The sequence below is a fragment of the Eucalyptus grandis genome, chromosome 6 (assembly GCF_016545825.1).
Source record: "Eucalyptus grandis isolate ANBG69807.140 chromosome 6, ASM1654582v1, whole genome shotgun sequence".
NCBI lineage: Eukaryota > Viridiplantae > Streptophyta > Magnoliopsida > Myrtales > Myrtaceae > Eucalyptus > Eucalyptus grandis.
The window spans coordinates 33508619-33573295 of record NC_052617.1 but is presented as its reverse complement, the minus strand read 5'-3'; the positions used below and the strand labels follow the sequence as shown (position 1 = coordinate 33573295).

The window sequence follows — 64677 nt, the reverse complement described above, 5'->3', positions numbered from 1 at the left end:
GATAATACCCCGATTCAAATATTTTAATCTCTACAAATCTCCACTCGCTAATGGTGTCTCAAAGCTTCACTTCCTCTTTTCTTTTGTTTCTTCTTCTCCGTGCTTCCACCGACTTCGGGCCGTGAAAGACCTCCAGAAAAACCTTTTTCTACTCTCTCTTCTCAATGTGTATCTCTCTCAATGGCCATGTCTTCAATTATGTGTGGCCTTCCCTGTTCGGCAGAGAGAGTTCCTTCTTTTTTCTCTCCCTCACGTGTAAATCTCTCAACGTGCCTTTTAGAATATTAGTGCCGACCCCCCCGAACTTGCATGAGAGCTCTTCCTTTTAAATGCCAGACTACATGGGATCCCCAGGAAGAGAAGGTGATCTGCTTTCGTATTGTGGATGAATTGAAATATATTCCTTTGATTTTTTTTCTTTCGGAACTTGTACCTTTAGCTACGCAAATATATCTTTTCCTTTTGAGCCCAAGTCACGTCCTGCAAACACGAGAATCGGCCGCTGCGAATACTCAAAGGGTTACGCTCATATTGAAATATTCCGCCGATTTGCCCATATTGTGTGAATCGGACCAGAGAATCATGCATAAATTCTTTCCTCTTAAAATAATATTGGTCAATTTCTTGCCCCCCACGTTGACCGAATCACGGCCAAATGCATAATTTTCCTTCACGTGTATGGGCTTCCCCATGTACGAATCGGTGGCTGCTTACATGTTGTCCTTCCTTTGCATTCGTTCCCTTAAATGCACAAATATGTCAATGCCAATGTGCTGGAAATTTCATAATCAACTTTTAACAATTTAGGACACCCATGTAAATGTAATACCAATCACCGCGGAGGAATTATTCACTTATCCAAAGTTTAAATCCATCCATTCACCGCCGGCCCAACAAGTATGCAATTAAATGAAATATGCTCCTAATGACCATATGTTATGCAATTATATCTTTTTATGGGTTAAAATTAATCTCTGATTTTTATGCGATAAATGACTAAATGGGTCGCCAAAATTTAGGTGTCAACAGCTGCCCCTCTTTGAAGGCGAGCTCGTAGAGGTTGCTTTCAAAGACAAACCGAGACCTAAATTTTGACTATGCACATGCAATGAATGATTTTTGATTGATTTTTTTTTTTTTTTTGGAAAATGATTCCGTTTTTGAATGCAATTTATATGATGCATGGAAATACTAATGCAAATGATAGATGAACCTACCTGAAATAACTTACCTTCGAGGAGGATAGAGTAATTCGAGGTAGTGGGTGTTACCTGTCCAGGACCCGTACCATTCTACGGTCGCCTAGAATAGTAACGTGACTTTGTGAAGTTGCTGCTTTCCTAGGACCCGTACCATTCTACGGTCGCCCAGTATGGCAGAAAAGAGCTGCTTTCTCAGGACCCGTACCATTCTACGGTCGCCCAATACGGCAGAAAAGTTTTATAAAGAACTGCTTTCCCAGGACCCGTACCATTCTACGGTCGCCCAGTATGGCAGAAAGGAGCTGCTTTCTCAGGACCCGTACCATTCTACGGTCGCCCAATACGGCAGAAAGGTTTTGTAAAGAACTGCTTTCCCAGGACCCGTACCATTCTACGGTCGCCCAAAGACGGCAGAAAGGTTTTGTAAAGAATCGCTTTCCCAGGACCCGTACCATTCTACGGTCGCCAAGACGGCAGAAAGGTTTTGTCTAAGACCCGTATCATTCTACGGTCGCCTAAACGGGGATTCACTTTCCAAGACCCGTACCATTCTACGGTCGCCTGAATAAGGAATAGGTGTTGTCAAGGACCCGTACCATTCTACGGTCGCCTCAACGAAGAAAATTATTTTTCCAGGACCCGTACCATTCTACGGTCGCCTGTTAGAGCAATAAATGTTATCTAGGACCTATACCATTCTACGGTCGCCTAGATTGAGGTTTTGCTTGGCTAGGACCCGAACCATTCTTCGGTCGCCCAACCTTGCCACATAAATCATCCGACCAGGACCCGAACCATTCTTCGGTCGCCTTAATCAGATTGAATCTGGAGGAAAAATCTTTGGGGACAACTCCATTGAGTGTCGGTGTAAAGGACTCTGGGCTACGAAAGCACGCCAGGTCGATATAACTGGACAGCTTGACCAAGTCAAGTGTTGATGCACTTGAGAGAGAATACCTGCACAATGACAAGTATTTTAGAGTATGGTAGAGATATACTTACTTGTTGATATCTCTGATTCTTGGGGATATGTCTTTTGGAATTTAGATATCCTGTGGAGGCCTTTCACTTCATGGTGGAGGTTTCTCATCTCCTAATATCATGAAACATTCTGAAAGGAACTTGAATTACCTGTCAGACATGATTTAGAGCAAAAATGCATTTACCAAAGAAATAAGCAATTAAGACTATTCTGGAATGCACACTTCAAAATTCATTGAAGTTTTTATCATGGATTTCTTAAAAATGCTAAATGAGAGACTTTCAGTTAGAAAGGACTTTCACTCACTCTCATTTAGAATAGCTATTTTGTGAGAATCACTCAATCTCATCATCATATCGACAAGGGTCTAAGTATTCTCGCAAGTGGTACGATCTTACCAATCTGAGAGGTCTTTAATAGGGACCATAATGTGGGCTTGGTCAATGGCTTAACAAAGGGACTCTTCGAGTCAAGGCAATTAAAAACAATTCTATAATCATCTCCGGGTTTACAAGTCAAGAACCCTGCAAAATGAGAAAGAAATAATCTTGCTCGCACTTCTTCGAGCGATGCTTATAAACATATGAACTCCTACGTTAATTCAAATGCCCTAATCTGAAGAGACTTTGTAAGGGACTTAACATAGGCTAGGTTCATGGGTTGAGAAATGAAAGGATCATTAGGCTCAAAACGTGTGTAAAAGGTGAAAGTTGATGATCATCTTGGCATTGCCACCAGTTTTCTTTTTCATCATCGGGGATTGTCTTCATGAAATGCCCCATTGATTGTAAAAACTCAACTTTTGAGTTCTTTGAGTATTGCTCCATTGGAGATACAACCTTTTACAACAGATAGTCTTTATCTTGACTATCTTTTTTCATCTATGGGCATCATCGACCTTGCTTTTATCAAGCACACTGTTTTTTCATGCCCCTAGTTCTTGTTCATTTTTCTTCACTTTTTTTCATGGGCATTGGCCTTGCTTTTACCAGGCACACTGCTTTTTCATGCCCCTTAGTTCTATTTTGATTTCTATGCATGCGTAAAATAATGACACTTGAACTTTCAAGGGTCTTCATATGCCTTTTGCCTTGCCCCAAAGTGTGGGGGATAATCACCAACGGGTTTAAAAAGAAATGAAATTGTAGGCTCAAGTGGGCTATGCAAAGGATATAAGCATGTAGGATAGAGAAAAAAAATGCTCTTCGTCATCCTAAGGCACTTAAATTACCATATGAATTCATTGTAATAGCACGACAAGAAGATTGACGCAAGTGAGAGCAAGAAAATTTCAATCCATTTTCTTCACCTTATGGTACCATCTTATCACCAATTTGCCCCGATGTGGGGTGGCTCTTGACAGGGATAATTTGAAAGAATTTCCACAAGTGTATGGGCTCAAAAGGGTTAAGCAACGGATCACCTGTAGTGTTTGGGATAGAGAAATGAATTGCCTCTCATCATTTCGGTTGCCGTACCTCTTGCGAGAGAACTCTTTACCTTGTAAATATGGAACTTCCTACACTCATCTTACAAGTGTATAAGTAGAGGATTGTGTATGGGATAAGGCTTGCCTTTCATCATACTGACACGTCTCATTCAGCATTCTTAAGCATTGATGTCACTCCATTAAATTGTCTATCTTGACAAATCTCCATATGAAATTGGTGAGCTAAATCAATATGAAAATTTTCATTTCAAAAGAGTCCAGCAACTTTAAGCATGAAAAGTGTTTGTGACTTCAAAACAAACAATTTATTACACTCAAAACATGGTTTTAAGCACTCATTCAGGGGATTGCTCCACAAAGGGATTGTCTCAACAATGGATGTCCTTGGATTGAAAATCCGCTTTTTGATTTGATGAATACTCCATTCTTGCTTTTGCCCCTATACAAGAGAACGTGCATGAATAGGATACTATGCAACTCAAAGTAAATTCAAATTGCACAACCATTTTGGCTTGGATCGAGATTTTGTCTCAGTCATGTCACTACTAGAATTTGTAGTGCCCCCAATTCGTCATCGCAAGGAAAAGAACAAAGCGTCATCTCCCAAAATTATTTATGTTCAAAGACGAGATGTACCTCTTTCACCAAAGATGGATGATCCTCTTTTAACTTGCCCCTCATTTAATGGGCAAGAATGAAAATTCCATCAAGCACGGAAATGGAACACACTTTGTTTGGCCCTTCAAGATGGATATTTAAAGTAGTATCGAGATGTGACCGACATTAACTCTTTAGAAACTTGTTGAGTAACAATTGAACCAATTGCAACCTGATGTGCCTTTTCAGATGCTTTCTTATCGGGTCAAGAAAGTAATGCTCTGAAACATGAAGTAAATGAGTCAGAAAATTTAAACAAGGCTAATCTAATGCATGCTTTTTGGAAAATGCTTGAAAAATGATCTTTTTTTTTCTTTTCTTTTTTTGTTCTTTTGGAAATTTTTGGATGAGGAAGCATGAAGAAGCCCAGTCCTCGGAATTCTCCTTGGATGATATTTTCTTTTCATTGTTGGATATCGTCACCGAGCTAGTTTGGTGTACCCCATCATGTCCTCAAAACAAAACTTGTAATTCTATTGATATTCATCAATCAAATTACATTTATTGGAATGTGATGCTCAAGCACAGAAGAAATTGAAATCAATCCCTAAAAAGCAATAAGAATTTCCATGCGGGGGAAGGTGCATGCCCCTAATTAAATGAGGAAATGGAACAACTTAGGATCATGAATCATGTGTACTTGAATTCTTCACCCTTCTTGATCTTGTGAGGCGAACCCTTCAGGTCAGATATTTTTCTCTTTATATATGTCACTGGTCTCTTCATGATGGCATCAAATTTGGCTACCTTAGGAAAATCATACGGTTCAAAAAGTCTTCTTGGCTCTCTTTTTGGAGTTGCAATTTCTTACTAAAGATAGATCGCAGCACTTTTGCTTGACGAGATAAGCTCTTCTTGATCCATCATTTTGGCTCTTGATCGTGAACGGATGGGTGAACGGGATTGCTCCATAATCACCTAATCAAATGAACAGGAACAAGTAAGCATGAGGTGTAATTAGAAAGTCAATCCATGACAATAATCTAATTGATTTTTGTGATTTTTTCACTTATTCATGAAAAGTCCATACAAGAAGGGCATTTTCTAAAAATGGACTAGGAAAATAAAGATAGACGCCCTAGCAAGACTAAATTACCTATACATGAATTGAAAACAAATTCTCCAAATTTTTTTGGCAAATGATTCATTGCATAGCAATTTCCTCATTTCATTTCTAATTGACAAATGAATTAGATCAAACGACTAACCTAGATTGTCATGGATGGACCAAAAGTAAATTGCATAGTATAGGGATAGAAGACTTACTTCACCAAGGAAAATTAATGGCAATCACATAGACATGCGCATGATAAGTGGCTCGATTTCTACTCTATAAGGCTTATCAAGGTGGAGCCACAAGGATGATCGGACTAGCCACGAGCTTGTGGACTATGTCGGGTCCTCATGACTCCGGCTTGGTCAAAGAGCCAACCCGGGTCGCGAGCATGCGGACCGAGGTGGGTACTCTTGACACCATGAAAGAAACCCGGGATTGAGATGGGCGACTCGCACCGCGAGCATGCGGTCGGAGTGGCAAACATCTCAATACCATCCTAGATGATCCTAATGCGGCCCAGGTCCGGCGGCAGGTTGTGTGTGCAATAGTGTAGTGCAAATGCAAGGCATGCACAACAGTTTATATCAAGCAACACTTCGTGTATGAAAATAAACCATACATTCCTACATCTCCCGCAAAACAAAGGTCAGCAAACACTTCCCTTATACCTCCCATCCCGCAAGAACATTTAACACCTCAAATGTTAGGGCGTACTGGGATCCTCGCTGCCAAACAAAAACATTTTTCAAAAGAAAAGAAAAATTGGCCTAAGTCCACTAAGAGTTTTAACTCAAGTCCCCAGCGGAGTCGCCAAGCTGTCGCGACCAATTTTTTCGGACCAATCCTAAAGTTTAGGTTAATGGATTACTAAGTTCGAAGACTTGGCTCGGGCTCTCCCAAGCCCATACCAATTCGCGACTTAGGTTCAAGTTTATAACATGCAATTGATTTTTAATCAGGAGTCGCCACTAATCTATTTTTGGTGGGTCGATTAGAAACCCAAGTAAAGTAATGGGAGATTTACTTTACTTCTACGAACCAGAGATTATGGGTACGGGGACTTGGTTACGCTAGACTTTTCTAACGCCCTTTCGGTACCTTTTCTTTTATTTTTGAAAAAATGTTTGGCAAGCAATTTAGATTGATTTTAAACTAATTCCCTAACATGTGAGGTGCTCATGCAGGTGCGCAAACCACCAATTTAACACCCAATAAAGTAATTAAATATTGCAGGACTTACCTCAAAGCAACGAAAGCATCTCGCAATGTTAGTTTAGAATTCACATCAGCAGTCCTAAATATGATTTCTAATTAACACGCAATTTTTGTTTTGTTTTCATTTAATTAATGAAAATCATGCAATATGCAATGCATGCCACTAATTTAACATGAAATGATATGACATGGCAACATGACTTAGCTATATGACCTAAGCAATATGACATAACTAAGCATGTAATCTATCCCTGAAGCATGAGATGGATTTATTCTAAAAAATAATTTTTTTGTAGTTTCCATGAGAATCGAAATTAAAGAAATGCAACACTTAAATATGCAATCTAAATTAATCTAATGACCTAATTCTAATTACGGGCAATTTCTAATTAAATGAACCCGACAAAAATCACTAAATGACGTGCATTGTATGAACCTAATTCTATATGACGTGCACATGATTTTCTTTTTAATAAGCATGCAATTTATTCTAAAGAATGGACTAATTTATTCTAAGACATTTTTTTATTTTTATTTTTTCATGAAATTCGGAATTAGGAAAAATGTGAAAATTATCTAACTAGATTAAGATTCTATTTAATTTGCATTAGGAATTAGGTTAAGCCAAATCCTAATTTAAACTAAAATATTATCTTAACCCAAATAATCCTAAAATGCAATCTATCTAATATCTAAACTTAAAATGAAACATGAAATTTTATCCTAATATGTAATGACAGGCAAATAATGCATTTATTCTACATGACATATGCATGATCATTTTTGTTTTTTTGATAAAAATTCGAAATTAAGATTGGCAAATAATTAACATGCAATCCAAGTTTTAAAGAAAACTAGCAACCTAAATTAATTGATTTGATTTTTGATTTTTTTTTTAATTTTTGAAATTCGAAATAAATAAATCTCTTATTCTAGACATGCAAAATAACCCTAAAACAAGTAATATCCTAAGATGCATCTAATCTAACTCAAATGTTTTTTTTTTCTCTTTTATGGGAACAAACAAATAAAGGCATCAACACGGCAACAAATCCAGCAAAATATCATCCATGTCCATTTAATTTTGGAAATAAATTGACGAATCATATCTCGCACATGAGATCGGATTGGCCAATTTTAGACAAAATCACGAATCGTATCTCGAGCGTGAGATCGGATTGGCGATTTTTCCGTACGATTACGGGTCATATTTCGAGCATGAAATCGGACCGTCAATCATATGCACGTTGCGAAATTAGGAAGATTTCCTAATTTAGAAGGCTACTCGAGATTTCACATAGCTTAGCATATCGGAAATTTCAATAATGTGCATCAACGAATATATCAAATAAGGAAACATAATTTTCGGAAATCAAAATAGACAAAATTTTTACCTATTCCGAATATTGGCTTCCATATTTGGACTTCGAACGGTTACTCGCGACGCAATATGGCAATGCTCGGCGAGACTCACAGCTCGGACTTGGATGTCGGGACCGGATTTTGGTGGCGCTCGGTTAGCTGTGGGGACGGGAGCGCTCGCCAAGAGAGCCCACGGTAAAGGATCTCCGCTGTTGTTGTCGCGATGGGATCCCGAACGGGCTCTATGAGACCTGAAAACGGCTCAGGAAGATTGCGGGCTCCGTGGCCTCAGTTCAACTTAGCTTCTTGTGGTGCACGTTCAAGGAGAACCTGGAAAATCTACAATAAAATTGTCAGGCGCGGCTGAGCAACGTGTACGCGTCAGAAAGAGGTGGACCAGCATTGCAAAATTGTCCGAATTTGCTACAAACTGTGGAGATTGCAACTTTTGCTATGGTTCAGCAATATATATTTTTTCATCATTCCTTTTTGATTTCCAAGTATCGCCAAGGGGACCTTAATGGGAGCCACGAAATCTGATTGTCGTGGGCTTTCTTTTCAAGTAATCCAACGAGGTCTTCTCCGTCGTCTTCGTTGGCGCGGGAGGCGGTGATGGAGCGATCTCAGAATTGGGACCCAAAGAGCAAAAAGAACTTCGATTTTTATTCTCTATTGGATCCTTCGCTCTATCTCTTCTCTCAACGTTCCCTCCATCGAATTGTGCGGCCTCCTAAAAGTTTTCTTCCTGGTTAGTGGTAGTCAAGAGAAAATAAATAAAAAGAAAACTCAAATTGGAGGCATGAATCTGAAGCGATTCATGGGATCATGGCGGTGGCTCGTGAATGGATCGAATAGTGCAGGGCCTTCTTGGTTCGAAGCAAATCAGCAAGGCAGGGACGGCGTCAACGAGGCAATAGCTGGACAACAGATCGATGTGTGGTCTCACGGCAGCAGCGTTGTTGTTTTAGCAGGGCCGGCAACGGGTCAAGAGAAGCAGCGGCCGCGCCGTCTTAGTGGAAGTGCGGCTGGCCATCGAGACTCGCTGTGGTCTTGCTGGAATCAATGCGGTAGAAGCAGGATGCGCCGGATGAGACACCGGAAAGCTGCGGAATTGGCGAGGACCGGTGCTGTGGATGTTGGTCTTGGAGAAGTGACTTCCGAGATGTGAGAATTGCCGAGAGATAATACCCCCGATTCAAATATTTTAATCTCTACAAATCTCCACTCGCTAATGGTGTCTCAAAGCTTCACTTCCTCTTTTCTTTTTGTTTCTTCTTCTCCGTGCTTCCACCGACTTCGGGCCGTGAAAGACCTCCAGAAAAACCTTTTTCTCTCTCTTCTCAATGTGTATCTCTCTCAATGGCCATGTCTTCAATTATGTGTGGCCTTCCCTGTTCGGCAGAGAGAGTTCCTTCTTTTTCTCTCCCTCACGTGTAAATCTCTCAACGTGCCTTTTAGAATATTAGTGCCGACCCCCCGAACTTGCATGAGAGCTCTTCCTTTTAAATGCCAGACTACATGGGATCCCAGGAAGAGAAGGTGATCTGCTTTCGTATTGTGGATGAATTGAAATATATTCCTTTGATTTTTTTTTCTTTCGGAACTTGTACCTTTAGCTACGCAAATATATCTTTTCCTTTTGAGCCCAAGTCACGTCCTGCAAACACGAGAATCGCCGCTGCGAATACTCAAAGGGTTACGCTCATATTGAAATATTCCGCCGATTTGCCCATATTGTGTGAATCGGACCAGAGAATCATGCATAAATTCTTTCCTCTTAAAATAATATTGGTCAATTTCTTGCCCCCCACGTTGACCGAATCACGGCCAAATGCATAATTTTCCTTCACGTGTATGGGCTTCCCCATGTACGAATCGGTGGCTGCTTACATGTTGTCCTTCCTTTGCATTCGTTCCCTTAAATGCACAAATATGTCAATGCCAATGTGCTGGAAATTTCATAATCAACTTTTAACAATTTAGGACACCCATGTAAATGTAATACCAATCACCGCGGAGGAATTATTCACTTATCCAAAGTTTAAATCCATCCATTCACCGGCCCAACAAGTATGCAATTAAATGAAATATGCTCCTAATGACCATATGTTATGCAATTATATCTTTTTATGGGTTAAAATTAATCTCTGATTTTTATGCGATAAATGACTAAATGGGTCGCCAAAATTTAGGTGTCAACAACGAGGAGAAGAGATTGAAGAAGAAACAGAGAGAGAATCAAAGACTGAGGAAGAAATCGGAAGAGATGAGACGCGAATTAGGGCTTCGTACCTTGTTGAGTGACGGAAAAGGGACTCGGTCGAGAGTTCTTGCAGAGGCAGAGGAGCAGCGGTTGTGGTGGGAGGCGACCGGCGCGAGGGGGCGGACAGCAGCGGTGGAGGAGACACTCGGGGAAGAATCAAAGATGAAGGGGACAGCAGCGAGGGGACGGACAGCAGAGGCGGAGGAGCAGTGGGCCAACGGCTGTGGCGGGTGGCGCGAGGGGGCGGACAGCAGCGGAGGAGGAGTAGCGGCAGCGGCAGCAACATCGACGCTCGGGGAGGAATCAAAGATGAAGAGATTGAGCGAGGGGGCGGACGCCGGACAGCAGTGATGAGGGGCGGACAACAGAGGCAAAGGAGCAGCGGCTGTGGCGAGTGGCGATCGGCGCGAGGGGATGGACAGCGGTAGAGGAGGAGCTAGCGGCGACAGCGTGGATACTCGGGGAGGAATTGAAGACGAAGAGAAGAAACATAGAGAATCGAAGATTGAGGAAGAAACAGAGAGAATCGAAGACTGAGGAAGAAACGGAGAGAGAAGAGACGCGAATTAGTTTTTTTTTTTTTTTTTATAATTATAAATAGGTACCGGTCCGGTCCGGGTGGGCGGGCGGGCGGGCGGGCGGATCCGCCCACGGAACCGGGAACCGGACCGGTTCCCACCGGTTCTCAACAATTGGACCCGGGAACTGGACCGGTTCTCTCAAGAACCGCCGGTTCCGAGCAATTCCGGTCCGGTTCCGGGCGGTCCGAGCAATTCCCGGATATTTTGCACACCCCTAGATGTAGGGTATGCTGGTGTTGATGTAGTAGTTTGCTAGTGTAGGGTGTACCGGTACAAGCACAAGATATACGAGTGACCACTTTCAGCTAAAATTGGTGCCATCTCTAAAAACTTATGCAACATGAGTAATCATTTTTTATCATGACTAGCATTTAAGTGATCACTTTCAACTAAAATCGATACTCAAATGATCACTATTTACAACTTATGACCATAAAATAAACACTCGAGAACTTAGTACTACTCCATTTGACCAACATTTGTAGCAAAAATTGCAAAAAATCAGCAAACCCTGTCACGACCTTTCCGAAGGTGAATTACCCAAAAAAAAGCTAATAAATTACTAAGTCCGAAGACTTAGCGTTGACCCTCCAAGTCCTACCAATCGCAACTTGACACTAAGAAATTAATCCATTTAAACATGCAATTATGCTCAATTTGGAGCCGCCATTAACCAATTAGGGTTGATTAGAAACCCAAGTAAAGTATGGGAGAATACTTTACTTTTGCAAACCAGAGATTCAATAAGTCCGGGAATATGGTTACGATAGATTAATCTAACGCATTTTCGGTACCTTTTCATTTAAAGCAGTCTTGATTAATTTTAACCTAAGTTACTAACATGTAAAGAGTGGCCATGCGAGTGCACAATCAATAAAATAACATTCAATAAATCGAAGTGATAGATTGTAAGAAATTATAACTAACATTAAGCAAAATAAACTACAACTTTATTAAGGTTTATTCTCTAAAAAAATTATAAAATGCTGATTAAAAATGCAAGCCCTAAACATGATTTCTAGATGATATGACATTTGATTTTTTTATTTTTTTAAATGTTAATTATATGCAATCTTATTCTAAATTTAATATGCATGATTTTTACTTTAATGACATGTGAGATGCAATTCATATGATATAACTTGAACCATCACAATATGTGGGCAATCTAATTTACATGATTCTAAATATGCATGTACTACATGATTTGGAATAGATGACATAGTAATTCTATATACATGTTTTTTATGATTTTACTTTTTTTTTGTTTTTTATAGCTTTTCTATTAGAATAATATATTTAGTATATTATCGTCTAAACTGAGGAATAACTAAATCTATCTTAACCATGAAATTTCCTACATTCCTATATTATCCTAAAAATAAAAATAAAAATAATAATAATAATAATCTAACATGGATTGCAATCTAACCTATTACGTAATGTGATTTTTATTAAAAAAAAAGAATTATAAGAAAATTTACGAAAAATTAACATGAGAAGTATAATTAGCCACATAAAAGATAATTCACCCTCACTCAAGACGAAAAATCACAATAATCAAAAATCTAATCCGACGTCTCTTGGCTCAGTATTTCTTATCATTGTGATTCTCGACACAACAATCTTCTTAATCAGATAATGTCTAACAAAATCACAAATCACAATTAGAAATAAATAATTGTAAACTAAATAACAAAATATCAAAATGACCAAATTAAATTCAGTCAAAAGGATTACCTAGCTCGGAAAAGTTATCTCCAAGAATGGGACCGGCAAGGAACGATGTAAGGACGAGGACGAGTTCACAGATCCATGGTCAACTCGACACAACTCAGCAATAGCAGCAGGCAACGAACAATATCGATCATTGCGAGAACTCGCCAATTCCAATCCGATCCTACAAGGCCAGAAATTCCATGCACGCATGCAAGGGTAAAGAGGAATTGTCGGTGCTTGCTGAGTAGTGCCACCTGCAAAAAGACTCAATGGTCGGTGTGGTTCAAGATCACCGGTTTTCCATTTGCAAGAATCCGCGAGGAATTGCTAGTGTTGCTAGAAATGTTCGGCTACCGGGGCGTACTCATCAAAATAAATCACTAAGCTCGCTTGTAAGGAGGCCGAGGATGATGACGGGATGCACTGATGATGTGATGAAGTGATCTGCGTATTTTTTATGGCGTGGCCGCATGCGGGACTCCTTTTTTGCGATGACTCCTTGAAAATGTGGACTATTGATGTAATGGATTATGCTCTCTCCCCTTGAACGAAACCTCCCCCCAGCCTCTTGCAAATTTTCTCTTCCAACCCCTTGGGAATTTTCTCTCGCTTTTAAATGAGAAAAATCTCCCCAGCCCCTTGCAATTTTTTTTTCCTTCAGCCCATCGCCGCTTCCAACCATTCGCTCATCTTGGTCACCTTCTCCCAGCCCCCTCTCGCACTACAATTGCGTCCTTCGAAATTTGGTAATCCCTCCGCAACCAAATGTTTTAATTTATAGATTATTTCTTATCCTCTCTTTTTAAGTTTTTGTCTTTTTTTAGAACAATTTTTTTAAGGGTAAGTTTAAATCGGATAAGTTTGCTCCTAAATATTATTGTTATCTAAATGCAGAAGTTACGAAATGCTTAATGTAATTTTTATATGACAAATAAGTAAATAAAATAGTCAAAATTTAGGTGTCAATAAACCCATTAACCAACAAGCATTGCAACAAACCATTACCAACAAATAATTGTAGCAAACCAAACGTCTCAAACAAACACTAAACAAACCAAATTTTATACACAACTAAGCAAGACTTATAAGTTCTCATTCCAACCTTCCATCTTCACCATTTCCATCATAGATTGCATACAAAAATTATAGCTTACTAACAACACGACTATACTCACAAATTACCCAATATGAGTACATGTTCCATCTTCACCATTTCCATCATAGACAAATGGTGGTTTTGAATGGCATCCTATCAAGCAACCATCTCATCTCTTCCATCTCCCTTCTTAACCCCCTGTTATCGAGGTCCAAGCGCATCCCTCTCAATCATTTCATCAAACATTTTATGCGCGGAATCAACTTCAACATTCATAAAGTAGTCATCAGTTAAAGCATTCCAACCAAAGGAATTTAGAACAAACCCAATGTCAAACACCAAGGAGGCACTCCAAGTCTTCTGAAAGCTAAAAACAAGTGAATCAAGGCATTGGTTAAAGAACAAATCTGGCTTTAAAAACAAGTGAATCAAGGCATTGGTTAATGTCGGGAATTACTGATTCCCTAAAATGGATTCGACACTAAATCGAACCTCTAAAATGAATGCGGAAGACGAGCCCAAGAACAAACATGTATCATCGATCAAAGACACATCACGGAATCGAGCGTACCTTATTGTCCACAGATTAAACACCAATGTTGAAGATTGAGGAAGGATTTTGATCCCAGTCTACCAAGCAGCGTATTGTTGCTATTAGGGAAAAAAAAACAGAGCGTCCCATTTCTTCTTGTTTTCTTCTTTTTGAGGGAGAGAGAAAGAGACTGAAAAGACGTACGTACATCTAAAGGGTGTGATCCCTTTTTCTTTTCTCTTTTACCTCTTCCCCAACAAACGTAACTCTTCAACGTGTAACGTTCCCCTAAAAAACACAACCCTTCGTATCTAAACAACGCAACCTCTCACATCGCAGTCGTTCCTCCATGGGCCTTTATCTTGTGGGCCAGGCTTTTAGGCCCAACAGGCGGATGGGCCCACTTAGACCCATCATCACATAGACTAAAAAACCCATCATCTCCCACTCACACATAGTGGGCCGAACATGATCCTCTTTACCTCTCTGCAACATTCATACTGGTGAATAATCCGTGCGACCAGCATACCTCGTTGCCATACATCTGTTAGGAATATATAACAGCTCTTAATGGGCATTACACTTTGAGTAGATTTAGTATGCAGTACCCTAAATCAATCGATCACATTTATATCTCTCTTGATCTCCTTTTAAATAATGATATATTGTATTCACAGTTACGATTATCCCAAAGACAGTCATAATTGGTTGACCAGTTAATACAAAACTTAGAATGTGATTCTCCATATTCGATCTTTCTCTTTCCTTCAAACTCTTAATTTCAGTTTAGCTTGCTTTTCTAGAAATGTCCCATTAGATCGAATCAATTCATTATCATTGGCAACATCCTAAGATAGCAAACACTAAATAGAAATCTTGAGAATAAGTAAGAGTCATGAGGGCACTAAATTTAGGAACGTTTTTCCTCAAGAGTCTCACATAGCATAAAAGTTGAAATACATATTACGGTATTAACTCATTTTCCATCGAGCGTATGTCTACACCATCAATACCGTACAAATGATAGTTTAGATATACATAATGTCTAACTTGAGTTCACATATCTACTTGTTCACAAAATTCATCAGAACTCACATCTAAGAGCATAGACAGATAAAGTAAAATATGTGGGTTATTTTACTTTCGGACATAGTAAATATTATGTCATCATCTTAACACTCAGTTAAGGTGATTTATGTATTTTAAGCTTGAGCTCTCGATTATCACCTAGATAATAAGCTTAAAAACCGTCTCAACTCTATTTATCACACAGTAAATAGAGGCGATTACCCGTGTGAGTGGATTAATCTTTTATCTGTATGACATGATTTCTCAATTTAATATAAGCACTAAGCATTAAGATGCATAAACATCAAGCAAAGATTCATAGGCATTAATGATGAAAAACACAAATTCATTAAATGTGAACTCTTTAGGGAAATTACAATATTCAGTACATCAGCCTCTACGCAGTTCTAGAGATTTTACATGATCACAAAACACATCTCTAGGTATTGGCTTTGTCATAGGATCTGCTAACATTCTATGCGTAGATATGTACTGTAAGTTCACATCTTTTCATGCAACCATATCCTTGACAAAATTATACTTTGTATCTTTATGTTTGGTCTTGCCATGATATTTTGGATCTTTGGTGTACGCTATAGCCACTTAGCTATCACAGTTAACCAATAATGGATTTGTAGCATATCTAATAACACCTAAATGATCCAAAAATCTCTTAAGCCAAACACTTTCTTGTACTACTGATAATGCCACAAACTCAGCTTCCATCGTGGATAAGACTATATACGTTTGTTTCTTACTACTCCAAGATATGGCACCATTGTTCAGTAAGAAAGCAAAACCAGAGGTAGATTTATTTTCATCTAAATCTACTCCCCAATCAGCATCTGAATAGCCTTCAAGTCGCAGATCTTTTCCTTGATAATTCAGCTTGTAATCAGCAGTTCCCCTCAGATAGCTCAGTATTCTTTTAACAGCTTTCCAATGTGCTTGACCTGGATTGGATTGGTATCTACTCACCATTCCAACTGCAAAGCATATGTCAAGTCTTGTACACATTATAGCGTACATTAAGCTCCCAACAACACTAGCATAAGGAACATGTTTCATTTATTCCTTCTCTTGTGGAGTCATCGGATACAATCTATGACTCAATCCTTCACCTTTTGCAATAGAAGTATCTATGAGTTTACAATCTTGCATACAAAATCATTCAATAACCTTATTTATATATGTTTCTTGCGAAAAAGATAATGATCTCTTCAAACGATCTCTTGAAATCTTAACTCTAAGAATATATGCGGCCTCACCCATATCTTTCATCTCAAAATTGGAAGATAACCAATTCTTCACAATATTAACAAACTCTATATTGCTTCCGGGAATTAATATATCATCAACATATAATGATATGACCACAAATTGATTTTTGGATCTTTTGATATATACACAATGATCACCATCTATCATTGTAAAATCATATGCCGTTATGACATTATGAAAACATATATACTATTGTCTTAACGACTACTTAAGGCTATATATCGATCTCAAAAGTCGACATACATTTTCTTTTTGGCCTTTCATTATGAAACCAGCAGGTTGTTCCATATATATTTCTTCATCTAATTCTCCATTGAGAAAAGCAGTCTTTACATCCATTTGATGTAACTCAAAATCCATACTAGCCACTATTGCAAGAATAATGCAAATCAAGATAAATCTCACTACAGGAGAAAATGTTTTTTCATAATCAATTCCTTCCTATTGATTATATTCATTTGTTACAAGGCAAGCCTTATACCTTTCTATCGAGCTATCAGCTTTACGCTTTATTTTAAGAACTCACATGTTCCCAAAAGTAGTTTTGCGTCCAAACTTGGTTTTTTCATTGAAGATCATCCATTTTTCTTTACTATGGCAATTTAGAGCCTCGTTAACATTTCTTGGCTCTTCCTCATCTTGTGGAGCAACCATGAAAGTTTCCCCTTCAATGTCAAAACGTCGACGGAGAATACTTTTGCGACTTGTTCGCCGTATGGGAGATTGTACACTTTATACATCATTCCCTATCATGCTCCCACTCGAATTAGAGAATGACGATATCATCTCATCATGTGGTTGTAATTGAGAGTAAGTTGAATTAAATTCAGCACTTCTCATGTTACTCCCACTTGGACGAACTCCATTGAGTTCATTTTCTTGATCCAAGGTTTCAAATAGGGAGTAATCCTCACCTATTTTGCCCTTCTTAGAAAATTCATTATCTAAGAATGTGACATCCCATGATTTGAATTTAGTTATACTTCCACTTTTTTGCTCACCTATGAACACATACCCTTTCGAGTGTTCAAAGTATCTTATGAAAATACTCTTCTTTCCTCTGTGACCCAATTTTCCAAATTTGTGAGATGGCTCATAAGTATAGGCAGCACAACCCTATGATTTAAGAAAACTTAAGTCCGGTTTTCTGCTTGTCCATAACTCATATGGAGAGAAAGTATCTAATTTGGAAGGCACTCGGTTAAGTATATAGGCAACAGTTAATAACGCATTACTCCAAAAAATGATAGGTAAGTTAGCATGTGCCTTCATGGACCTAACTATTTCCAATAGGGTTCTGTTTCTTCTCTCCGCAACACCATTTTGTTGAGGAGTATATGGAATAGACAACTGTCTTTCTATTCCTTTTTCATCACATAATTTTCTGAACTCATCAGATAAATATTCTCGACCTTGATCGAATCGCAATACTTTTATTTTTTTGTCTAATTGATTATCTACCAAGTTCATAAATCTTTTGAAACAACTCAATGCTTCAAATTTATGAAAATCAAATAGACATATCCGAATCGAGTATAATCATCTATAAATGTAATGAAATAAACAGTCTCATGCATTCCTCTCACATTCATCAAACCACAGACGTCATAATGGATTAATTGTAAAGGAAATCCAACTATTTTACCTTTTTCAAATGGTTTTCTTGTTGTTTTCCTACTAGGCAATGCTCACATATGGGCAAATCAACTTTTTCAATATTGCCTAACAAGCCCTATTTGGCTAATCTATCATACATTATTGGCCAACGTGACCAAGTCTAGTATGCCACACAATCACATCATTATCATATGAATTAGAAGACGTGAAAAGGGAATAACAAACATTGGCATTACCATAGTCAACATTTAATACAATAAAATCATCTAGAAAATAATCACAACCATAGTAATTTGTATCCAAATACAAATCCACACCATTATTATGGAAGTTCATATTAAAACCAAGTTTAACCAACACTAAAACAAACACTAAATTCCGACGAATCTCTGGAGCATACAACACATCATGTAGGAATATAGTGCGTCCACCACGCATGTTCAATTGACAGATGTCAATTTCTTTTACTTCTGCTTTGAAGTTATTTTCTACATAAATCCACTTAATTCCAGTCGATACTCGTCGGAATTCCACGAAGGATTCGCTATCCTTCGCTATGTGGTCTATCACTCCTGAATCCACAATCCACAAAAGATTAGACTTAGTTAAGAATACAGAACTCGACACATAAGCAAAGTTCATAAAAGTACAAGGGGTGTATACCTTCTTTGACTCACGACAGTCGCGAGCATAGTGACTTTTCTAGTCACAGTTGTAACACTTCACCCTCGTTAACTTCTTCATTCAAGGACGCTTTCCTCTTTCATATTGGTCAACCATTTGGTTTCTTCCCTGAAGCACTTACTCCCTTGCCTTTCCTTTTATTGAACCAGTCAGGACGTTTGCGCTTGGAGCCCGAAACTCCATGTGAGCTGGAACCAACATGATAAATTTCAGTTTCTGACTTAGCCGCCAAGAGGCAATCCTCTTCCAACTCAAGATGACGCATCGAATCCTCAAAGATTTTGATATTTTCATTATGAGTTAGGTGCACCTTCATATGCTCCCAACTCTAAGGCAAGGGACGAATCACTACTTGCACTTGTTGCTCATCAGTCAAGACATGGCCAATATCTTTTAACTCATTAATCATGTTTGACATCTTTCTAAGGTGTTGCTTTATGATCTGACCATGAGGTTTCTTATAAGAGTCAAACCTAATAGTGAGCTGTCTCAGTCTAGTCACCGAAATATGACCAAATCTTGCTACCAATGCTTCCCACATTTCTTTAGCATTATCAAAATGCCTAAACTCTCACATGACGTCATTTTCCATGCTACTCAGCAACGTAATGCGAGCAAGAGAGTTCTTTCTTTTCCAAGCAGCAAATGCATCCTTATCTCTCTTGTGTTGTGCAATGTTTCCATCTTCAGGTACTTCCATGGTTAGGTTAAGAACTTCTAGTACTTCTTACTCTTCCAACACATATTGAATTTTCATGTACCATATTTCATAATTATCGCCATTAAGCTTCTCACATTTGTTTAGCTCAGCGACTATGCTTTTTGTGACTGAAGCCATTGATCTGAACATATCATACATATATGCACGAATTATTAATGTATATCATTTATGCATCCATTTTGCACAAAATCATCATATTAATGAATAATTTCAAGTAAGGTTTCAGAATCAAAAAGTCACTATGTTTCCAATCATCATCCAAAATCCTAACTTAGAGTTATTATTAATATAACATTTTATGCAAAATAAATTCTTTGAAATTACAAAAATTTCTATGAACTACCCACAACAATTAATAATAATAGAAAGCAAATAATATTTTATATCAAATAATGATATAATAATAATGATTTCACATAATACAACTAATATATCAGTTGCCACACCAACAACGACTAGGTAGAAAACATTACATAAGTTGTTCACAAAGCACACTAAATAAAGACCAGCCAAAACATCTAACACCAAGTCAATATACGAACTGGGAAATAGCTCTGTTGACTTCCCATAAGCGATTCAACATTTCTCTTCATTCTAGTTGAAGGGTGTTCATGAAAAATCGCACCATCTCAGATTGTGGCATGGGACGACAATTTCATATGACCTTTTGTATTTTCCCGTTGACTTCAAGAACATGATCAATTAAGTCGTCACTCTCCCATCGATGATCAGTTAGCTCAATTATCAATTTAGAAAAACTTTCTTTTTATTCATCGGTAATTGTGCGAATAGGTGTGCGCAACTTAAGGGGAGGCATTGTTCCAACAACAAATGCAGAACAAATAAGGGATTACATATAATTCACATAGACTTAATTCGAAAAAGAAACATGTTCCTTTTTCTTTTTTTTTTGTTCAACGGTTAAAGTCAACGATCAACGATCGCGATCGCGGTCAACGGTTAGCCAGGTCGGAGTCAACGGGCAGTCAAGTCAGACCGATCGGACTGAACGGGCTGGGTCGGACCAAACGGCCCAATCAAACCGGTTGGGCCAGCCGAACAAACCAACCGGCGCGTGCCTGGCTGACATCACAATGACGTCAGCCGGCACATGCGACGCACATGCCTGTAGGGGACCGAATCGGCCCGTGCATTACATGCGCCGATGACCCCCGTTCTTTCCGACCGCACGTGGCGGCACATTTGGCAGACTCCGGCGATGATCCGCCACTTGTTTTTCTCGTATCGACGAGAGCTTCGTCCCTGCCCTATCAAAAACGAATTTTGACTTGCAAAAAATCACAAAACAGGGTGAACAGTACGCGGGTGTCGGGTTTTTATCCCCAATCAACCGGCATCAGCTTTTCTCAAATTTCGACCACAAAAAAAATAATTCAATAACATAAAAAGGGGATCGGGAAACATGAACCTGGCTATAATACCAATGTCGGGAATTACTGATTCCCTAAAACGGATTCGACACTAAATCAAACCCTTAAAACAAATGCGGAAAACGAGCCCAATAACAAACATATATCACCGATCAAAGACACCACGGAATTGAGCGTACTTTATTGTCCACAGATTAAATACCAATGTTGAAGATTGGAGGTTGGGACACCCGGAGTGCCATAACTTGACACGGAGGGATATTTAAGTACCATAACTTGGCACGGAGGGACACTTAAGTACCATAACTTTAAAATGGTACACTTAAGTACCAATATCAAAGTAAAACTGAACACTTAAGCCACTGAAAATCCGGTCAAATGACTAACGTTGCAATTTTCCGGCGAGTTTGGTTCAAAACGGCGTCATTTTGCACGCCGACATGGCGAAGAAAATGCAAAAACGACGCCGTTTCGACGTGTAAATAATAATATAAAAATTAATTAAATTAAATTTAAACTTAATTTTATTTAAAATATTCAAAAAATTAAAAAAAATTAAGAAAATTTAAAAATTAAGAAAATTTAAAAAAAATTAAAATGGGGGGAGATCGAATGGGCGGCCGAGGGCCGAGCCCTCGCCGCCGCTGCTCCCCGGCGACGGGGAGAGCTCAGCCCTCAGCCGCCCATTCAATCTCCCCCCATTTTTTTAATTTTTTTTTAATTTTCTTAATTTTTTAAATTTTTCTTAATTTTTTTAAATTTTTTTAATATTTTAAATAAAATTAAGTTTAAATTTAATTTAATTAATTTTTATAATATTATTTAACATCAGACGCGAAACGGCATCGTTTTTGCATTTTCTCCGCCACGTCAGCGTGCAAAACAACGCCGTTTTGGAGGCAACTCGCCGGAAAGTTGCCACGTCAGCCATTTGGCCGGATTTTCGCCGGAGTGGCACTTAAGTATCCCATTTAACTTCGAAACTGGCACTCAAGTGTACCATTTTGAAGTTATGGCACTTAAGTGTCCCCCGGTACCAAGTTATGGCACTTGGGCTGTACTTCTGCCTTGAAGATTGAGAAAGGATTCTAATCCCGATCTACCAAGGAGCGTACTATTGCTATTAGGGAAAAAAAAACAGAGTGTCATGTTTCTTCTTGTTTTCTTCTTTTTGAGGGAGAGAGAGAGAAAGACTGAAAAGACGTACGTACATCTAAAGGGTGTGATCCTTTTTTCTTTTCTCTTTTACGTCTTCCCCAACAGACGTAACTCTTCAACGTGTAACGTTCCCCCAAAAGACACAACTCCTCATATCTAAACAACGCAACCTTTCACATCGCAGTCGTTCCTCCATGGGCCATTATCTTGCGGGCTAGGCTTTTAGGCCCAACATGGGCGGATGGGCCCACTTAGACCCATCATCACATAGACTAAAAAACCCATAAGTTAAAGAACAAATCTGGCTCAAACCCAAGGCTGAACTATGGCATCCTAGAATTTCTTACCAATCTTAAGGGGTGCTCTAATTCATGTCTTGCATTAAGACTTTGGCCAAGCTTTTGGTGGGTAATTATTTGATAGGAAAAAATTCTATTTTTGGCCATGTGGATTATGGATTGGAATTTATTAAATTTGGTCACAAAGTTTTGGTGAATAATAAATCTCAATTAGGTGTTTATATAATTAAGGATTAGGTGAATTAATAGGATGAGAATGGGCTGGACATTTAAAGGCCCAAACCAGCCCATTACCTCACCCCATTCTCGGCCGGCCCACGAAGCCCAAGGAGGAGAGCTGCCACCGGCCCATGGCTAGCCCAAACCCATTAAGAGCTATCGACGTGCAAAGGAGGGGGGATCCGGTTGCATGCCTCCCCCCATTTGTCCCAAGAAAATTGCCAAGTGTCCTCCATGCAAATGTTAATGATGGCTAATGATAGGGGGGAAGAAATTAGGGAAGATGATGCCGGTTTAAGCGAGAGAGAGAGAGAGAGAGAGAGAGAGAGAGAGAGAGAGAGTTCATCCAAGAAAGAGAGAGAGGAGAGAAAGAGAAGGAAGAAAGGGAGAAAGGAAGAGAGGAAGGAGGAGGACCGTTCGACCGTACGCCGTGCGTCCGTCGTCCATTGCTGCCGTGTCCAATCGCCGTTGTGTTCGTTGCTTGCTCGGTTTAGAGGCAAGTGGGATCCTTGATCTCCTCTTGCATATTGTGCCTAGTATGTGTGATTGATATGGTGACAAATTTCGGATGTCTAGGGTGTGAAAAGCTGAAGTTTTAAGAGTGGTGTTTGAGGCTAGTAAACTGTTCCTGAGAAAACAGCTCGACCTTGAATTTTCTAGTGGCTTGCATGTGATGTTTGAGTTGGATTTTGGCCGTGACTTCTAAATGAAAGTTGTTAAGGACTTCTTGACGTATAAAATACTCAAATTTGGGACAAAAAAAACAAGTATAAGTGGGTGAAATCTTTATTCTTTGGAAAGACTGAATCTGAAGATTTAGGTAACTACCTTTGATGAATGCATGGACTGTAAGGCTAACTTTTTGTTGTAATTTCACTTTTATTTTTTAACAAAATATGTAAAAGACATACTTAGGTTTAACATATCAAAAATTTAGAGAAAACCAACAAGAATAGGTAGGTGAAATCATGGTTTTTTTGGGGGTAGTTGGATCTGGAAATTTCGGTATGAGGAACAGAAGTTTTAACCACCTATATTAAATTACCTAGGACGAATCTGACTTTGATTCCTTCATAAAAAATTTACCTTAGGGTCTTTACTACCACATAGTCTAATTTCATAATTTTTGAAGGCCATTAGGGTATTTAATCAGAAATGTTTCTAAAACCGTGTAATCTGATGTGTTCGGACTTAGTCAGTTTAAATGCGTGGGTTATATCGTTTTGTATGAGGTTCTTTCGGCAATGTGTTCTTCATAAAATACCTCTCTTTATGTCTTCCCTACAACATAGTTAAATTTCGTAATTTTTGAAGTTCATTTTCCTATTTAACCAAAAATGTTTCAAAAACTGTGCAAGTTGAATTGTTAGAATAGTAGTGCTGTGATGCTTGGTCTATACCGAATTTTATGAAGGTCTTTTGGTGTAGTGTTCTCCATAAAATATCTTCCTTTATTTCTTGACTATTACATGTTCAAATTTCACAATTTTTAAAGGTCATTTGGGTATTTAATGAAAATGTTTTCTAAAACTGTGCAAGCTGGATTGTGCGAATTCCAAAGGCTGTAATGCATGAACTATTCTGTTTTGTATGAGCCCCATAAATCGTATTGTTGTGAGTGATTGAATCTTCTTGCACATGTGATGATATTTGGCATTAGATATATAATGAAAAGCTGAAATTGACTTTGTTGCCCATCACATCATGTGCCATGTTGATATTGAGACATAAATTGTGAATATGAGTTATGATAAATGAGAATACCGTCGAAGGGTTAAGCCAACGATGTCCCGGGAGTGTCAGGATGCCCGGAAAGGGGAGTGCCGGATGCTCGGGATGTGGGGGTGCCGGATGTCCTCGAGAGTTTCGAGATGCCCGGGATGTGGGGGTGCCGGAAGCCTCGGAGATGTGTGCCGAGGGGATACCTCGTGATGCCAATTGGGATGCGAGATGCCCGGAATGTGAGGGTGCCAGATGCCCGATGATGTGTGCAGGAGGTTCCTCACGATGCCAGGTGGGGTGCAAGCGATAAAATGTGGGATGCAATCACTAGTTCTGGAAAAGAGAAATGTGGTGACCCAATTGAAAGATAAAAAGTTGAAATTGAATCATGCATGGTATGGTGACATGTATGCATGGCTGTATGATATGATATGTATGAGTGCATGGAGTATATGCACATGAGGCATGGATATGCATGAATGCTTGATGATGTGTGCATGGTTGTATATGCACCTATGGCATGATGGTATATGCATGAATGCATGGTTGTATATACACCTATGGCATGATGGTATATGCATGAATGCTTGATGATGAGTGCATGATGGTGTATGCACCTATGGTATGATCATATATGCATGTCTGCAAGATAAGTTATGCTTTGATGCATGAATGATATGCGCTTTGTTTATGATGCCTTGATTGTTCTGCTTGATGCATTGAGTGGTTTAATGGATCTTTTACCTACTGAGTAGCTGTACTCATCCCTTTGGGGACTAACATTTCAGATTAAAAAGATGCCTCTCCCTCCGGTCACGCGGAGTACCTTTTACAGTCTTCCATCTAACGTAGAGGTCGATTGTATGGAGCTCGATTGTGTTACCATCCCTAGTTTGACGTTTATACGGGTTCATGTGCTAGTGATGTATGATGTGGGCCTGGCTGGGGGCCCGATCATCCAAGAGTTCTTGTCGGTCCACGTCCACCATGACAGAGTGATGAGGGGGATGTTGCCGCCGCCGCCGCCCGACGCACCGAGGTGGGTGTGATGGCCCGTGTGAAGAGTGGGGAGCTGATACTTTTTTAGGATAACCGACACTTGTAAATGGAGGATGACACGTGATCGATATAGGGGATCGAGATCTCTTTTGAGCTGTAGCCAAGTTTTAGTTAAAAATCTTGACTTTTCTTTTTTGTTGTACCGACCCGAGAAATCCATCATGAAAATATGTAAATAAAAGTGGTTCGGCTTCATCTTTTCATATGGTGCGTAGTTGGTGTGCATTACATTATTGTTATTGGAGGGAGGAATGGTGAGACTTGTTTATGCTTCCGCTAATAAGTTGCGTTGGGACCATTTTTTTTATAAAAAAAAATGCCTATAAACTACGGTGCTTCTGCTAAGAGATGTAACTAGTATCCATTAAGTGGAGCGATAGGTACCTATGACGATCTTAGGTGTTTCAGGGTGCCACATGAACGCCCTACCTTGGAAAGAAGAAACGATGACTAACGATTGACTAGAGCTAGCGAGGAGCAAGTGAGGAGCAAATGAGGAGCAATGAGGATTGGGCACAAAGTGGTTAAGGATGGGACGAGAACGATTTGCTTGAAGAGCAGCAAGAGAAGAAGAAGAAAATGTGAAAAATTGAAGGAAGAACTTGATCTTAAAGTAGTTTGGAATTTCAAACAAAATTACCCTTATTTTGATCACCAAAAAAATTTCGCGGTCAAACATTAGGCCGATTGTCAAATTCAGGCCCTTATTTAAGACTTCTTTGGCCACTTCAAGCCTCTATTTGACACAAATTCCACTTCATATCATTTTTTGAGAAAACGACTCAACTTCGGGCCCTTATTAGAAAGTTCAAATATTAATTATTTGACCTTTCATAATGCATTAAATTTAGACTTTTAAATATGAATCAACTAGCTAAATATTTCACCAATGTTATTTGGGTAAATATATATATATATATATATATATATATATATATATATATATATTGAAATTTTATAAAGCTCCACGGCATCGTACGGCAACTTCTAGTAGTGCCTTTAAATTTGAGTATTAAAAAGAAAAGAGATTCAACGACATAAAATATTTCTTTATAAAAGGGAAAATAATGTGTTCTTAAAATTGAAGTATCCTCTTAAACAAATGGGAAAAACATTTTAAATTTGTACTTTTTCCTAGTACATTTTCCTATGAGTAAATATGATAAATAGTTTCGAAAAAAAATAGGATTAATATCACAAAAACATCATACTAACACACCTATGACAAATTTGTTTTAAACTAATTTTTTGACAACTAATAATCCTAACTGATATATCATCCGTTAGTTTTCATTAAATTTTATCAGTTATACAACAAGTAGTAATTGACGAGTCTATCAATTTGAGATTTTACCCTCCATTTATCAGAAGATGTAGTAAGTTTGTGATTTTTTATGATATTAATACAATTTAACGAAAACAAATAAATGGTAAATTTGTCATAAATAAATTAGTTTAGGGTTTTTGATGATCAAAACATTAATTTAAGATAAATTTATTACAAATGTATTGATTTGAGGTTTTTGGTGGTTAAAAAATTAGTCTAAAGTAAATTTATTCCAAACGTATTAATTTTTTATTGTTCATAGTATTAACCCAAAAAAAATATGTTAAGTATTATAAAAATGAAAAAAGAAATGACAAACATAATAATACAATGGGTTACTACTTTGAAAAACCCCAAACTAGTACACATGTGACATATTTACTCCTAAATTAATTTTTTTCACTACCAAAAAGCTTAAACCGGTATACTTTTGACAAATTTAGCCAAAATTAGTATATTTGTGATAAATTTACCATTTATTAGTTTTTGTTAAATTTTATTATCAAATTATTTATTTGAATAACACGTGACAATTAATCGGTACACTAGTTTAGGATTTTAATTTCTATTTTTCGCAGTTATATAATTATTATAGTTTTAATTATATTAATCAAATTTAACAAATTATATATTTATCACAAATGTATCAGTTTGTGGTTTTTACGATCAAACAAATTAGTTTATGATAAATTTGTCACAAATATACTAGTTTATGATTTTTTATAATTAATTATGATAAATTTATCACATATGTATTAGTTTGGGGTCAAAAAATTAATTTAAAGTGAATTTGTTATATGTGTAACTGTTTGGGAATTTTTAAGATATTGACCCTAATAAAAGACTACTCCTATGACCATTGCTCATATATTTAGCCACAAAAAAAAAAAAGAGAAAGAAGAGGAAAGAAATAGAATTACCATGTTCCATTTTCCATTATCCACCATCTCTCGTGACCTGTCTTCTTTCTTTCTCTCAACCCAAATTGATCGTCCGCGAAACCGCACCTCCGCAACCCACCCGCCCAGCTGCACGATCGTCCGCTAAGGCGGTGATAGGGAAGGCTGCGAAATCGAGCTCCGCAGGAGGTTCGAAGGGAGCCGGAGATCGATGGTCCTAGGGTTTCGATCCTGCCCGCGATCGCCACTGGCCCACCGAATCTCTTTGGTCAATCCTTTCCGGCAATTGGAAACTTAGGAAGAAGAATAAGGGGGAGGAGGAGGAGGAGAAATGGGGAGGGAGGGCGGAGACCCGAATCGGGGAAATCCGAACCGGGCGAGCCAGGGGAAAGAGGAGGAGGAGATGAAGCTCTGGGGCGTTCTGGTCTTCGGCCTAATTGGCGCCACAGCTACAACTTTGGCGGTGGGCGTTTTTTTTATTTTTAATTATTTTGGTCGTGTTGGTTTCCCGTTGATTTTGCTTCTCATTGTTATTAGTTCAAATGAATGTTATTGGGTTATCATTGGAGATGTGTCCGAGGTTTGTTTCGTCGAACTTGGTATGAAAATATCGTGTCGGAAATGATGATTTCTGCTCGGAATTATTGGTAGAATAGGTGCGGTGAAGATGGTGTTTTGAAGTCGAAGTTGTTATTTGTGTCGATGCTTTGAAGATTTGGGTTGTGTCTAATAGGCACGCTTTCGTTGCATTCCTCAGAGAGTCAGCTTTTTTTTTTTTTTTTTTTTTTTTTTAATTGAATGATAGCATCCTTCATGGTGGTATTGGCTATATTTTTGGTTAGTATTTTGATCGTTTGGTGTTCGGTGTTGATCGAATTTTTCGTGCTAGATTTTGTTCTTGTAGTTGCTTCTGATTAAAACCCAGTTCGAGTGCTGAAAACTGCATTAATTCGCAGGTTTCTCGTCTTCGGCAAACCGTAAATTGGGTCTATGCTCAGGTAGGCATAATTTTTCCTCCCCCTGCTTTTGCATTTTCATTACTCTTCATGATGGCATAGTGTTCATAAATATTGATTACACCTTTAGTTATTGGGTCTTGTATCAGGTAGGCATTTACCTGCTTTTTTGCATTTTGCTTTATGCTTCATGACAACGTAGTGTTTTGAAGTGCTGTAAAAAGATAAAATTGGGCTGAAATCTTGAGTAAATTTCTTCTGTCTTGTGACTTTTGGGATTTGACTGAGAACCTGACTGCACTGCATAACAAAAGTTAACCAGGTCGCATGAATCGGCAAAATCTTTCAGAACGGCTTTTCAAGAGGATGCTTGGAAGAGATACAACCGACGAATGCAGGAGGCATATGAAGAAGAAATGGAGAGAGTGGTGAGTTTCAGTTTGATCTGTCCTGTTTAACTCTTAGATTGTTGAATCAACATTTGAGCACTTTCTAGAGACCTAGCTATCCTTTGTATACTGAATTTGCCTTGTTGGAGATTATGTAACCATTATGTTTCATGGTTTCTATATCCTGGGGAAGTTGGTAAAGTCATCAGCTACATGATTTGAAAGAGAAAAAGAGAAAAGAGGAGAGAGAGAGGGGGGGAGTCCTTACTAGGATGTGTAGAAATGAAGGACTTACGAGTTTATAGTGTTAGACAGAAATGTAAGTATCCAAATTTCAGAGGGATACATTTCTAAGTAATTTACTGTTAAAGTTCTCAAAGAGAGGGCTTAAACATGCAAAAATTGAAAAACTCAAAGATCTTCATATGGCTTTTATTTCATTCCTGGAATTCCATTTGTTTTGTTGTTCTTTTTTGAAAATTTGGCCCCCTTCAATGAGAAACTGTAAATTTGTACATCCAAGTTTTTCTTTTAAGTTCCTTGAACATTGTCCTCGTTATCATGGACTTTCACTAAGTGTTAAGTGAATATAAGCATGAATATGATAGGCCAGCCATTCTGAATGAATGTTGTTGCTAAGTATCAGAGGTTATTTGGTGAAAACCAATATTTGTGAGTCGATTCAAGAGAAAACATAGACTAATCTGTCAGACGTATTTGTTGGAGAAAGCAATTGGTTGCTTGGATTCTTTTTCTGCATTTGTCACCACTTGACTATCTGATAGTTTCATATTTGGTATGCTTTCCACAGGAGCGCATAAAGCGTATGCAGAGTGTGTTTAATAGAGAAAGGAGTAAATATAATAGGGGGTATCAGAGCTGGAATGAAAATGATGCTGGTGCATATAATCAGCAATTCCAGCGGGATGATTGGTATTGGAAGGCAGATACATCATCCAGATATCGAAGTACTAATTTCAGGAGAGCTCCGAGGGAGAATGCAAACTACCCATTGTCACATCATTACTCTGTATTGGGCCTTGATAGGTGAGGCAATGCTACATGTACCCTTTATGTCTTGAAAGCAGCACCTAAGGTCAAAGAAAGAACTACCTAATGATTTATCTCATCCTCTACAAGCCACCTTATTTGGAAGGGAGTTCCTTAGCTATATTTCCATCTGTACACTGCTTGCTGAATCTGGTGTCTGAATTGTTTTCCCCTTTTCGGGCTGTTGACTAGTCCATTTTCTTTATCCAGTTTACAGCACCAATGAGCACTACAAAAAGAGTTTTTGGTTGTTTAAAGGAGTTTGTATCCACTAGATTGTGTTTGTTTGATATCCCCCTTCAGTTATACAATAATGTAAGCCCATAAATCTTAATGTATCAGGAGGCTGCTAGAACCCAGAACGTAGTTTTTCTAAGTAATACCTTACTGTATTTATATTTGCCAGTAGTTTCTATGCCAGAGAATGACCTTAGAGCAATTTGTTCTGGCAAAAACTAATCATGAGCTGAGATGCGCAAGTTAATGTAGTTAGGTGGCTAGATTATTTACATCATTTGGAATTAGAACATGACTTTCTTTCTTATTTGGTTGCAAAAGGTCAAGGAAGACACCATACACGGATTCTGAGATCAAGGTATGTCTTTGCTGTATTTGAATCCCTTTATGTCTATCTTGTGTGCATGACATGGACGTTTCTCTAATTTTCTTGTCATTTCTTCTATACTTCTTACCATGTTTGATGTATATTTGCCCATATATCTTGGGCTGTGCCAATAGAAGATACATTTGATTCAGATTGACTTTTTACCAGGCAATTAGCAAGTTACTTGAATTTGCTTGCTGTTTATGAACAGTGACAGCATGTGTATTACTCATTTTCTATTTTTCATCAGACTTAGGTGGACTTGAAAGGAGTTTCTTAATGTGACAAAGTCGGCAAGTAATTAGAGCCTGTTTGGGATTGCTTGGCTCTTCACTATGATGTTTTAACATTCATTGCTCTTTGGTTTTAATTTTAGACATAAGTTTTAGTTTTCTCTTTTCAGGGGGGGATCCCAGGAAATTTTTGGAAATGAGTGATATTCACTTTCGTTTCTTAAGTCTTATGGTGTCAAAAGCAGCTCAATATTTTCTTATCTGCTTTGCTTGTGGCATTTATTTTTCTTTTTTTAAACCTTTTACGTGCTCATTTAATATATTTTGGCTTTTTATATTGTTGCAGACGGCATTTAGGGCCAAGGCATTGGAGTTTCATCCGGATCAGAACCAGAATAACAAAGGTAGGCTGTGCTCGTTGGCACTGATCCGAATCTCACACCCAGATGCTATCATTAACATCTTATGGTCTAAGTTTCAGATGATATCGTTAACATTGCATATTTTACTGCAGTGGCTGCTGAGGCGAAGTTCAAAGAAGTAATGGTGTCTTACGAGGCCATAAAAAAAGAACGGGAAAATACTAGGACCTAAAACATTGGCTTAATTCTGTCTATGATATTCCAATGATTGACATTGAAATCCAATAGCAGATGAAGGAACGGTGCCAATGCCCTACATTGAATTCCCAGGGACACCAACTGGGAAGAAGATGCTGCGCCAGATTACGAGTTTTGCAGAGTTACTGGGCATTTCTTGGACTTGTGTCCTGATACTAGGGCGTCCGAGCAGAATAAAATTATGTCTTTTGACTTAGAGGTATAAAACCACGTGAGACGTGATTAGGGAATGTTTATGTAGAGCATAATTGTACAATTGCACGGCATGGCACTCTTTGTTGCCGAGATGTCATTGAAAGTAACCTAGCTCATTTGAGCTGGGTATTTTATCCTTTTTTTTATTCTTTTGGTTTTTCAACGAGGGTGAGCTTGGAGCCACATGGATCTACACAGTTTTTTTATATACGGTAAAGAAGAGGGCATGGAGTTACTTGTAAATCGCGATTTGCTGGGGAAGGTTACTGCAAGCTTGTTTTCGACCTCTTGTTGCTGCTTGTTGAACGTCAGTTACCTTCATCTTTGGGCCTAGCTATGCACGATTTATGATGCCCTTTCCCCTCTTTACTGATATCTAATGATGGCAAGAATCTGGAATCCGTAACGAGGGGACCAGGATCTGAGTGTTAGATTAGGAATCTAAATACAAGAATGATCATGTTCGATTCATTGAGAAATTAGATTCCTTAAAATTTGGATCACCGGATTAGATTTCAATTGCTAGGATTGAGATTCCAAATCCCCAATCCTTTAAAAAAATAGAAACACCACCTTCACCACCTCCAAGGCTCTACCTCCTGTGAGCTCTCATCAGAGCTGCTGAGCGATCGCTGTCACATGGCCTCCACCACCTCCATCGCCATGGTCACCGCCACCGTCGTCTCTCTTCCTCAAACGTTGGTGATGAACGTGACGGTTGGAAGCTGTTGGTGGAAGGTGGGGCTAGCTGGCCCGAAGAAGAGGGGGCGGTGAATTTGGCAAAGAGGGCATTACCTGTCTGAAAAAGATCGAAGAAGAGTCGGGCTTTATTACAGAACCACCGAATGGAAACTGAAGCGGAATGCCTCAGTTGATGAGGCTACTCGACAGGAAACTTTGCGTGAGCTTAGGACTGCTGACTCTGCCCCGTTGCTGACATTTCCATCGTTTGCATTTGCAATTCGTGGAGTTGTTTCGCAGCTTTCCTCTGTTTCTTGGCTCCGTGTACGATCCTTATGAACTCACCGGAACTACTCGGTGCTTATTATTGAATATGAAAAATGAAGAAATTTATTCTTCTCGACTCTACGAGCTTTCTCCGAAATCTTCTCATCTAATTCTGATTCTTCTTCTAAGCTAGGGAAACACCAAGCTCGTTGCACAGCGCTTGTCACGCGATGGTCTCTCTCTCAAACTCAAGACACTTGATGGAGCCAAGCCCCACCATTGCAGCCATGGAGGTGTACTCGATGGTTGAGATGTGTTCACATGTAAACACGTGAAACTTTTAATTGGAATGAAATTACTGCGAAGGAGAATCATCAGTGGAACCACACGAGGCCTTGCTCAAGAGAAAAGCTAAATTACAAGTATACAAGGTCAACTATTCAGCTTCCAGTTGGAAGAACATTCAACCTCCCCTGGACTTCTGAAAAAGAAGCAGCAGATGCACATAAAATACAAAGACTGCCTTTGGTCTCGGAAGCAACTAACTTCACTAAACCAATGCTCATTTGATTGGTGGAGCTCGGTAATTTGCCCGGACAGTTGCCGGGAAGAACATTTGCCTAACCCATTCTGCTCGGATGATCAGGAATATGATCCCGGATGCGCCCTGCAAAAATGATTTAAACGTCTTTCATATTTCACGAACGTGCCATGTTGTGCCAAGAAACTAACAAAGGACAGAGACAAAATGAGAGATGTCTGTGAGAAGTGAAATAACTCACCGAAATTAATCTGGCTCCTATCCAGATGCGTTTAGGAGAAGGGAACGGCAGCAACAAATGCCCCACACATATATCGCAACCTCAAAGAAGTGGAGAACCAAGCTCAGTGGAGGAGAATTCAGACTGGAGAGCAAAGAAATGGGTCCCGACGAGAACAAGCCCCCGAGGCACAGATAATCATAGCATGCCTGTCGCATCTCCTTCCTCGCTTCGTCGCTTTGTCAGGCAACGCACAAAAGACCTTGTACAGGGCCCCTGCTAGCGTATTCATTGTGGACGCCACTGGCTGCAGATACACGAGATCACAATTAGTCTTCTCCAAACAAATCTAAAAAATTTGCATGGGTAAAGTCGCTCGCAACTTATAAGTCTCACCTTACGCAATGTGTAGAACGATTCGAGATATTTGCAGAGAGCAGGTGCATCATTGAGGTCCCTCAAAGGCCGTAGAAGATCCCGTAGCATGACAATATCAGAGAGTGCCACGGTCATTCCTCCTCCTGTTAACGGATGACGCATATTGAAAGCATCCACCATTAGCAAAGCTCCTGGAGTAGGATTCAGAGCCACCGGCATGCTTCTATTCAGCATGGTCCGCATGTTTCCTCTATCCACTGCCGCTGTGAAGGCATCAAGGATTTCAGGTGGAACCTGAAGTGCCCATTAACACCCGGTCAGCACAAGACCACATATGGATCACTAGTTATTGAAAAACAAATTCAAGGATTGACGTGAAGAATCCCGAGTAATGAAAAGGTTTAATGAAGGCAGTTTGTCAGATGTACCTGAGGTGCTACCAACGTTTTTAGATAGTTTGCCATTTTGCCGTTTGAAATTGAAGGCATCTTTTGGCCTGGTACATCAACCAGACAGCGGACCTCAGTGCTACTGATGGGATAAAAGAGGATTGGAGAGGGATCAGCTAAAATGACATGCTCATGGTTCGCCTAAAGGAACGTTGCAGTTCTCCAGAACCAGACCAACAAACCAGGACGGCACATCAACCTGCACATGGTGTGAAGCTAATTCAGACACTCTATGCAAACATACACACTAACAGTTTAACGTTAAGTATTTCCAGCATGACTGCATCTCAAGACACAAAATTGCCAACTTCATACAAAAAGTCATTTCTAGGAGAGAGCAAACTTGGCCCTCCTTAGTCTTTACCTTGGGATCGCAAAGGGAACATCGCAAATTCGAGAAGCACCCATCGCAAACAACAGTCAAGGGAGCATATGCTTTGAGCTCTTGACCTGTTCTTGTCTTGTATTGAATTCCTTTGACAGTTCCATTGTCTTCAAGCAAAGAAGTGACTGTCCCTTGCTCCAGTTGCACGCTGATGGAAGTCAAAAGATTAACTTGATCGACAATTGACAAAATAAGGATGTGGGTAATGTCTTTACAGAAGAATACTATATAGCACGAGAGCTAACTGGGGCTGCTGCAATCATACAAATCAAAAGTCAAAGGAAAGAGGTGGGCTAAGGCATGAAGAGAAGTATTTTTATGGTCATCTTGTCAGATTGAACAGGCCAACAAACAACGAAATGAGCCGATACAGAGTTCAGGTGGACTTACTTGGGGAGAGTGGCTGCTTTTTCCCGCATTTTCTGTATGAAGCGACCATTGTGGAAGCTCCTACCAGACATATCAGAGTCAAGCATTTCCAATGGATAGGAAAGTCGTGTATTTCGTCCATCCTTGAATAGTGCATAACCAAACACCTGTTGTGCATCTCTTACCAAAAAAAAAAACACCTGTTGTGCATCAATTTTCTCCACGCAATCTACATTCAACATGTTTGATTCGGAGAGCAGATTTTACTTTCATCACTCGTGGGAATGAGAATTATAAAAACGTCATAACCAAGCAAGGGTAAGTGCTATCTACTTCCGTTCTGCTACATGTCGGAAAGAGATTGAAGGATAAGTTTCCAATCAAGCGATGGGGAGTAGCAGCTGAATCATTGTCGAGAAATGTCAAAAAGCATCACAAGACTTACCTTCAAGTCCCAACTCAATCAGTTTGAGGTAGCCACCTGGTTGCAACAGCTCTCCGACAATCCGGTCAGGCTCTGACAAGTCCCTTTCAATTACACGCACTCGGCGGCCGTCCTGCTTTTGACATGCAATTGATCGAATTAAGAACAGAATTCGAAACTGATGACCAGCAAAGGGCAGAGCTTCTATCTGATGACGACGAATTAAAAAGGAGACTAGGTATTCAAAAGATCAGAACTCTGAATTAGAAAGACATGACGAAAAACAGTCAATTAAAGAATGCATGACATAATGCGGACTTAAGATCATGGCATATTATAGCAATAGAAAACTCGAAGATCAGAAAAAGGTAATCGTAGGTCCAACTTGTCCATTTAAAAGAGACGTTGCAAGATCATATCTCATGATATCACTAGAAACCATTTTGATGAGATGTTGTCAGTGCAGAACAAAATGCCAATCTTCAGACTGATAGTGTCAACTCGTCCAACAATTTGTTGTCTCCCGCACAAGAAAGTAGTATATCAATCATAGACAAAACAAAAGGCAAAAGAATTCAGTTGCATTGACTTCACCTTCCCGAGCGTGTAGGCGAGAGCAGAGCCAGCAACACCAGCTCCAACGACAATGACATCAAGGTCACCCTGGCCATTTTCGTTCACCGATCTGCTCTCCTCGTCCTTTGCGGTTCTCATGCCTTTAACGCATTTGCTTCCATTTCGTCTCCTCTTTCTCACGACCAAACGGTAAAGAAACAATACTCCGAGAACAGAGGCCAAGATGCCACCCACCCAGCAGCACCCGTTCGGATTCTCATTCCGAAACCGACCCCTCCACCATTCTCGAACTACTCAAGCAGGCAAGAAGGCAACGAAGGTGGCCCGTAATGCAGATGAAATGTCGAGGCTTCTGGAGCTGATCGATCGTGGGTCTTCTTTTTCTTGCCTTTTTTCTTTTAGACTTGGGAGGGAGGGCTTTACTTTTTTCACTCTCGAAACGCACGCAGCTGTCGTGATCTAAACTTTGGTGTGTGCGTGCGTGTTCGTGTGTCGTGTCTTCTGCGTTTGTGATGGATTCGGCTGCGGCGTTATTTGTGGGGGAATGGAACAGCGGCTTTCCGGTGGTCGTTCAAACGACCGCGACAAAGAACGGCTCAATGAGTCCTCATGCTGACTTCTGTTACGTGCATGCTGACCGTTTTCTTGCTCTCCTCATTTTTTTTTATTTTCTTTTCCTCTTGTCAGGACCTCTCTTTTTCCGTGGTTGGGTGCGTTTGGCACAGTATTTTGAAAGCCCATTGAAAAAATATAAAACAGTTTAGCCTAAAAGACTTTAAGCAAATGCAAAACCTGTTTGATAAAATTTGAAAAGTAACTTTAAGAAAAATGTCGTTTAGTAAAAATATACATTTAAAAAGCCCTTTGGGTGATTAATATTAGTTTTTTTAATTTTATCTTTTAAAATTAAAAAAATAAGTTATGCAACTTTTAAATATAAATTTTGACAATAATACTAAAAAAATCAAGTACAACCATAATGTTTTTTAAAAAGACCAAACCCTTTATCTTTATTTTTTTAATTTTTATTTGCTTAAAATTGAAAAAAAAATTATGTATGCAACTTTTTAAATATAAATTTTAACAATAATGCTAAAAAAATCAAATACATATATATATATATATATATATATATATAATTTAAAAAAAAAAGACCAAATCCTTCATTGAAATTTTTTTTTTTTTTTTTTTTAAATTGAAAAAATAATGTATGCAACTTTTTAAATATAAATTTTGACAATAATGCTAAAAAAATCAAATACATAGATGTAATTTTTTTTTTAAAGACCAAATCCTTCATCTTTTTTAATTTGTATTTGTTTAAAATTGAAAAAATAATATATGCAACTTTTAAATATAAATTTGAAAATAATGATTAAAAATCAAATACATATATATGATTTATTTTATAAAAAAAAAAAACCAAACCCTTCGTCAGAATTTTTTAATTTTTATTTGTTTAAAATTGAAAAAAAGTAATGTATGCAACTTTTAAATATAAAATTTCACAATAATGCTAAAAAAATCAAATATATAAATATTTTTTTAAAAGGACCAAAATACATTTAATTTTTTTAGCATTTTTTTTTAGCATTATATATATATATATATATATATATATATTTGATTTTTTTGGCATTATTTTGGTATTTAAAAAATAATAACGATGGCAAAATCAAAAATTTGAAGAATGAGTGAGAATAGTTTTTTAATACAAAAATAAGTTCAGCATTTAGTCAAATGCTAAAGGCTCAAAGCTAGTCTCTACTAGTATTGGGCTTTCAATATTCCCAATGCTAACTTTCACTTGAAAGCTACTTCAAAATAGTTGTCAAACAATCCAGCATTTCCTCAAGGGCTTTGGAGGCTAAAAGCCTCTTGGAAATGCTAAATCAAAAATTTGCCTAAAGAGGCGGACCACTAACTTATTGAGGTCAGCTAGAAACCAATCAAAGACGCGGAAGTGTTGTCTCGATTTCTACGCAACTAGAGATTTCTAAGAACAGGGACTTGTTTACGCCAATATCTCTATTAACACCCTTGCGGTACCACTAACTTGAAAGGTTAGTTATATAAATGACCACATAATCTTGATTACCAATTATAATCTTATAAAATTGCTAACCGTCCATGCAAATGTTTTTGTAAGTTTGTTTTCCTTAATGTCTAAATTAATCCTAACCTAATTTAGAAGAGAAATTTACACTCAGATTAATGAAAAGCGGTGCAATAAGTAAACATCCAAAAAATTGAAATGACTTGAAAATAAATGCGGAAAAAGAAAACTCGATACAAGTCGAGCAAATAATATTAGATGGCCTTATTATCATGCCCCGGGACAAGACCCCCATGATTAAAATGGGAATTTAAATGTGCATGAAATTACTCTAAATGTATGAAACTACTCTAAATAATTTTAATCTACACAACATTGATTATTTACAAAAAGGATTATAAAACACAAAAATAGTATTAAATTAGGAAAAATGACCTTATAAAATTAGGAAAATCTCCTAGATGTCATTTTTGCCTTAATTTGATACCATCCATCATTTTTATTTTATTTTTTTGAAATTTTCGGATTTTTTTCGATTTTTTATTTTTTATTTGAAAATAATACCCTAAACCAATCTATGCTTGATTTGGAAGAGCCGAGTACATGAATATCACAAGAGCCAAGCTCAAATTGACCATTTCAAGATCAAAGCTTAGTTTGGGCATTTCTTCAAACACTTGGTGTGCATTAAACTAGCCCAAACAGCTTCCTTAAGTCATGTCCGTGGCCTTCTATCTCGACCCATAAGCAATCTCGTGTGAAACTAAAATATCAAAGTTATACTACCACGTGCAAATAGCAAGATTAGATAGAAATTGAAATCGATCTCAAATATGCAAGTTTGAGCTGATTTTGCAAATCTGGGTTTAAACCCAAGTCAAGCAAATAGGTTGCATGTCCATGTTCAAGCCCCAACACTCATCACATACAAGATCTAAGGGAAACATTACTTGATTCAAGTGAAAGTAGGTAACATGGACTTTCAAATGTAACAAACATCATAGAGAATGATCAACTGAACACATCGAAACAACCTCTCCAAGAAGCGCACAAGCAAAGTCCACACTAACTAGCCATAAATCAATGTGGATAGGCTTGATTTTAGTTCAAGTTTTAGATGGTCTCATGGTTCACACAGGGATTTAAAAACCAATCCAAGCTAACCTTAGCATCATTTGTACTCTCATAGGACATTCATCAAGCTCATGAAGACAGAAAACATGTGCAAAGGGGAGTAGCAAGTCAAACATATATGGCTTTTGAAGAAGTTTCAAACACCTTGCTTCCTAGTTTCTTTTGCAAGTGGCTTTTGGCCGAGAAAATTAAGAAATTATCCTCTAGGGACACGTGGAAGTTGGCTCCTTCGAACTGGAAAATGAGATCTGCCAAGAAAAAACTGACAACGAAGGTTTTTGTTGGTCTCCAAATTAGACTTTAAGACCTATTTTTTTGTCCAAATTAACACCAAGTCAAACTCTATGTATTCTAGTTTGGGTGGGCTATAAATCATGCTTTTCCTCATTTGTTTCTCACTTTTCTCAAAAACACTCGATTTCCCTCAGCCGTGACCTACCAGGTTCAATAGCTAGAAAAATTTTAAGACTTTTTTGGCTCATCAAGAGGGTGCTATTTTGAGGAGCTTTAGGAGGTCTTCTTGATCTCCATTTGGGACGTGTAACCTATGGTTGGAAAGTTCTTTGAGTGAAGTTTCACTCTCTAATTGAAAGTTTTGGTTAATTTTGACTACAAGTTTATGAAAATTTCACTTTTCTCTGCAAAGGTTGGTCCGGATTTTTGGATTTTTACTTTTCTAAAGTTGCTTCTAGGGGTGTCTTTGGGGAACGATTGTGAGTTTTCTCTTCTCCTTCTTGTCTCTTACCTTTGATGCCCCAAAAGAGCTTACTTTAGTGATCTTATCCCCTGAATTAAGGGATCTTTTGGTCAGTCTTTTGTCCACCTACCAAGCTTGCTAACTGAGTTAGTTCACCAACTCTCTGATTTGGCCAAAATTTTCAACTTTTGTAGCTGTTGAGTGTACGAATTTTGTTGCAATTTTCCCGTGCTTTCAGCAGCTTATCCCTAATCAACTTTTGTCCACTTGCACTACCAATAATGGTCTTCCATCACATACAGAGACTAGGCTGATTGAGATGCTGAGTAGGATATGATGGGGTCACAAAGTTACTTACTCAGCAACTTCGAATTGAGACTTAACTATGGGCTGGGTTTTGGTAGCTAGTTTGAGTGTTTTAATCCATCAATTTGGCTACAGTTTTTGATCAATTAGTAAGCTCATGTATAGTAATTTAAGATCTTGATCATTTTTCGCAATTGTCTCTACCCAATTTTGCAAGAAAGTCCCTCAAAGTTGGTCATTTTCTTGCCCGAGAATACCCACTCAAATACAATTTGGTCTTTTTTGCCCGATTCAATTAATTATACTTGACCCAAGTTCAATTTCAACTCAATTGGGGGCCAAGATGATGATTTAGGGGCTCGAGCGAAATTTTGCAAAATTTGCGAATTGGTCCATCAACTTGGAAATTGCATTTTGACCCTAACTTGCCGTTTTAATTCCAATCTGACCTCTCAGCTTGGCTAGTCGCATTTAGATCATTGGCCCCAACTTGCTCTTTTTTTTCTTTTTTTCTCTCTTTTTTTCTTTTCTTTTTTTCTTTCTTTTTTTCTTTTATTTCTTTCTTTCTTTTTTTAATTATTTTTTTTAGGAAAAACATCTTCCATTTAAAAAAGCTATATTAAACACCTAGATAATTTATATGCAAGAATTTGACATGAAATATTTTTGTGGAAAAAATAAGTTCCCATTTTTAGGAAATGATTTTGGGTAAAAATTTAAGTGTCAACACCTCCTTATAATCCAAAGCACGGTACATAATTCAGCTACTATGGACTAAAAGAAAATATTAAATAAAGGTTTAAACTGCCATAATTTTCTCAAATAAAGATATGAAATGAACCATATCTTAAATAAGAGTTTGAAGTTATTATGTTAATCTCAAAAATGGCCTGATCTCATTGAATGGTCAAGGCCTAGGTCATCCTCCGCCGAGGGTTTTTTTTTCTTTCTTTCTTTTAACTTTTCGGCCAAGGGTTTTTTATTTTTTTTTTTTTTTTTAACTTTTAGTTTTTTTTCCATTTTTGAGTTTGTCTTTTCTATGGAAAAAAAAAAAAAAGAGAAAGAAAAAGGGAAAGAAAATTTTTAAAAAAAAAAAGTAAATGAAGAAAATGTTATTTTTCAGTTAGTTAGTTAGGTTAAGCCATTTTTTGAAATCGACATAGCCACTTCAAGTTTTTATTTGGAAAAAAAAAAATAGCCAACTTCAAATCTTTATTTAAGGAAATGATAGCCTTTCAGGCACCTATTTGAAGCAAATTTCACTTCAAACTTTTATTTGAAAAATGAGACCCTTCACGCTTTTATTAGAATTTTCCATTGGACTTTAGTGTATAATTTTGCTATTAAATTCATTGTATGTCGCCATAGAATTTATTAAACCGAGTCTATCTCGACTTTGGAACAATATCGTTTCTTGGCCTAAATGGTTTATAGATCTTGCAAACACAAATGGACTCGAAGAGCTTCCTCATAGCTAATGTTAGCGACGATTTGGTGTACAATTGTCGTAAACAATGACAATGACCACCAAGGTTGACCGCCGGCGACAGAATGACCCATCTGTGCCAAACCTGTGAGAGTCATTCTTGTTCAGAGAGCAAGCTCTGACCTGACTAAATGCTATCAAGCCTGTGCCTAGTGGCTAGAAGTGAAGTGAGGACAGTAGATTGGCGATCCATCTTTCTATTTTGAATAAACAAAATCTCAAATCTATACGTGTGGACACCTAATGTCATCTGGAATTATATCAAACTTTTTGAAGTTCCTTAAAGATGGAATTATTTTAAATATATATATATAATAAGTGAAATTCCGGTATTTTCACTTAAAACAAGTGACAACAAAAGACTCGGGGCATCATATCATACTCGTGGATACATGAGTTCAAATCTCTCCATTGCATTAGCTTTAAGAAGAGATAATAATTCACAAAAATGGCGACAAGATTTAAATAATTAGGAAATTACCAATGCCCGCACGCACTCATATATCTCAACACAACTAAAAATAATTGAGGAAATCAATATTTTATGACAAGGCAACAAAGCTTAACCAAAGTACCAATAAATACTATTATATCATTCGTCCAGTTCAATTCGGATTTTCATGATATTTTGAATCAGCCTTGCTAAAGTAGTCAGGTTCTGTCTAATACTCACAATAATCCCCATGGTATTTTGTCATGAACATCATAATCTTATGTTTAGACATTCTCAACTTCACATACATTATTATTTAAAATTCGCATATGGTAAATCTCCGATTAGAATTATGTAAGAGTATCCAATTTTGTTCCATGATTCAAGATCAGTATTTTCTTTGTATGAAATCATTTGTCATGGCTGTAGAGTTAATTATATTATCGATTAATCAGATCAATCAGTTCCTCACAACTCTCCAAAAGCAAGAAGTTAATTTTTACGATTAAATAAAAATTGGGTACCAACTCAAAAAGTGGTGGAAATAACCCCGCAACCTTTAAAAAAAAAGTTTTTAAAAAAAACGCATCTATCAGTTGATCATTGTCGTGACTAATATTAAATTCAATTAGGAGCTAAATCACATCGCTTATCTGATCACATGCACATCGCACACATTTGCTGAAGTCTGAAATCAAAGCCAGTGTGATCAGTTGGACCACTACATTGGTTCCGTTATTCGATGTAACATATGATTTTTCTTACTAATCCTATGTCCTATCACTCAAATATATGCCAGTCACTCGACACTAAAATCAAGATAAATTAATCTTAAAATCCAATTGGCTTTGCAATTATTGCCCGATTGGACCACCGTGAAATAAGCATGAACACGATCTGTGGGCATGGTTACTGTGATTTTGTGATGTGATTGAATCGTTCGACGTCTCTTGTACATCGCATATTCGAATTTGCATTTACTTCACCTAGTTTGGGGCACTTTAACAGTTTGTGCGAATGGGTCGATACCGTTATTGAGCGAATTTCAGCTTCAGGGAATCGTTCCAAAGCTAAGTATGTTTGTCTCGAGTTTAAGGTCATTGATCTTTCTTTTTTTTAATATAATTTTTTTTATGATCGGGAAGTTTAAACCCGGGCGAAGGTCATTGATCTTAATCCCTCCCTCCTCGGTAGAGGAGAAAGCTTTTTTTTAAATATAATATTTTGACTCCTACATATTACTAATTGGAGATCTAGAATACAGGGTTTCAAATACACAATTACCTTTGCAAATATCTAAACATAAAATTCCATTATTTATGAAAAAGTATCGTGGCGGGCTTATTGCAAACCACGAACAGAATTGGCTATTTTTTATTTTTATTTTTTTATCTATCATACTCTAACTCTCAACTTACTCCCAAACTTTTATCATATTTCTTTGCAAAGCATGAATAGTCCAATTCCATGACTAAAACCAAATGTTCTTACCCCCAAACCTACTGAGAATGTAGGAAATCAAACTCCCTGCTTCCTTCTTTTTATATGCGAAGGGTGGTCACTGAGACAACTATCGGTAATTAAGCCCAACTATTTTAGTGTGGCGGGTTGCGGGATATCACAATGTCGAGTCAGACGTTGTTTGCTTGCGGTGGGGCGACCCACCAACCCCAAGCTCCAGCATCCATGCACTTGACTCCACTTTCGACTTCCCCCACAATTTAACATCCGACAAACGCTCGCATACTCACCCGCCTCGGCAATTTCAACTGCCGGCTCCAACAATTTATGGTTGATGCAAAAAATAAAGAAGAGAGACTTAATTGTGGAAATACGTAGAATTTCCAAAATGTAACAGTATTCCTTACTGGTACTTTGGTTGAGCCTTGTTTCCTCGTAATTCCAACGTAATATACGGATTTCCCAGACTATTTGTAATTGCGCTGAGAAATACGTGTGTGCGCGCGGGCACCATGATCGGTAATTTCCTAACCGTTTAAATTTTTTCGCCAATTATGGGAGATATTATCTCTATTTAATGCTAATGCAATAGAGAGATTCGGATTCATGTATCCACGAGTCCAATCTAATGTCCGGAGTGTTTTATTGTCACTTCTTTTAGGTAAAAACACGGGCACTTCGCTTATTATATTTTTCCTCAAAAATCATTTCTTCTTTAAGGAACTTCGAAAAGTTTGACATCATTCCTCATGACATCAGGTGTTCATAAGTATAGATTTGAGATTTTGGTTCTTCGAAGTATAAGAATGGATTGCCAATCTACTGTCCTCACTTCACTTCTAGCCACTAGGCACGGTCGGCATTTGGTTAGATCAGAGTTTGCTCTCTGAACACCGGCGACTCTCCCAAGTTTGGTACAGGTGGGTCATTTTGTCGCCGGCGACGGCCCACCACATCAGCCATCGTCATCGTTGTTTACGACCATCGTTCGCCAGAGTGTCGCGAACATCAGCCGCGAGGAAGCTCTCCGAGTCCGTTCCTGTTTTGCCCTACATTCTTGGTCGGCTAGTTCTTCATGGACGGAGATAACTTATCGCATGATTTACATACCATATGGACCAAGAACCGATATCGTCTCCAAGATCGGAATAGACTCGATCTAAAAAAAAAATCTTTAGAGCACATAATAAATTTAACAGCAAAATTATACAGTAAGTCCAAAGTAGCTGGAGTCTGCGTGGATTATAGGGAATAAAAAAAGGATCAAGAAAATGAGGAGGGCAAGAAAATGGTCAGCATGCAAGAAGCAGAAGTCAGCATGAGGACTCATTGAGCCGTTCTTTGTCGTGGTCGTTTGAATGACCGACCGGTAAGCCGCCGTTCCATTCCCCTATAAATAACGCCGCACCCGAATCCCATCCCAAACGCAGACACAACGCACAAACACGGACACACGCATCCACCAAAATTATAGTTCACGACAGCTGTTTGCGTTCCGAGAGGAATAAAGCAAAGCTCCCCCTCGCAAGCCTTAAAGAAGAGGCAAGAAAAACAAGGCCCACGATCGAACAGCTCCAGAAGTCACGCGTTTCCTTCTTCCCTGCTGGAGTAGTTCGAGAATGGCGGCGGGTCGGCTTCGGAATGAGAATTCGAACGGGTTGTGCTGGGTGGGTGGCATCTTGGCCTCTGTTCTCGGAGTCTTGATTCTTTACCGTTTGGTTGCGAGAAAGAGGAGACGAAATGGGAGGGAATGCGTTAAAAGGATGAGAACCGCGAAGGACGAGGAGAGCAGATCGGTGAACGAAAATGGCGGGGGCGACTTTGACGTCATCGTCGTCGGAGCTGGGGTGGCTGGCTCTGCTCTCGCCTACACGCTCGGGAAGGTGATGTTAATGCAACTTAATTCTTTTCTTGCCTTCTGTTTTGTCTATGATCGATGCAGTACTTTCTCGAATGGGAGACGACAAATTATTGGACGAGTTGACACTATCAGTCTGAAGATAGGAATTTTGTTCTGCGCTGAGAACATCTCATAAAAATGGTTTTTATTTCTATGGGATTTATAGAGATGGTTTATGGTATTCCGAACTTTTGGCCAAGTGGAAAATGACATACTGCTAAATTCAGGAAGCTTGATGCACTATTTCGAAAGTCCTGGTGATATCATGAGATATGATCTTGCAACACCTGTTTTTCACCCCTCATTCGATTGCCTTGGTTTGATTGGTCATTTGAATTCTGATCGAGAGACATGATGTGGCAAGTTTGATTTCTCTCTGTGAGGTATTGTGATTGCCTCCACTGGATGAGCAATGGATGTTGCATGACCGTGATGTGTTGACTGGAGGAATCTTGGGTCCAGCGGGCATCTCACCATGTTAAGAAATTTGTTTTTGCTGAAAATGATTGGTTGGATCATAAGACATGAATTTATTTCGATCTCAACCTCTCGAGTGAGTGAATTCATCTAATCCTGATGAACTATGTGGCGAAGCTACAGATAGAACCAAAGTCCTGAATTAAGAGTGGTTGCTTTAACTTTACTAGCTGGTTTACTCTATGCACGCTTGCACTGTTCAGATAAAGCAAAAATCAGGCTAGTCTAGGCCTTGTGTTAATGGACAAGTTGGGAGTAGATTGCCTTTTTCTGATCTTTAAGTTTTCTACTGCTATATTATGCCATGATCTCAATTGACTGTTTTTCACCATGTCTTTCTAAATCAGAGTTCTGATCTTTTGAATATCTTGTGCCCTTTTTAATTCGTTGTCATTGGATACAAGCTTTGCCCTTTGCTGATCATCAATTTCGAATTCTGTTCCTAATCAGTCATTTGCGTGTGAAAAGCAGGACGGCCGCCGAGTGCATGTGATTGAAAGGGACTTGTCGGAGCCTGACCGGATTGTCGGAGAGCTATTGCAACCAGGTGGTTACCTCAAACTGATTGAGTTGGGACTTGAAGGTAAGTCTAGTGAAACTTTTGATGTTTTCGGCAATGATTTGGGTGCTACTCACTATGCTTGATTGGAAACGAATTTTCCTATTTCTTTCTGACAAGTACTAGAATGGAAGTAGATAGTACTTACCGTTGCCTCGTTATAATCATATTTTATTATTCTTGTTTCCATGAATACTGAAAACAAAACTGCTCACCGAATTGAACTTGATGAATGCAGATTGCGTGGAGAAAATTGATGCACAACAGGTGTTTGGTTATGCACTCTTCAAGGATGGACGAAATACACGACTTTCCTATCCACTGGAAATGTTTAGCTCTGATGTGTCTGGTAGGAGCTTCCACAATGGCCGCTTCATACAGAAAATGCGGGAAAAAGCAGCCACTCTCCCCAAGTAAATACCTCCAAACTCTGTATCGGCTCATTTCATTGCTTGTTGGCCTGTTCAATTTGACAATCATTTTCTGTTCTCCCTTATCCAAATGACTGCGGCTTCACATTTAATTTTATGACAAGATGACCATAAAAATACTCTTCATGCCATAGCCCAGCTCTTTCCTAAGACTTTTGATTTGTATGATTGCAGCAGACCTCTGTTATTTTTCATGCTATATGGTGTTCTTCTGTAAAAACATCACCCACATCCTTATTTTGTCAATTAGTCGATCAAGTTAATCTTTTGACTTCCATCAGCGTGCAACTGGAGCAAGGGACAGTCACTTCTTTGCTTGAAGACAATGGAACTGTCAAAGGAATCCAATACAAGACAAGAACAGGTCAAGAGCTCACTGCATATGCACCCTTGACCGTTGTTTGTGATGGATGCTTCTCGAATTTGCGACGTTCCCTTTGCGATCCCAAGGTAAGTACTAAAGAGGGCCAACTTTGCTCTCTCCTAGATATGACTTTTCGTATGATGATGTTGGCAATTTTGTGTCTTGAGATGCAGTCATGCTGGATTAACGTTAAACTGTTAGTGCTAATGTTTGCAAAGAGTGTCTGAGTTAGATTCACACAATGTGCAGGTTGATGTGCCGTCCTGTTTTGTTGGTCTAGTTCTGGAGAACTGCAACCTTCCTTATGCGAACCATGGGCACGTCATTTTAGCTGATCCCTCTCCAATCCTCTTTTACCCCATCAGTAGCACCGAGGTCCGCTGTCTGGTTGACGTACCAGGCCAAAAGGTGCCTTCAATTTCAAACGGGGAAATGGCAAACTATCTAAAAACCGTGGTAGCACCTCAGGTATTCATAAAACCTTTTCATTACATCGGATTCTTCTTGTCAATCCTGATTTTGTTTTTCAATGACTAGTGAATTATATGTGGTCTTGTGCTGACCGGGTGTTAATGGGCACTTCAGGTTCCCCCTGAAATCCTTGATGCCTTTGTGGCAGCGGTGGATAGAGGAAACATGCGGACCATGCCAAACAGAAGCATGCCGGCCATTCCACATCCCACTCCAGGAGCTTTGCTAATGGGGGACGCTTTCAATATGCGTCATCCGTTAACCGGAGGAGGAATGACCGTGGCACTCTCTGATATTGTTGTGCTACGGGATCTTCTACGGCCTTTGAGGAACCTCAATGATGCGCCTGCTCTCTGCAGATATCTCGAATCATTCTACACGTTGCGTAAGGTGAGTCCTATCAGTTGCTAGTGCCTTTGCCTGTGCAAAGTTTTTAGAATGTGTTTGAAGAAGACTAATTGTGATCTCGTGTATCTGCAGCCGGTGGCATCCACGATAAATACGCTGGCAGGGGCTTTGCACAAGGTCTTTTGTGCATCGCCCGATGAAGCAAGGAAGGAGATGCGACAGGCATGCTTCGACTATCTTTGCCTTGGGGGCTTGTTCTCGACAGGACCCATTTCTTTGCTCTCCGGTCTGAATCCTCGTCCACTGAGCTTGGTTCTCCATTTCTTTGCGGTTGCGATCTATGGTGTGGGGCGTTTGTTGCTGCCGTTCCCTTCTCCCAAACGCATCTGGATCGGATTCAGATTAATTTCGGTGAGTCAATTCACATCTCACGTACTTCTATCTCCCATTTTGTCTCTAGCTTGTGTTAATTTCTTGGCACAATATGTCACATTCATGAAATATGAAAGATGTTTAAATCATTTTTGCAGGGCGCATCCGGGATTATATTCCCGATCATCCGAGCAGAAGGGGTTAGGCAAATGTTCTTCCCGGCGACTGTCCCAGCATATTACAGAGCTCCACCGGTCAAGTGAGTGTCGGTTTAGTGAAGTTAGGTTGCTGCCGTGACCGAAGAAAGTTTTTGTATTTTTATGTGCATCTGCTGCTCCTTTTTCAGAAGTCCAGGGAGGTTGAATGTTCTCCCAACTAGGAGTTGAATAGTTGAACTTATATACATGTAATTTAGCTTTTCTCTTGATAGTAAGCCCACGTTTGGTGGTTCCATTGACCATTCTCATTTCAGTACTTTTCATTCCATGAATCACATTCTTTTGCCCTTGGGGATGATACTGCTGTCCGTCCACACAAAGGACACAATTTCAAACATAATAACAATCGGATATCAACATATCTATTTCAACCATATGTACATATCACATAAACTGATAAGTTGGTTATAACATCAAAGCTTCTATAGTCCATTGAAAGAACATATACAATTAGAACTCATCATCCCAACAAGATAACAACTGTATACACCACTTCCTCAAACCATACCCAAAAAGAAAACAATTCCCAAAAAAATTTCATTGATAGTGCTCTCACCTTATTTGCCGCTAACTAAGGGACTTGAAAACATGAAAGACGAGTGAAATGAGTAACCATGGCTCAATAAGTAGTACATATCTTCTAAATAGATCAAGCAACCACTATGCGTGTGTACAAAGAAATACCAAAACTTTATAACTTAAACTCCAAGTATAAAATACATATTGAATCATATATGAGTGGTCTCTTTACAACAAGTCTTTATACTAATATGAAAAACTCATTAAAACCATCATGACAACACAAGTATCAATGGTCAAGTCAATTGATTAATCTCTATTAAAAACTATGTCAATAGTCCATTCCATTAACTAATATATTGCTCAAATGCTACCATGGTCACAACACAATGCATAATGTAACAAGGCAACCAAGATTTCTCCCTTGACAAGGTTTCCATCCTACATATTTCAAATTGGAGATTTATCATACACGGGTTTTAAATAAATAATTACCTTTACAAATTCAAGATTGTCTAAACATAATATATTTAATATCAAGGATATCTCATATCATGACACTTGCTTTTTACCTCTCATAATTTGTTCTTACGAAAATTAGCAAAGAAATTCTAACACTATCATATTTATACCAATTCAGTTTTAAACCTTTCAATTGTGCCAATTAAATCCTAAACTTTTTGATAATTTGTCAATTTAATCATTTTGGGCAATTTAACCAAAAATTACTAATGTGAATAACAGTCATCCTATGTGACATGAGTTGCACTAATGTGGATAATTTTTACAATTTAAAAAAATGAAGTTTTTAATAATTTTTTATATTTTCTTTTCCTTCTTTCTCTACCCATTGTTGGACCTTTGCGATAGCCGACCACAGGCTCAGGCCCACCTCACTAGCCTTGAGCCAGGCTCCACCTTGCCAAATCTAGGCGAGATCGACCCTCACCAAATCCAAAAGGGCAACCCTCATCAGCCCTTACTTGTGGCCGATGGCAAAGGCTAGGCGACCAATGGAAGGAGAGATAAAAAGAAATATATCAAAAATCGAACTTTTTAATTGTAAAAATTATCCACGTAAGCATCAGTCATGCCATATAGGATAACCAACATCCATATTAGTAATTTCTAATCAAAATTGGCTAAAATAACTAAATTGGCAAATAGTCAAAAAATTTATGACTTAATTAACACAATTGAAATATTTTAAAATTGAATTGACACGATTTTCATACATTAAAGCTTTTTGGGTAATTTTTTCTTTTGCCCCTTGCTATTGCCAATGCTACTCCCGTTTTTTATAATATAATATATATCTTTCTAAATGTCTTTCGTATTTTAAATAGGACAACTAATTAAATTCAGAGATTCTTCAATTATAATCTTCACGGATTTCGCAACTCTTTTCAAATGACAATAATTTCATTTAGTTTTCAATTGAAAAATAGCATAATAAACATTAAGATCTCACTATTTCGATGACCAAATTGATATTCCATCGTTATTGGTGTAACAAGAATATATGATTTTGAAAGTGCCGTAATAACTATACTACTCTAAATTCGTACATTTTACAATTGTCATATTTTTCAAAATCTCTTGGGATTGGATTTTACTAATCTATCTCAATCTGCTTGTTATCGTTTTTGTCCTATTCACTTATCAACATCTTCTACCTTAGTTTTAAACTTTAAATTTAGTTAAAGTCAATTCAAAAATCATAAACCTATGCAATCAATTGTTTAAATTTAGTTCTAAATCTTTTGACAATTTACTAATTCAATTCTAAACCTTTCAATTTTATCAATTTAGACCTAAATATTTTGATGATTTACCAATTTAGTTCTAAACGTTTAAAGATTTGCCAATTTTACCCGAAACCATTAACAATTTAAGGCATGTTTTTTTTTTTTAGTTCAAAAAAATAACAAAAATGCATTTGGTAAAAATTTTGTTCCCAAAACCAAAAAAATCTATTTTTAATCAATGCTAACATGGATAATGGTTTGATCTCTCTCCTCTTTTTTTTTTCTTCCTTTTCTTTTCTTTTCTTTTCTTCTTTTTCTTTATTGTTTTATTTTCCATTGACCAACAAAGAGAAAGAAGGAAAAAAAAAAGAAAGAAGAAAAAAGAAGAAGAAGAAGAAGAAGAAAAAAATATAATAAAAATATTGAAAAACTAAAAGAACCAAAATTATACAAGTTTACCAAATGCATTTCTATTTCGGGTAGAATTTGTTTATAGTTACCAACGATTATTATCTTAGAAATTGTTCTCGAAAACAAAAACAAAAAAAAAAAACTATTTATATTCAAAATTGTTCCCTTAGGCAAAGGCCACCCTTGCCTTGTGGCCTCGAGCTAAAGATAATGGTTTGATTTTATTTTTTTTTTTTTCCTTTTCTTTTCTTTTTATTTTCTTCTTTTTATTTTTGTTTCTTTTTCCATTGACCAACCATGATGGCCTCATCGCAATCAACGAAAGTCGACTGGCCTTAGGCAAGGGCCACCTTCGCCTGCCTCGAGCAAAGGGCATCCCTTGCCTAGGTGATGGCGCTCTTGTCGGATCGCCTACACTCAGTCCTTGCCTAGGTGTGAGCGCCTACACTCACCTAAGGCTAGCAAAGGTCGCCCGCCATTAACAAGGCCTAACAATAGGAAAAAGGGAAAAAGTAAAAAGAAAAGAAAAATTGAAAAAATTCAAAAATTTGTTCGTATTAGTAATATTTAGCCAAAATTGATTAGAATGACTAAATTGACAAATCGTTAAAAGGTTTAGAACTAAATTGGTAAATCCTTAAAATGTTTAAGATTAAATTGACACAATTGAAAAGGTTGGGACAAAATTAACAAATTTCAAAAGGTTCCAAAATGAATTAGCTGCCAAATAACAAGTGAAGGACTTTTTAAACAATTTTCCCATCAAAACTACATTTGGTTGTTTAGATTTATAACTAGGATAGGACTATATAGGATAAAATATGAAATCTAAAGATTTTATTATATCCTATCTACTGTTTGATGATTATAATAATAAAGTCGGAAATATTCATGTCATATCATGTATATTGATTGTTCTAAACAATATATTAATATAAATGAACCAAGAATTTTACAAACAAAAATGATAAAAATCTTTTGCAACATTCTTACCTACTTTATTTTAATTTACTTTTTTTATTTTATTTTCTCTCTTTTTTAAATTAATTTCTTATTTATTTTGTTCTTCCCCTTTGATCATTCTCTAATAAAATTTTATTATATAGTAAATAGTACTAATATACCTAAAATATTTCATTTATATAAATATATATGTATATATTAAAATTATATTATAAAAATAAATTAAATTAGAATATATATAAAAATAAGATTAAATTAAAATAAATAAATTTTATTTTTTATTTTAAATTTTTCTTATATTAAAATTCAAATATTATATATATTGAAATATATTTTATTTTATATTGAAATATATTTTAATTTTATTAATTTGAGAAGTTTGTTATTAAAAAAATAACTTTCCTATATGAATGTTAAAAATTCTATCTACCTTTATTCCATCTCCCAATGAAATAATTTTATTTAGTCTATATCACATTTATATCCGAATTTATTCTATTTGAGCGGGCACAATGCGTAAAATATAATAAATTTTATGCTATCCTGAATTTTATTGCAACTGCTAAACAAAGCAGGGAAGTCCACATCATATATATATAGATTGACTAAAGTTTTTCCAAAAGGATACAAAATGGGAGGATTAGCAGGGTTGGTTATGGCTAATACTAGCTTTATCTTGCTCCACCTATTGCCCCACCAAATGTCCTGCGGGGCAATATTAAGACTAAGTACAAAAGTCCCATAAAAAAAAAAAATTAACAACATAAGCAAACTAGTATTTTTGGACTAAGTTATAAACTGAAAAAAAAAAATTGTTAGTGGGGACAAAATATGAGAGGAAAAATGTTGGGTTAATTATTGATTAATTGACTTTCGAATATAGTTGGTCATTCTAGTCGATAAACTAGGAACATATATATATATAAAGGTGAAGAGATGAGATGAGAGAGAAAAAGTAGATTGAATTGATGATTGATATGTTTTCCAAGCAAAAGAAGCCAAAAAACTATTTTATTTCACTTTCAAGTGCACAACTAATAAAAGAAAAAAAAAAAAGAAAGCTAGCCATTTTCCCTACAATTAATTTCACTAGATAATATTTTCTTCCATAATAAAGTTTCCTGCAAAACAAATACATACATGCACCATTCTTCCATTCCTCCAAAGAAGAATGATTTTCAATAAAACATATTTCAGGTGACGGAATTCAACTAACGATAATTTGTCGTCTTCATATGACTTTTTTCTGAGATGAATTTTCGTGATCAACATAGGGGATGCACACTTTCTCTAAAAACTTAAACCATTAGAGAACGAACACTTTCAAAGACAAAGACCTCCTCACTGTTTGATCTACGACTTCACTTAAGAAGGCGTCAAAGTACAATTGAGTTTGGAAATGAGTTAGCCATCCGCCCTCACCACTAGAGGTGTGCATGGTCCGAGCGGGCGGTTCCCAACCTAGAACCAAGAACCGCCCGCTAAGAATCGCTTTCGAAAAATTTGAGCCAGGAACCGTCGGTCCGGTTCGGTTCCCGGATGGATCTATAGAACCGGTCTAACCTCCACGCCTTCCTCTTTTCACCTTCAACCAGTTGCGACTCTCGCTCCGCTTTCGTCTCGGCCACCACCACCATCTTGGCCACCACCTCCGTCGTCTCCCACTCCTCCCTCGAGACCGACAATGAGGAGGACAACGGAGACGATGAGCCATTCTTAGACCTAGAGTTTACCCGTCCCTAAAGATGAGGATGATGGGGAGAAGCCTGAGGAGGGGGAGGAGGAAGAGGGGAGGTAGAAGCGGGACAAGCCCAACAACAAAGAGGACAATAGTGACAATGAATGCGGAGGTGGCAACGATGTGGAGAGAGAGTTCAAGTTCAAGGGAAGAAAAGAGAATTAACTCACTGTTTCACCGAGTTCGGACTAGGACTCAAAGGGAGATGAGTAAATCCGAAAATGAATTGGAGAGGAATAGGGAGCTCGAGGAGATTTTGAACTAAGAGAAACGAGATGGAATAGAAGAGTAATGAATTGAGACAATATGGTAATTGGAGCCCTAAATTTTAAATTTGCTAATTTCGAATTTTTTAATATTAAAAATAAATATATTTATTATAATATAACCAGTCTGATCCAATAATCGGATCGATACCCACCGGTTCCCATAAATTGGAAATAGGAACCGGACCGATTTCCTTAAAAACCACTGGTTCCGAGCAATTCCAATCCGATTCCGGGCGGTCCAGGTGGGTCACAATTCTTTTGCACATCCCTACTCACCACTCACCATCATTCCTATTCAGTATTCTTTTTGATCGATCGGGAGCACTTTTTCTAAAAGGGATGCAAAGGCCATCCCACTATTAAGTTTAGGCTAAAAGTCAAAACCAAGTGAGAGACGCAAACACTTGTTCTTAAAGGGCAAATTTTGCCATATTTTTCCCGGGAAAAGGGGAATACTATTAAGTTTAGGCGTGGGGCCTTGTTATCGGGTTGTTAAGGTCATGCCGAGGACCGGACTCCACTTAATAACGCATCGAAGTATAGTCAAGTTTGGAAATGAATTAACCATCCATCCTCACCACTCACTTGTCATTTCTATTCAATATTCTTTTTGCAATCACAATAAGGGATGTACGCTTTTTTCAAAAGTTTAATCCATCAGAAAATAAACACTTGCGGAGGCGAAGGCCACATCCATTTGGAAATGGATCGGCCGTCCGCCCTCCCCACTCACTCTCATTACGATTCACAAACTGGGACTTGTATGTCATGATCACAAGTCAAGACAGGGTCAAGTCCTTTAAGGAAATAATAGTACACCTTTTGCCCCGTTACTCCAAAATTTCGAATTTGAACCCGGACATTTCGGTTCGGATCTCATTTGGCGGGTCGGGCACTGACTCCAGCCCGTCACAAAAGGGTTCACCTTGCGAAAAACGACGGCAAGGGCAGGGGGCCGCCATGGATTTCCAGTGCAGCGACGTGGCTCGGTGGAGTCGAGCTCTCTCCGCCTACCCCGCTCGCATCGAATCCCTCGGCAAGCCCGACCTCCTCCCCCTCGACGACTTCTACCGCCGCCGCCTCCCCGCCCTCCTCCGCGGCCGGGACCCCGATCCCTTCGTCACCCGCTCGGAGCTCGCCCAGCTCATGCAGTGGAAGCTCGCCCGCGGCAAGTGGAGGTGCGGTGTCGTCCCCCTTTGACCTTCCGGGTTTTCTCTCTTGACGCGGACCCTTTCTGGGTTTTTCTGATTACCTCGCGCGGTGATGGTGGTGGTGGTGGTGTTGTTTTCCAGGCCGCGATTGTTGGAGTTCGTGTTGTCGCTGGACGAGGAGGCGGTGGAGTCCTCCTCCCGGAAGGCCTTCGGATCGCTCCCCGACGTGTCGAAGGCCGTGTCGGAGCTCACCGTCTTGAAGGGGGTTGGCCCCGCCACCGCATCCGCCGTCCTCGCCGCGTACGCGCCCGACGTCGCCCCGTTCATGTCTGACGAGGTCAGAAGCTGAGCCATAAAGTTCTTTCCTTTTATAAGAATGTGTTATGGAGATTATGTTTCAGTGATTTTGACAAAAATTAGTTCTTTTTCGGTCTGAAAGGCTATGGTGGCTGCTCTGGGGCACTCCAAAGATTATTCCTTGAAGCAGTATTTGCGGTTCGTGGAGAAACTGCAGGCTAAGGCAAAGGTCCGTGAGGCATTTCTTTTTTACACTTTACAAGTTGCAAGGGAAATGAAGGGAAAAAATGAAGAAAGGAAGTGGAAGGAAAAGAATGGAATACGAATTCGAATTTTAATTCACTTACATCCAACCAAACACTGAAACTCATATGCATAGTTGGACATTGCAGTACAAGACAGCCTTGCTATTTACTTCTGCTGATTAGGATGTGCAGAGTAGTCCCCATTTGAACCTACTCTAACCCTGAGGGAGGGTATCTCCTAAAACCATTTCCTTGTTATTGCACTGAAGACAAAGGCGTAGTCCCATATTTTTTTAAGGTTCGATTGGGATTTTTTTATGAGTGTGTCACATGTTTCTAATTGGTCAGTGTCTTGCTAATGGACATGTCTTGGTGTTGGATAGTCATACAGCTTGTCCTGCGCATAGATGACCCTGCTGTTGTCATATTATTTTTCATTCTCTTAGTACTATGGTGTCACCCTTTCGAATGACATAGGACATCAGGCACAGGTACAAGACCTTTGGTATTTGTCCATTCAAATGTGTCTGTAAATCAAATTTACCTCTTTAGTATATAAATGAGGTAAATCGAGACATCTGAGATTTTGTTCCTTGTATTAAAATTGAATGTGCACTGGCTGCAGCTGAGTTAGCTAGAAAGAAGCTATATAGACACTAACGTATTTTCTATAAAATAGACAAGCGAATCAAATAATAATAAAATGGACAGAACCAAGGAAATGAAATCGTATACTGGATTTGCATGGTTGAGTTGGTGCGACCTTCATCCACGGGGAGAGTAGCACATAATTTTACTATTAGTCAAGCAATAAAATGGAGATTATAATCACATTCAAGGACCCTACCCCCAATTACACTCATTTACTCCCACAATGTTTTGTCTTCACAATTCCTAGTAAAATAATATCTCAATCTCACAAAAGAATTACACAAATTCTAATGAACAAACTCACTCTAAGAACACTCACGTAGACCACCATCTCTTCTTCAGTGTACCAAAGACACCTACTGCCCAACAAGAGTTCCCTTATTTATACTCAACTAAGGATCTCTCATTTGTTGCTCCTTTTTAATTTGCATATGGGAGTCTTTCATTTTTATTGAAGAAGACAAACCCCACATGCTTTTCCTTATTCTTTCAATTCCACTTGCGGTCAAATTATAGTTGCATCTTGAACATAAGTACTCCATTTATATATATAATGGCCAAGAAGTCCATTTATTGAGGCGTCGTGTGAGAGCAACCGAAGGGACTCAACACCGAACAAAGTGTAATGTCCCTTCATTTATTTGCACCTATGCCTCCATCTTTGCTCTCTCTCCTCTTTCCTCTTTTCTCTTTTAAATGAAACTCTTCTTATCTTCTTCTCTCATTTGGGAAGAGAGAAGATCTCCCTTATGTGACCATCATCAAGTGCATCATGATGAGCCGTCATGATAATTCTTTCATCTTTGAGAAACGAAGTGCCCATTCTCTCATCCTCTTTTTTCTTTTACATGGTGAAAGTCCATGTTGAGCATTAAGTTCTTATCATGGTCCTTTGACCCGTAAAATGTCAATAGGAAGCGAAAGTAGACTTTGGACTTACTTCATTCCATGGACTTGAACTGGAGACATATTCAAGAATCTCCATCTTGGCTCGATGTTTGAGCTAAGTCACAATCACTTCATTGCAATTTGTTGCTACTCTCTCATAGCCCCTCATGCGCTTAACTGACACTTGAGTGCTTTTAGGTCCAAGCCACACTTGAACTTCCCTATAGCCATCAATTTCATCAAAATACCAACTCCACCTACGCATGTAGCAAGTCAAAAAGCATTTTCTGACATAACCTTCTCAACTACAAATAAAGCAAAGCCACAATTGCGTACTACAAATAAAGCAAAACCACAATTGCATTAGTATATGTTGTATGAACTTGAAAAGAGCGAACAGGAGAATGGCCGCTTTGCTTCTCAAAGATGAAAAAAAACATCAGGATGGCTCATCATGAGGTTCCTACATGATAATCATGTGAGGGAGATCCTTTCTCTAACCAAATGAGAGAAAAAAATAAGAAGAGTTTCATTCATGAGAGAAACAAGAAAAAAGAGTGCAACGATGGAGACATGGGCACACATAAATTAAGGGACATTACACTTTGTTGTTAACTCCCTTCAATGGCTCTCACATGCCTCAATAAATGAAGGGATTCATTTGCCAGCAACCGTAAAAGAATGTGGGTTTCCTCCTTCTTTAAATGTTAATGACTCCCACATGCAAGGAAAAAAGTTGCTACAAATGAGAGATCCTTAGTTCAGTATAAATAAGGGAAGCTTTCATTGAGCAACAAGTGTGCCTTGATGCATCGAAGAAGAGAAGGTGATTTACATGATTGTTCTTCAAGTAGTTTGTTCTTGTAATTACACCCGAGTGATTTAGCTAAACATTATGTGAGTTATTTTGTGATTAAAATTTATGTAATTCTTTTGTGAGATTGAGAGATTATTTCAATAGGAATTGTAAAGGCTAAACACTATGTAAGTCATTACTGTAATTGGAGATTGAGAAATACTGAGAGTGTTTGAGTACGTAAGTTTGTTCTTGTAATCACACCCGAGTGATTTGGCTAAACATTATGTGTAATTCTTTTGTTAGATTGAGAGATTATTTCACTAGAAATTGTAAGGGCTAAACACATACTGTAATTGTAATTGGGGTTGAGAAACGTTGAGAATGTTTGAGTACTTGAATGTGATCATAATTTTCATTGTATCACTTGATCTATAGTGAAATTTTGTGTTGGTTGGATGTAAGTCACACTAGCCAAAATCTTATGTTTGATTTCATTTCCTTTGTTTTGTCCATTTCATTATTATTCAATTTGCTTGTCTATTTTCTCAACATCCTTCTCAATCTCCGTGGTGCATCCTCTGTGACTCACCTTTTTGGATGTTATCTTCTACTAGTTTGCTAGAATTCTGCACTCACAAAATATGAAGATGGAATTCCCCTCTCTAGGGTGCAAATGATCATAGGCTCTTCTTAATGTGAAAGTGTGTCTAGCTTTTTCCAGTAACAGTCATGCCATTCTATGTCAACTATTGACACTTACTTGACATCTTTGTCACTAAAAAATACAGCGATACGACTCTTTCATAAGAGTCCATATACTTTTCATGATTAGTTTTATTGGTTAAAATGATTAGCAATCTGAAAACACACATGATTTCTAACCATATGCAGAAAGTAAGTTGAAGGGATCATTTGAACCAATGTACTGTCCATAATAGCTGACATTTTTCTGCACTTGTCTTACATTTTTGTTGTAAGTATAAAGAAATGTACTTTAATCAGAGAACACTCTGCAATCTATTTTTTTCTAAACAAGCTGTGCTTCATTTAAAAAACAAGGAAAGCTTCTTTGTGTTAAGATGGGCATACTGATGGCCCAAGTTAGTGAACAAATTTTGTAGAAATTATTTCCCGTGGTGATGATGGATGATGCTCTTCTACTAGTCAGTCTCTCTTATGTTGATCTGCTAAAAGAAGTCAGATTTCCAAGTCCTTCAAACAGTTAACCATGCATGTTTGTTGTGAGACTGGAGTTAATCACTATAATCAGAGTAGCTACTGAGAAATATCTTAGGAGACGATCACAAAAGCGTCCTCAATTTTTTCTTTATCCGTATTTGCATCCTTCAGTTTCAAAACCTGCAGTTTTCATCCTAAGAAAATGTCAGGGAAAAGATAGATAGTGTATGGTACATAGGAAATGGAAGAGATAGGAATAGATGGTGCAAAATGTAGGGGGTTCTTCTGAAACTTTAGCATGTTCAGAATTTGTAAACTGAAAGTTCTGAAACTAGACGATGCAAAGTGTTGGCTAACAAGAAAGTTGAGGATTGTTTACAATGTCTTAGATGTAAATCTCAATGCCCTTTCAATCGTCGTTGTTTATGATATTAATGTGTGTAGCCTTTGCTTATTGAGCACTTTCAGGAATTAAGCGCTGAGGGGCAGTTGTTCACACCATCAGACGTAGAGAGGGCCCTGTGGAGTTCCGCTATCGAGGCCAGGCTGGAAAACTCTCAGTCCGATTCAGTCGCGAAGACTGATGTAAGCAAAATGTCCAAGAGGAAGAGGAAAAGATGATTTGAAGCTGCAGTCAACGACATCAGGTTTTGCTAGTTTTGCTAGTTTTTGCTGTGTACTTGTACATAATTTAACGTCCACTTTCCTAGTCCAGATCGAGTTAAGATCACAAGCAATGCGATTGCTGCCATTTTTTTTTTTTTTTTTTGGCTGACGAAGTTATGGTCGCCCTCCTTCCTCTCCGGAACCTGGTCCACGTTATGTCGCCGGAAAATTCTTCAGTCTCACTATGTAAAGAATCCGCCATTGGTTCGCCAATCGAACCTAACATACAGAGGCCAGTACCGCATGGTCCGGTGATGAGCTTCCGGTTGTGACTTTGTAATCGGTGGACTGAAGTATCAGTGCCACGAACTTAGATGTCCAAAACGGATATTTCTCATGAAATGACGTCTTAAAACTTGTGAAATCGCCGGTAAGCTTCTGGTGCGATGTCGATGTCAGCTGGATTTTCGCAAAACTACTTTGGACATGGACATGTGGGCTAGAACCGAATGTGTTGGACATGAATTACGAGAATCACCGGCCAATAATGACTCGAAATTAATTCCTTAATTGAAGAGGACAAAGGCAATCTGTTCCGAACTTTACGCGCTTTGACTTTACAGATCTTTTGTTGGGGAAATTCGAGGATTGAATTCTGGAAAATGTTGGAATCGATATGCGCGAGAGACGAGAGATCCGAAGGGAATATCCCCTCTCGCCTTGACCCAACTGTCCCAACCAATCGACGATCAAAGATAGCTTCTTTTTGAAATATATTTTGCCTTTTGGTTTTACTTTTTGGGTTAAAATCACGAGACAAAAGTCCCATTGAAACGCAAATACTCTATACTTTTCTTTGTATACCTAAAAATCATATATTGGTTCATTGTAATATAAATAACTCAAATTTATATTAGTGTAATAAATACCTTGGATAGAGTTGAAATAAAAGATATATACGGATTTTTCGTAGCATAGGAAAAAGTTTGGGTATTAATTTTTTTATTACATTAAAAAAATTGGGGATTGACATAATTTGGAATTTTTTATGATATCCCTTACTTTATTTTGAACATATTTAGGTGATTTTGGTTTCTTTATTTTTTATATAGGAAAACTAGAGTGTTGTCAGAATTTGGTGTTGAGAACCGAATCCAATGCCTGTTGATTTGAAGGGTCCTTGCGTACTCTCTGACTCCGAGACACCCGTTCGAAATAAAATTAATATAAACAAGAAGGAAAATGTTTTTGAGTTATATTAGGATTTTATTCATTTCCTATTTTGTCAGGTAATTGCTTTCTAATTTTCCGTTTTACTTTTCTTTTCTTTTTTAAAAAAAAAAAACTGCTATCGATTACAATCTGGGTTCAGCCGTCGGCAATTAACTCTATAAATATTAGCTTTTACAAAAAAAAAAAAAAAAAATCTATTTAGCTTTTTTCTTGTATGATATTGGATTTTTTCCTCTGTCGATTCTTCTTTCCCCATACGTCTCCAAATATTCTGTCTAATTTCCATCCCATTTCTTGCTATCCGTTTTCCTTCCCTCTCGACCATTCCAGACATTTTTCTCAACAACCGACTTCCACACTGCACCAAGAATCCTTTTTTAGTTAAATAGATTAAGATGAGAATAAGGGTGCTTACCATAGAAAAAAAGAGTATGTCAATGTCACATTCCACGTTAGACGTGTAATTACGAGATGAAAGGTCGCAAGATGTGTCGGTGATGAGGTCATGGAAGTACTAAACAATGAATAAAAGCTTATAATATCATTAGTAGGTGTCTTAGAATATATTTGCTTGAGCAAATCACGGGTCACGGAGAGAGAGAGAGAGAGAGGAGAAAGGTATATGGCCCCAAAAGAAACGATAATCAAAGCTTTTTTACTTAACAAATAAAGGCTAATCAAAATAAGACATTTGTTTTGAATAAATAGATAATGATGTTTAGTAACAAAGAAGGGGGACAAACAAACCCCAGCTGCTCTCCGCACACGGTGATATGGCCAGGTGGGTAGGGAGAACAGCTTGAGACGATGACGAGAGCTTGAAGTTAAGAAGTCGTTTTAGCCCGTGGAAATGCTGATGAGAGATGCTTCCATGTATTTCCAATTCTCCATGTTCGAAAAGAAATGTAGGAAGTAATAATGGAATTCCATTGACTATGTATTCTGGCGTCTGGAGCAAGTTTGGAAAGGAGAATGCATTTCTATGTGCACATTAATGAGGTAGGAACACACGGTGCGACCGGTCAGTTAAAAGTGAGATGCACGCACATGTAAACTCAAGTGGAATGAAATTCATAACATGCAAATGACGATAATTATTCGATCACACTATGTTTTCTCCACCACATGGTGTCTTCGTCACATAAAATATTCTCTTTTTGGAGTAGAATGTATCTTGCATATAACCGTTGTGCCATGCAATGATGATTTACTAACGAGATTTTAGGCTTTAAAAATGTTAGTGCAAATCTAAAGATCTACAATTGATTGAAGAGAAAAATATTGGGTGTGGTTCATACTTTATATCAACAAGATGACATGGGGGTCCTACTTCTTAGTGAGCAGGCAGGGGTGATAGAAGACAATGCCCCTGCGATGTCGAAAGGCTTGTATAATTTGAATTCACATTTCATTAGTAATTTGGGTTTGGGACCATAAATAATTATTGGATATATATATATATATATATCTCTATTTCTTGTAAATTGAGAGATGTAGTAGAGAGTTACAATGTGTAATTATAGTGGAACCATGGCCGGACATAACTCTAATTTAAGGATAAACTAGAATAAAACATTGCGTCTCAAAATTTCTTTCTCGTTTTTGCTCTCTATTTTCTTTGTGATTGTATAGCAAATCCTACCAGAAAGTTGGTTCTTGAATATTCTACAAAATTAATACGTGATAACAAAAATCAAATGGAAAATTATTAATTGCAAGTTGAATTTATTAACGATACACAAAGGATTAAATTTAGGCTCACGTTATTCCCAAAATCTAATCAATGATAAGGCTCCTTAATTTATTGAGTTGAGATAACAATCTCCAGAAAATAAGTTAATCAAGATAGCAAATGGGAAGAGTGAAAGTTTATTATATCCATTGAAAATGTAAAAGCCGTACACTCTCCTGAAAAAGCAATATTGGCGGTATTTATCAATATAATGATGTTTTATTCTACCATATTATGTTATTTTCCATTCATTTTTACACGAATTTCATTCTTTCTTTTCTACTTACTAATGTGATATGTCTAATTTCCTTAGAAGACTTTTTATAACGAGTATGAGCATTGTTGTTAATCTTTGTTGATTAACATATCTTAAGTATGAATTATATTCATGATGAGTTCACTACTGCACCAAAAGAATTCCCCTAAAAAAACCTTGAAGTAAAGAATTGAAGATTACAAAGAGTTGCTAGAGATTGAACTTTGGAGAGACTTTGTAAATAAATATACTTCATTGATATTCATTTAATTAAGAATCCAATTGTTAAACTTAGTAAAATACTCGAATCTTCTCATAAGAGAGAAACGAGCATGTAAACATCTCCAATTTGAATACAAAAGAAGAAGAAGCGATAGTTTAAGGAACGTTACCAAAAATCATTGATTGATTGATTTAGCAAAAATTATCAAAAAAATCATAAATTTATCTTAATTTTTCCAAATCAATCATAAATCTTTTTTTTCACTAATTTAGTCCTAAACCTTAAGATGATGACGTGAACGTCGGCTGACGTCAATGGATAATTTTTTAACAATACTTTTTTCCATTTTTTATTAATTCTTATTTTATACTTTTTTCCATTTTTATTAATTCTTATTTTATTTTTCCATTTTTATTAATTCTTATTTTATTTTCTCTCTCTCTCTCGATCGCTACTCTCTCTCTCTCTCTCTCTCTTCTCTCCTTCTGCCTCCTTCTTCCTACTTCTTTCTCTTGCTCTAACAACTAACCAAAGGGAAGGGCCGATCGCTACACCGACACAACCGACAGTGGCAATCGCAAGGATTCAACAAGGTGAGCATCACTAGCCATATCTGGCAAGGGGGTCACCTCATTCATGGCTGAGCGAGCTCACCCTCAACAAGCAACAACAAGGCAAGCTTGCCACTGTCAATTGCGTCAATTTGCGTCCGGCCCTCCCCTTTGGCTAGTTGCTAGAGCAAGAGGAAGAAGGAGGGAGGAGGAAAAAAAAACAAAGAAAATTAAATTAAAATAAATTAAATTAATTCAAATAAATAAAATATTATTAAAAAATCCGCCGCAAGCCAAATTTAGCTGAATGAATTGAATTAATACAATTGAAAAAGGTTTATGACTGAATTGGCAAAAAAAAAGTTTAAGACTGATTTGGAAAAATAATAATAGGTTTAGAACTTTTTTGTTAATTTTCTCGATTGATTTACATTATAGATATTTTTTTTTCCTTTTTCATGAATCTTACTATTAATAGAGCTCCTATTGAGGTTGCTTTTGACCATTTAGATTTTTAAGGTGCGTCTAAAATTATATGAGGAATGAAAATAGCATAATATTAGATTAGTATTAGTTAGTGATCCCGGCTCAATGAGTCCTTTCTTCC

At 37.9% G+C, this 64677-nt stretch overlaps 3 protein-coding genes and 1 pseudogene across 3 annotated transcripts; 3 read left to right on the top strand and 1 right to left on the bottom strand.

Annotated features, from left to right (window-relative positions):
- The first annotated feature begins 27580 nt into the window (after window positions 1-27580).
- On the top strand, window positions 27581-31890 carry LOC104449231. The gene is made up of 7 exons (XM_010063309.3): window positions 27581-28024; window positions 28518-28559; window positions 28832-28945; window positions 29718-29953; window positions 30515-30551; window positions 31140-31197; window positions 31308-31890. Exons 1-7 carry the CDS (start codon window positions 27893-27895, stop codon window positions 31385-31387), a joined length of 699 nt encoding a protein of 232 aa, XP_010061611.1. The 5' UTR covers window positions 27581-27892; the 3' UTR covers window positions 31388-31890.
- A 1065-nt stretch (window positions 31891-32955) lies between these two features.
- Window positions 32956-37290, bottom strand: LOC104451824 (annotated as a pseudogene).
- Window positions 37291-44911: 7621 nt separating this feature from the next.
- Window positions 44912-48846, top strand: LOC104449232 (squalene monooxygenase SE1). Its single transcript, XM_010063310.3, has 8 exons — window positions 44912-45354; window positions 46320-46431; window positions 46646-46820; window positions 47120-47288; window positions 47452-47670; window positions 47788-48063; window positions 48154-48432; window positions 48552-48846. Exons 1-8 carry the CDS (start codon window positions 45091-45093, stop codon window positions 48654-48656), a joined length of 1599 nt encoding a protein of 532 aa, XP_010061612.2. The 5' UTR covers window positions 44912-45090; the 3' UTR covers window positions 48657-48846.
- Window positions 48847-55185: 6339 nt separating this feature from the next.
- On the top strand, window positions 55186-60477 carry LOC104449233. Its single transcript, XM_010063312.3, has 4 exons — window positions 55186-55437; window positions 55552-55747; window positions 55850-55936; window positions 59938-60477. Exons 1-4 carry the CDS (start codon window positions 55220-55222, stop codon window positions 60088-60090), a joined length of 654 nt encoding a protein of 217 aa, XP_010061614.2. The 5' UTR covers window positions 55186-55219; the 3' UTR covers window positions 60091-60477.
- The last annotated feature ends 4200 nt before the right edge of the window (window positions 60478-64677 follow it).

Excerpts from the sequence above, each read along its gene's own strand:
- LOC104449232 (XM_010063310.3), top strand. The coding sequence starts at position 45,091 with ATGGCGGCGGGTCGGCTTCGGAATGAGAATTCGAACGGGTTGTGCTGG. Across the intron at positions 46,432-46,645 it reads GATTGAGTTGGGACTTGAAG|ATTGCGTGGAGAAAATTGAT; the intron begins GTAAGTCTAGTG and ends TGATGAATGCAG. Across the intron at positions 48,433-48,551 it reads TCGGATTCAGATTAATTTCG|GGCGCATCCGGGATTATATT; the intron begins GTGAGTCAATTC and ends TCATTTTTGCAG.
- LOC104449231 (XM_010063309.3), top strand. The coding sequence starts at position 27,893 with ATGGGGAGGGAGGGCGGAGACCCGAATCGGGGAAATCCGAACCGGGCG. Across the intron at positions 28,560-28,831 it reads TAAATTGGGTCTATGCTCAG|TTAACCAGGTCGCATGAATC; the intron begins GTAGGCATAATT and ends GCATAACAAAAG. Across the intron at positions 31,198-31,307 it reads TCAGAACCAGAATAACAAAG|TGGCTGCTGAGGCGAAGTTC; the intron begins GTAGGCTGTGCT and ends ATTTTACTGCAG.
- LOC104449233 (XM_010063312.3), top strand. The coding sequence starts at position 55,220 with ATGGATTTCCAGTGCAGCGACGTGGCTCGGTGGAGTCGAGCTCTCTCC. Across the intron at positions 55,748-55,849 it reads CCCCGTTCATGTCTGACGAG|GCTATGGTGGCTGCTCTGGG; the intron begins GTCAGAAGCTGA and ends TCGGTCTGAAAG. Across the intron at positions 55,937-59,937 it reads AACTGCAGGCTAAGGCAAAG|GAATTAAGCGCTGAGGGGCA; the intron begins GTCCGTGAGGCA and ends GAGCACTTTCAG.